Source organism: Lygodium microphyllum, chromosome 6 (genome assembly GCF_053477565.2).
Source record: "Lygodium microphyllum isolate KBCC chromosome 6, Lygodium_microphyllum_v1.1.10, whole genome shotgun sequence".
NCBI classification, from domain to species: domain Eukaryota; kingdom Viridiplantae; phylum Streptophyta; class Polypodiopsida; order Schizaeales; family Lygodiaceae; genus Lygodium; species Lygodium microphyllum.
The window spans coordinates 55,321,936-55,394,024 of NC_141140.1; the positions used below are offsets into that span (position 1 = coordinate 55,321,936).

Sequence of the window (72,089 nt, forward strand, 5' to 3'; positions counted from 1 at the left end):
AAAGCTTTATTTTAAGCTTTAAAATAGCAACTCTTTGAAGAGTGCACAACAAAAATGAAAGCAAATATAGAGAGAAGGAAGCCAAAAGAAATGCATGTGAGAGGAGGAACAAACTGATTGATGGCAAAAATATTCAAGCTAAAATAGTCAGCCTCAACATGCAACTCTACACATCAATGTGAGTGTAACAATAGTAGCACAAGGATGATAGAAGGATAAGGAGGACTACCTGAATGATGACCACAATGGGTGAATGAGTGGAGGGGGCAAGTTGCATATAAATAGGTAAAATGGGGCCAAAACTCATATACAAGTGCTTACACCCAAAATCTAAGCATGTAGAGGACAGTCCACAATGCCCAAAACTAAATATACTCACAATGTCAAAGCTCCTAATGCCCTCTTCGAACTCAAATTGAGGCTCATAGCTATAATCTACCAAAGAATAACAACATGGACCAAGGGCCATGAAAGGGGTATGTGAGCAGCAAGGGATGGTAGCTCAATGATGGAGAAAAGAGGCTATCACAAAAAGGCACAAAGATTACTACAATCCCTAAAGGCGCTCCTCGAGTTTTTTGGAATCTCTCTTTGAATCAAAAAGAGCCAAGGATTCCACAAGTGCATCACCAATATTTCCCCCCCTAAAAGGGATGGGGATATGAGGAATCCACGAAAGGAGATGGTGGGGGATGGAATAGAACGTGTGGGGTGGGTGGTGCACGATTGGGAATGGATGCAATAATAGACAACTACCTCAAAGGACCCTTCACAATGGAAGAAGAATGGAGCTTGTATAGCCCTCTCTCTTTCCAAATTGTCACAACAGTGGCTCCTGAGGTAGAATCCTCAACAAAGACGGCCCACTCGATGAAGAGAACATGGGTACTGAGTCTAGTGAGGCCATGACATGGATGTGAAGAAACACTAACTTATATGTAATAGTTGGTGTAGGCTAGGAAGTAGAGGTAGATGGATGCTTCGGTGATTTCGCTCCATCCTTCACTCCCAAACGAACATCAAAGTATTTCTTCCAATACTTCTCACAATGTGTAAGGCCTTCCCATAGTGAGAAAACTTGGGATATCCTTGACATTTCCCCTTAGAATCTTTATCATAGTCAAAAGATGACTCCAAATTCTCAGACTTCTTCCTCTCTCTCTTATACTTGACTTTTCCTTTACCTAAAGATGATGCCACAAAAGCATGACTATGTGCATTGGCTTTTCTAGAATCTATCACCTTGTGATGTGCATCTTGCTCAAGCACCATCAAGACTAGCTCCTCCCACATGAGAGTGCCCCTCTTATGAGAGGTGAAGAGACCGGTGTAGAATACATCATCCTTTGGTGACAAAAGATATGAGATAAATGTCATAGTTAGGTCCTCTAAAGGAATGATCTTACCCAGAGATACATGTCATAGCTAGGTCTACTCCAAAGGAATGATCTTACCAAGGGATACAAGCTCATCTTGGATATCCTCCATATTGTTGATGTGATCCTTAATCATAGAGGAACCTACACAACAAAGAGTTTTATTAGCCTTAACTAAAGGGATATGTGATGCTCGAATGTCTAGACATGGTAAAGGGATGACAATTCCTTCCAAACCTTTGTAACAATACTAATGCATATTACATGTACAAGCATTGAACCTATGCAACAACTCGAAAGAGAAAAGAGTGAGATCTAGAATTCATGATCCCATAAAGCTACCAAGTCAACTTATCCCATAAAAGCATGACTAAGCATAGACCGCCGGTATACCAAAGACTATCACACTCAAATTGTCAGTAAGACATACATCCAATAAGCATATGCATCACTAACAAACTACTTGCAAAGGTAAGTAGTAATGTCCAAAGCATATAGAATCAAATAATCCCACAAGCGCAAGTAACCGCATCCGATAGCATACAAGAGAGCATATACATGAACCAAGAGTCCCACTATCTCAAAGAACCAAGCTCTACCAAGTAAGTACAAGCATCTTCCAATGGAAGTGAATCCATAATGCAAAGTGAACAAGCAAAGATCGAGACATATACATCAAAGCATCTAGGAAGCCAAAGTGCATCACAAATATATTCAAGAGCATAAGTGTTAAATGAAGTTTCAATATCTGTAAGTGAATAAGCATAAAAGCTCAAAGAAATTGACCAAAGCCCAAGTACATCAAATGTAGCTCAAATCCAAGTGCCAAAGCATGTCATAAGCATATCCAAGCTCATACATCAATGCTAGACATCACCAAATTTGTGGTCGCCCCAACACAAGGATCCATGGTATGTTGGGTAATAAAGACTATAATAAAATCCCAAAGATCAAAAAGTGTCAAGGATCCATTGAACTTTGCACAACCATAGAGGGTAATTTGTCCCATCTAACTTCTCAAATGCAGGTAGAGAATGTAAAACATGCACCTACATAGGGGGTGCCATAATTGCCAAAGGGCTAGTCTCTCTAGAAGACTGAGAAAGGAAAGAGTGCTATGATGTCGGTCATGAAGGAACCTAATCATAATCCATCTAATGATGCTAACGATGATGGTTGTGTTTACAGTCTTCATAGTCTTAATTGTAACTATGATGATCCTCATGGTCCCAATCCATTAGGGGAAATATGGGCTCAAATAGGGGCCTTTAGATCAGCATTTGATCTCTCCTCTAAGTAAGAAGGATTTAAGGTAGACCAATAGGAGAGAGGGTGGTGTGCACATTCTATCCAATTTGAAAAATTAACTTAGAGTGGTTTTCTTGAAAAAGTGGGTGGTTTCCCAATAAAAAACTGCAAAAAACCCATTAATTAAAGTATGATTGTTAGTTGCATGGGATTGACAATGCCTTTTGAATACCTTGATATATATATTTTAAAAATAGTTTTTTTATTACCCCAAAGGTAGACAAATCTTGGATAGGCACAATAGCAACACGACACGTGGATCAGGTTCAAGTGCATTGTTATTACACCTACAAGGTTATGACTCTTTCAAAATAATGCCTAGGCAAAGAGCATGTGAGATTTGAACTCACCACCTTATAATGGGCCCTAATACTTACCACCAAGGTAAGTGACCATTGATATTAGGCCATGTCATATATTTCTTATTATTTGATATCCAAACTATTTTTCAAACTATGATAGACTAAAAACTACTAGCTCTTCAGGGAAAAACCACACTTTCCCTCATCATGGCATTTAGGCCTACTTGTCTCCCTAGATTATGAAAAGTAACCCTCCCTCTAATTTCCCTTATGTGGCCCTTTTCAAGTCCATATTTCATCTAATGCACATAAACTTCCCCGACCATACATGTTAACCATAGATGTCCTTTATGAAAACCTACAAAAACACAAGAAAAGACTATTGCTCTAGATGTTCTCTACATGTTTGGGGTTCATCCATCTATTGGGCAGCAAAATACTTATGTGCAATAGTGTACATAGGGGGTATCTAAGGTAGGAGAGGCAAATCGATGCCAAGCAAGAGTGCTACACTAAAAACCCAAGGGTTGAACAAGGGCTACCTTTATGAAACACAGCCTATAGGAGGTTGCAAGCTACTGGAGCCACCCAAAGAACGTCTTCACTGCAAAAAATTGTAGCCACCATTGTAGGATTTGATCCTGTCAACACGTGCAAAAGACCATCTAGCTCGACTTGTTGTCGCCTCATTGCAATAGCAACCACATTATAAAATGCAATGTAAGAAAGATAGGACTTCAAAAAATGCAACCTAAATAGGGGCTATCTAGCAACACAATAGGAAAATAGCAAAGTTGAATAGATCAGTATATTCAACTGAGTAGAACACATAAGAAATCCCCACCTGAAGATGAAGCCAACTGATATGAAATGTGTACAAATTGCTCCTCTTCGAAGACTCGAGCTTCCACCAAGGCTCTGATACATGTGAGAGTGCATAGTCAAAAGGAAAGCAAGCATGGAGAGAAGAAAAAAAATAAAAGAAACACATGTGAGAGAAGGAATTAACCGATTGATGTATGAAAGATACAAAGCTGCAATGGTGCCCCAACATGAAGATCTACATGTTAGTGTGGGTGACAAATAATAGCAAGGGGATGATAGAAAAATGAGGAGGGCTGGTTGAATGATAATCACAAACTGGATGAATCCATAAGGAGGGGAAGCCGGCTATAAATGGGCAAAATAGGGCTATGATTGGGATACAAGTAGCTAGGCCCAAAATGTGGATGCCTAAGACAGCCTACAATGCCTAAAACAAAATGCATGAATGTACCCTTCATCTAACGTGTCTAAAAGGCATAAAATGACAAAACAAACACAATGTTAGAACTCCTAATGTCCTCATCTAACTCGAACTATAGCTCATAGGAAAGAGGTGTTTGTAGAAGACTAGAAGCCAAGTGATGCTTCAACATTATAATAAGAGTTGATTTTCAAGGTCTTGTGCTCATTTCAAATGTGCGCGCACGCACACATACACACACACACACACTCTCTCTCTCTCTCTCTCTCTCTCTCTCTCTCTCTCTCTCTCTCTCTCTCTCTCTCTCTCTCTCTCTCTCTCTCTCTCTCTCTCTCTCTCTCTCTCTCTCTCTCATATGTGCCACTCCAAAGAAATATGTTATCCTCTTTCTTACCAAAAAGAGGTGGTAGTGGATGAAATGACACATCCATGGATTTGGTGTTGTTTTGCACCTTGCCTACAAGCATCCTCTCCGATCGAGATGCCTTTCTTTCAAAGCCCTTCACAAAAAACCGTCATGGTTCCTTTTCTCTAGAGCTCATCAAATATAATGGCCAAAGGGACAAGACTTTCGCTTCCATTATATATTTGAGTAAGGAGTTTTCATGAAGCCCTTATTTTGGTGGGAGTCATTTGGTTATCAACTACCCCACCTCTAAAAAGTGGATATATGAGTTCTTGCTATGATTAGATAATTAACAATAGGCTTTAAATGGTTTAATTGCACCACTTTATTATATTGAATCTTGAGTCCAATATATGCTTTAACTCATGTTTACATAATTTACGATTTTCCATCATCAAGTGGGGGGTAGGTGGATGTGAGGGTATGATAGAGCAATCAGTAAGTCTATTCCCTTGCACATGAAAAGATATAGAACAAGCTTAGAACACAGTTGGAATTATTTATTTATTCACTCCACCTAACATATGTAGAGAAGAGAGGAGAAAATAAACACTTGACATGTTTCAAACGTGAGGATTCCACCACCTTCTTTTCGCCTTAACGAGAAAGGGTATGCATAAGGTGGATATTGTGAGATAGATATACTTATTAGTTGAATCATGTTTTGACATGACTCATGTCTCAATGTCTTATTTAAGATGTCTAACCCTTAAGCTATTTTTGAATTTATAGGTGAATGTAGATGTGCTTAAGCTTTTGGCAAGTACACTCAAAAGTGTGCATAAAGAGTGTGATTAACATGAGAAAAAATCCTAATGCCTCTATTTGGAGCTAGATGAGATAGATTGGTTAATATGTCACACCCATTTGATGAAGTGCCACTCCAAAGAGGCATACTAAATGAATCAGTCCACCTACTCACTTGCACACAATGATATGCAACAAGCTTAGAACACAACAATCAAAATGACTCATTTATTGTCACTCCAACTTACATATGTTGCATAGTGCGCATAAGATGGCCATGGCAAGGTAGGTATATTTGTTAGTTTAATCATTTTAGTATGATTCTCAAGCCCTAATGACATATTCAAGGTGTAGTATGACTCAAGCCTTAATGTCTTATTCAAGATGTGTAGTATGACTCAAGCCTTAATGTCTTATTCAAGACGTTTAGCACATAAGTTATACATTGAATTTATAGGTGAATACTGATGAGCCTAAACTCTTAGCATGGACATTCAAAAGAAAACACAAAGAGCTTGATTTACATGAGAAAATATTCTGAGACCTCTACATGGAGATAAGAGTAGATAGATTAGAGAGTATCCCGTGCTCATACTTGATGAACTACTAATCCAAAGAGGCATGCTAGAGACATTGGTCCACCTATTCCCTTGTACATGAGATGTGTAGCAAGTTTAGAACACAATAGTTGGAACAGCACCTTTTTTGTCACTCCAATTTGCATATGTTGCATAGTATGCTTTAAGATAGCCATTGCAACACAGATGTATTTGCCTCAATGGCTTATTTGATATTTTAAGCATGTAAGTTATATGTTAAATTTTCTTAAGCTCTTGGAAATCACTCAAAAGTGTGCACAATGAGTACAATTCAAATGAGAAAATGTTTTTAAAACCTCTATATTGAGCAAGAGGAGATAGATTGGTAAGTATCCCACATCTATGCTTAATGAAGTAGAGCACCACTTCAAAGATGGATGGTATCGTCTTTCTTCTTCAAAAGTATACACAATAGGCAAAAATAAAATAAGAACTTTATATAGGGCTAGAGGAGATAGATTGGTAAGTCTTCCACACATGTGCTTGATAGAGTGCCACTCCAAAGAGAATTGGTATCCTCTTTCTTGTCAAAAAAAGTAATTTGTGTGTGTGTGTGTGTGTGTGTGTGTGTGTGTGTGTGTGTGCACTTTATTTTTTCCTCCAACCCTATAGTGATATCTCATATGCCACTCCAAAAAGAGATGGCTTCCTCTTTCTTGTCAAATATCTTTAATCAAAATGCATATCTTCCAAAGGCATTGAAGAAAAACTATCATGATGCCTTTCTCCACAAGCTCATAGACAATAACGACGATAACGATAGGGCTTGCACTTCCACTATATGCTAGTTGAAAGACAGATTCGTTGGTGAGGCCCTTGTTTTGATGGGAATCGTTCAAATATATCAATTGCCTCACTTCTGAGAAGTGGCGATACAAATTCTTGTTGAGGTTAGATAATAAACTAGCCTCAATTGTTTAATCACCATTTAATTGTATCAAATCTTCATTTAAGTTGTACAGTTTTTCTAACATGCTTGAAAATTTCTCATGGCGAGTAATGCAAGAGGAATTGGTCCACGTATTCCCTTTCACATAAAGATATACAAGCCAATGGCACATGAATGATGCATTTATTGACACTCCATCCTTGCATATGTTGCATAGTTTGCATAAGATAGCTATAGTGAGATGCACGTACCTATTATTTGAATCATGTTTGGACATAAGCCATGCCTCGATGTCTTATTTAAGATGTTTAGCATCTAAGTTACATTTTAAATTTATTGGTGAATATAGATGTGCTTAAGCTCTTGGAGAGCACACTAAAAAAGTTGTGCACAAAGAGCATTATCTACATGAGAAAATAATATATAAATGAAGGTACATGTGATTAAGTTGTTAGCAACCACACTCAAAAGTATACACAAAAAGCATGATCTATAAGAAAATATTTCAAATCCTCTATATGGAGCTAAAGGAGATAGATTAAAAGTCTCTCATGCATGTACATGATGAAGTCACCTTCAAGCTTACACCACTCACAATGAAGAATCAACATTCATAGCCCACAATTGTAGTGGATTACATGCTACATGAAGTGTAGCAATGGCTTAAGGAGCAATTACATTATCATTATGGCCTATAAGAACATATCCATCTCTTCTCTAGAGAGTAGAGAGCCTGAGTATAATTATGAGAGTAATATCATTAGTTAAGGGTGATTTTGGCAAGGATTGTCATACATACTCTACAATAGTGAGTATCATCCCAATTCAGATTCTAAGAGAGAGGAGCACTCTGAAACCTATAGACCCTTGCTCTTGAGTCTTGCCTTTTACTGTGTACACAATGTATGAGATCACCAATTTTGGTTCATTCTCTATTCATCATTTTGGTGCTAAACCCTCATTTCAACTTCCTTTTGCATCTATGTTTGAAGTAAAGCCTGCAAATGTTTAACGTCTCAACATTAAGTATAGGCCTTCACATGTGCAAATGTTTCACAGCAAACATATGTCCATGATTTTACTAACATCAAACACTACTAATTGAAAGCCATCAAACCTAACCACCCAACATTACTAGCCTTTGCTTGTATGGAAAGCGTAGAGTATCATGAAATATGATGCAAGGATATCACGTTCCACGCTGTAGGGTTTAATTGTATACCAAAACCAGAGGTACCAAGCTATGTATATCAAAGCCACCATCAAGGAAAAGCATATCCCAAAAATGCCCGCCTAGAAGCACAACTTTAGCAGGAGCACACAATAGATCCATAATCTAAGGTTAATTCCTTCGTTTGCAAAAGAGAAAGCGATAAAAGAGCAGTACACTTAAGATTCTAGGATAAGAGGGTCTTGGCAAAAATAACAAGCAACGGGTATGGTTTTCGTGGGTGCCTTTGAGCAAATTAAAACACGGAGCTGAGAGCCTATTTGTGGCTTCCTCTGAAGGGAGAGAGAGAGAGAGAGAGAAAATATAATTGCCCGTTACGATTTTTTGAGAAAAAAGAGGGGGATAGACAACTATCCTTCCAATGGGGAGTTTACAAATTCTGCATTGAAGCAGCAGCTGGGATATGCTTTTCCTTTTCCATGTCACAAGATCACCATAACACAACCAATCATGAAACGGTAATGGCCATGGCCAAGCATGAGACATGGTGAAGACAAAAGATTGACTACGAGCACAGCTTCCATCATAGCAATGATGTTAGCTATCTGAAACTGCAGAGGATAAAAACCTGGGGGACCGCATAGCTCGTAAGCTCCTCCGTATGGCTTCATCTTCATTTATAACACCATTCTTTCGAGACACTCTGCTGTCAAGTATTGCTTGCCCAATTGCATCTTCTTCAAAGCGGTACCCCATGTCGTCTGATCAAAGTCTACATAATCCACAAGATGTCTGGCAAGCACCAGTGCTCACTCGCTTTACTGGGTCATGTTACACTGGCTCGCTCTAAATGACTCGGGAGAGAAAAGCTTGGAGATCAAACCTTCAAATCTCTTGGCACCAGGTCCAGGTTTGAGCAGCCTAGGATCTCCTTTCTCCGCACAAGGGTCGCTATTATTGCTGCTGCCTGCACACCAACCACCAGGTGTGAAATGCTCACCACCACGCCCAAGAAGCTCTCTGTCAATCTTATCCAGCACCCGATCACCCCTCTCAAACTTCCTAGCAAATGGAGCCCCACTGTTTTTCATGTCAACAAAGTGCTTTAAACTCAAGGTCATTGGATGCTGCTTGGGCGGAGTGTCCCATGCAATATAGTGCAAGTCATGATTGACTGTTGTGTTGCGGAACTCTTTCGAATTGCAAATCACGGTGTGAAAGTAACCTTCTGGTGAAGAAACCATATTTGTGTAATACATGAGAACTGTTCTTGGGAGGTTATCCCAACCCCAAATGCAGTATTCCACAAACCGTCTTGTCAAAGCCACCCATGCTGATCCTATCAAATTTAATAGTGGGAAACAATGTTAGTACTCCGGCCCTTATGATCATTGTTGTACTCATGATCCTTCATATGTAGCAAGCTTCATATGACAAAGCCTCGTATGTTGGCAGCAGTAATGCAAAGTTTATGAATCTTTGTAAGCAGATGCACTAGTTCATTTTAAAGCCTGGTATTAGTACCTAGAAACAGCTTGAATGCATCAGGAACAGAACGCCTCTGTTTAGCCCAAAAAATCTCAGACTTCTTTGACACATACAGGCCGGGGTCTATAATCACTGGCTTTGCCCTTTGAAACCTGAATAGCCACAAGATAAATGGATCAATGTTATACAACAGTTTGAGATATCTAGGCACTAAGAGCTGTTATAGCTGGAAGGTTGCTTACTCTTTCCAGCCCAGTTCGCTGGTGTGCTCAATAAAGTTAACATCTCTTGGCAGGATAGAGAAAACATGGAGCAAATCTGCAAAGCAAATCCATACATGAGTTCCGACCATTGAGTGGTAAACCTTGATTTAATCAAAGCCCCAATGTGCTAGAATCAGTCTTGGATTCTACTTTAAGAATAATTTATACCGGAAGATGGCATTCCAATTTTACATGTAAAGTACTCTTTACAAGAATGTAAAGTGATGAATAATACATTACTAAGTATTCCAATTTTATACGTAAAGTAATCCTTACAAGAATCTAAAGTGATGAATAATACATTACTAAGTATGCTCTCCTGTAAGACTAGCCATAATTTCAAACAGAACAAGTGTGAACACAAAAATCCAAACAAGAGACACTGATTCCTTACTTAAGACCACATAAACGCTAACATTTGGACTCACAAGTATCAAAACATACAATAGCAAATACAAAATGCTACAAATATGACTACACACTGCATCGTCACTTGTCACGCTCAGTTGAGAGACCTTGGAGTGTAACTATGCAGTATGTAATATAGGTTGAGCAAGCAAGCTCATTTCATTCCAATCAAAAAGACTATCAAATCCTCAACATATAACTAGAATATTTATTCAAAAAAATTTCAAGCGTCATGGGTTACCGCAATCCATCGTGGGCGATAGAGATCCATGAACCACTAGTCTCTTTCAAGGAGCTCTTTTTGAAAATTTAAATACAAAGCTTACTTTTTCTTTTTTTGATCATCTTCAAACAAAAGGTCAAAGTGAGATAGCAAATTTCAAAATATTAGATATGTTGATGTCCTATTGCCATGAAGCCAACCAACAATAGAAAAAGTATTTACCTTCAATAGAATAAGCGCATAACAACACAATTCATACTTCTACAAGTAAAGCACCATTTGAGATCATATATAGAAAACCACTCTTACTACCTATTCTCAATACATATGAGAAGATATTTCATGCCGATGAATTCGTGCGTGATATGGATATAGCTTTTTTCCAAGTCAGATGAGCTATCCAAAAAACTTAAGAGAAACAAAAGAAAGCAACAAATAAAAATCGAAAACACTTGGTTTTACAAGGAGATTAGATGTAGCTGAAATTTGACAAAGCTCGTCTAAGAAGCTCTCATAAGCCTTCATTCCCAAGTCACTAGACTCACAACAAAAAATGATGGTCCATTTCAAGTCGCTAAAAAGATTAATGATGTTTGTTACATGTTGTAACTTTCAAGACATTGGAGAATTCACAATGCTTTTCATATCCATCTTCTCAAGCCTTGTAAAGGGCCTCCCGTGAAGATATGCTAGGACTTGCACTAAGAAAACACACAGCATATACAGTCAAGACTAAAACACAAAGACTCAAACACTGATAAGCAAAACTTAAACCCTAAACACAAAATGCAAAACGCAAAAATTCAAACACAGAAATAAGAAACTCTAAAGTGAATGAATGCTGTAAATAAATGTAAGAGTATACGGAAAGCCCAAGGGCAAAGCAATGGAGTGTCAAAGAGTGACATCCACTAGAGATGGATCCCAAGTGTTGTGACCATCAATCAAAGTGACGGAGTGAGAGAAACACCAAACACTGATCATTAGAGTCTAAGAGGACTAAGACAACTGGAGAGGATGATGCCTGATGATGTGGGCAAGGTTGCAAAATGCAGCAATAGAACGCTGTAATAAAACCCAATAGTAGGGACGGTGCTAGACAGCAGTTGGCAGTAGTGGATAAAGATGCCAGGTATTGGAGGAACTAAGGAAGATGTGGCAACCATTGCAAGGGTAGGATCCCCACATGGATAAAGGTTGTTGGCTGAGATCTGCACAAAAATGAGACCCTACACAAAAGGGATGAGACTAAATGGTGAGTAGCCTGTCTATTTATAGATGTTAAAGGGTACCCCAAAAATTAGGGTTTTGGGGGACCACTGAAACTCTCTCGAACCACGCACCGATTTTGTGCTTTTCATTAATAACGCGTGTTTTGGGGCTGTTAGAGAATGCTAATCAGCTGCAAAGCGTGTTTTAGCTCAACACCTCCACCATAGTAATAGGGAACAACCGTCCTAGGCCCCCGAGATGCGAAAATGCCGTCTTGGACAGATGTACCAAAGGGGACACCAAAATGGGACAAGGGACATCTCTTGTCCCATCCCTAACATCTTCCCCTGTCCCAACCATCCTCTATCTCGTCCCCCTGTCGCGAACTTTTTTCTTTTAATGGTTGGGTTGGATGGAGGGATGGCTTTTTTGTCGCTTTTTTTGTAGATGAGTTTCTTAGACTTCTTTCAAGGACTTATCCTTTTGTCACACATACACATACAAAATCAGCATACTCTTGTATGAAGTCATATCAAATCAGCCCACATTACATATACATTTTTTCTACAACGGAAAATACATGCATACATATGCATGCATATGTTCTTTGGTAGTAAACATTCACCCACATATCCGCCCACCACATCACATGCATACATTTTAAAATGCTATTTATATATGTTGTCCCCTCCCTTGTCCCAACCCCTATCCCCGCTCCCACTTTTGGTCATTCCCTATTCTCGACTTCATCCTCATCCCCATTCCCATTCCCCGTTCCATGTTACTATGGCCTCCACCATTGGAGCTTATAATAGAGAACCCACCTGAAATAGATGAACAGGAAGAGATGCTTCAACTAGAGCAAATAGTCTTTCATATAATCAAGCAACGAAAAAGGAATATTTCTAGAAGTTCCTTTTAAAATTTAAAACTTACTCTCATATAGATACTAGAAGAGTATTTTAAAGACTATCCAAAAATACTTGTAGCTTATGAAAAAGCTGTAGGATTAAAAATACTTCAAGTAACATTTTGCGTACAAGACGAATTTCAAGAGGAAGGAATGTAACCAACCTTTTGTATATCAACTCTTACCAAGATATATTGGCTCAATTATTCACATTAATTTGATGCTCTTTTACTTTAAAAGGCGATTTATATGGTTAAATGTTCATCTTTCTATTCAAGGTGACTAATGGCTAGAACACCCTAGAATTTACTTGAGTTGTCATTGATAAGATGAGATGCCTAAGAGAAATTACAAGTTTAGTTGAACAATCAAATTAACCAAAAATCCTAGATGATCATGACTTATTTTTAACTCAAGTAGTCACATTGACTAGAAGCGCATATAATGAGTGGTTTCAAAAAGTAAAACCAAATGCTCATGATCAAAGAAACGAACCGTAATCTGGTGAACCTATATAATTAAGCTCTCCAAGATCTAAATTTTACGACTCTTAAAATTTAGGGAGTTACTATTTTTGGAAGTTGCTCAAATGGAAATTCTGTTTGCATCAAAATCTTTGGAATTTCGCAAGGAACAATTTTGTCTTCAGTTGCTATTTTAAATTCTTGACCATTTGAGAAATTTTTAGAGTACAAGATTTAGAAGTTTCTTTCTTTAGAAAAGTGACATGTGCCATTTAGAATAAAACACTTGTCATTTTGAAAAGACAAGTGTCTCTACACTTGTTATTTGTAGCCTTTACTTTCCACTTTTGAACGTCCAAGACCATGCCTATATATTGTAGGTCTCTCTATTCATTTTCATGAAGCTCTCATGCTAAAATTTTCAGCCACATGCTTTGTACTCTCCTATTTATCACTCATCCAAGAAGCATTTTCTACTTAGATTGATCTAGTCCAAGCATTAAAAAAGAAAATCAACTTGTTGCCCAAAGTAGAAATTAGAGTTTTAAAACCCTAATTTTCAAAATTGCAACAAAAAACCAGCCCTTTTATATATGGTTCAAGCACTTGGTACCTATGGTTTGTTTCAATAAATTCCTGTAAAGGAGGGGCTAGTTCCCCTCTCAACATGATGCCAACTCTCTTCTTTCTCTCTCTCCCTTTGTCTTCTAATTTTCGTCGTGATACTTGATCAAGTTGGTTAAGTTCAAAGTATTGTCATTCTTGCGTTCTTCCCTACACTCATAAGGTACGACTCTAAAAGAAAGTTCAACATAATGTTCACCATCTCACCATCTTCAATCATCTCATCAATGTTGAGCAGCTCCTCAAACAAGTCCTGAATATATGTGATATGATCTGTCATAGAATAAACATCATTCATGTAAGCATTGGCCAACTCTCTTCGCAAGAAGAACATGTGGACCTCATTCATAGCTGCAAACATTTGTTCCAAAACAACCCAAGTTGCATGTGAGGTTTTCCAAGATCATATGTGAGGTATGATAGCTCTTTTCATTGATAGAGCTATCAAAGACAGCTTGTGCATCGTGAGAATCCCATCTTTTCTAGTCAGGCACAACTGCAAGGAGGACAGCAACAGACTATCTTCTACTTCTCCCTTGCACAAGAGGAGGTGTGCCAAGAGGAAAAGCAATCACTACAACTCAAGCTTCATCACCTGTGACATAATCCTAGAGATTCTTGGCCACAAGGAGGTTCTGAATCATGAAACTCCAAAGGGAGTAATTTGTACCAACAATTTTGTCCTTGCTACTGAGGATGCCAAGAACATCATTGTTATTTCCTACCATTGTTGAATAAAAATTAAATGAAACCTGACAAGACTTCCAACATGGGAGAGGAGTAAAATGAACAAAATCCTCTTCAGGATCCCAATGCAAACAAGTACACCTGTTGTACCAAGTGTCAAGTGCTGAATCATTGTTCTGTACAAAACAATGGCTGTCAATGATTCGATTTTCATACCCAAACTGATCAAAACAGCAATTTAACATTGTACCACAACTTGTAGTATGGCCTCTGAAGACACGAGTAAAAAGCCCCAATCTTTCTACTGAAATTGTGAGAAATTGCAGAAATTTAGAATTACTTACAATTAGTTAACAATGTTGGTGACAAATCCCAAGATTTCAGCACAAATCAAAGTCGATTTCAGCAAAAGCCAAATTTCTTGTTCAAATGTCAATGAAATTGGCAAAGGACCTTGAATCACGTAGAAGCCCCAAATTTTTGAGTCATCAAGATGTGTGTGGAGATGTTGAATGCATTGGAGATGTGTTGGACAGTGTAAGAAAGGTAAGAGTGATGGGCAGGTTCACGCAGCAATTGGACAAGTAGAGCTGAGTGGTAGGGTGGCATTGGAGAGCACCCTCACGTCTGGCAAACTTGGCAAGCGGCGTTGGAGAAGCAAGCTACACAAGCAAAATAGGCAAGAAAAGCCATGCAAACATTGGCACTGCATACAAAAGCTGGGGACAGAGGTGCTACAGAAATCAGCACTGAAAGATACTAGGCAGACATTGTAGGAGGCGATGTTGTAGAAGGCAAGGCACAAACAAGTGGCTCTTACACAAGGCGGCACAATTAGGGCAGATCACATCGTGACACATGAGCAAGTAAAGGCACAGCTAGCGGCTGGCATAGGATCGCTAGTACAAGACGGACTAAGTTGGCAATGCCTGCAAAGCCCTGCCTAGAGGATTGGTGGACGGCCTAATGGTTCTACAACAATCGCTTTGGTGGAGATGGCATGCAGAGAGCTAATAGCAACTCCTCCTCTGAAAACAGCATCTCCTCCTTATTGAGCTGAAAATGCATTATCCTAACTTAAACAGCCTCAAAGCATGCTTAATTAATGAAGAAAACCTTTTATTTTAAAAAGAAATGCGATCCTAGAGAGTTATTGTGTCCCATATGCAAAACCCTAATTTGGGTGCCCCAAACTTTCTATAAATATGCATGCAGCCCACCACTCCCTCAATTTTGTTTTTGCAAGTTTTAGGAGCTATAACTCTGCTGCCCACACCCCGTTCATGGAGAACATCACAGTCAGAGCTTCTACCAATCACTACTATCATCCAGCACCTGATTCCAGCCTTCTGCACGCGGTTGTTGTTGTTAGTGATCAGAGCACTTGGTCAGTCGGGGTCCAGTCGGACTGCCACGTGGCAGTCCGACCTGCTTCAGTACAGTCAGCTGCATTTAATGCAGCCGACCTGCAGTTATTTGGCGCCCAGATTCTGGCTATTTATAGCTGAGTTTTCAGTAGTCTGCCTACACACTTCTGTACGCACGTTCCAGGCTGGAGATACGTGCAGACTCCGTCTCTGTTAGCAGATTTCAGACAGGAGATCGTGCAGACTGCAGCGGACTTCGAGGTGAACAACAGGTTGCATCGTCGAGGTGGAGACACGCAGTCCAGCGCACTGCGCCCGTGTACATATCTGCATATCTTTGTATACAGCACACTTTATACAGCAGATTTTCGTCTTCCACTGTCTTTTTCTCTCTCCTCTCTCTACGTTCTCTCTCTTTCAGTCTTACGCTTCCGCACCACTGCACTCTGACATGGTATCAGAGCAGTGTAGAAGGGCTGGCTGAGTGAAGAACCAACCTGAAGAAGAGTTTCCATCGTGACACAAGGCTGCGTTTTCAGCATTTGAGGGCAAGCAGGAGGGCTGCGCCTCGGAACAAGACTGAAGCGAGCGTGGGCGCGCGGGAAAGCAGTCCAGGTGGTGGATTTGCTGCTGTTTACTACTGTTTGACAAGGAGGAAGTTTGAGTTTTCAGCTTTCAAGTGTAGGTTTTGCTTTTTCATCACCTCTGGCGCGTGAAGAAGTTTCAAGACGCGGAAAAGCCCTAGCAGGCTGCATTTTCACAGTCAGAGGGGGCTGCTTTTGCGTTTGTAAAGGCATTACAGGTGAATATGTCTACAGAGATTGACTTGGAGTTCCAAACGATCATGGACCGTAAGGTGCCTGTCTTACCGACTCTTCCCGCAGGTCAGAAGCTCGATGGCGACAATTAACGCATCTGGCACGTGATGATGTTGGCCATCCTTGAGTCCTACGATTTGGCGGAGCTTGTACAAGAGATCGACCGGCCCTTGGTGAGAGATGAGTCCAAACTCTCTTCCAATGCTCGTGCGGAGTTGGCCAAGGCACAGTCTCATGGGACAAACTGAATGCCCGGATTCGTTCCTTTCTTTTTCTGTCTTGTACTACAGCCGTGGTAGCTCACATCGAGCACTTGACGGTGGCTCGGGAGATATGGCTGGAGCTTGATCAGATATATAACCGCATGACCCTTATAAAGCGGGTTTCTTTGGAGGTGCAGATGCGGACCTTGTCCGTGAACAAGTCTTCTTCGTTGCGGGAGCACATCAACAAGCTTAGACAGCTTCAGATGCTGGTTCAGAATGCGGGGAAGCCGATTTCCTCCGAAGACATGGCGATCACACTCTTGTCCCAGTTGCCGCCACGATTCGGTGCTTTCTACTCCGCCCTTATTGCTTCGGAGCGAGAGTCCACTCTTTGGTGGGAAGAGTTGGTTCCTATGGTCTTGGACCAAGAGGAACAACTGAAGGGACAAAATGCTTCCAAGTCGAAGGCACTGACAAGTCAAGCCTCTCAGAAGAAGGGGAAGGACCAAAAGAAGAAGACGGGGGATAACAAGTCAAAGAAGGACAAGGATAAAGAATCCACATGCCATATTTGTGGAAAGACCGGCCATTGGAAGAAGGATTGCCCTGACAAAGATAAGGACACGAAGGATTCTGGAGCGGTGGTTGCACCCTCATCAACTGCATTTCTTCATCTAGCTGTCATTGAGGACTCTACACCGACTGCTTCTGATACTGCGATGACAGCTCCCCAGGCTCGAGAGTGGATCGTAGACAGTGGTGCCTCTCGGCACATGATTCCTTCATCAGATGGTGTTGCCCAGTTGCGACCTTCGCGTGGGCAAATTCTCATTGGAGATAGCTCTTCGGTGTCTATTGCAGGACAGGGTGAGATGTAGCTTATTCCAAATGGACGTGGTGGTACCCATACCTCAAAGGTCTTGCATGTACCAGGTTTAGGGTATCATCTACTATCAATTCATAAGATTTGTTCCCTTGGACTTATGGTGGAGTTTGACAGTGATTCGGTGCGAGTCCTTGATCGTGGGTCAAGGAAGGTTCTCTCATCAGAATATGAGGAGAATGGCATCTACAAATTGAAGTCTTCTACCGCCCTCTCTACTCTTCTTCTTACCTCTCAGACCCAGTCAGAGCTATGGCATGCTCGGTTTGGTCACCTTAACTATGATTATCTTCGGATGGCATCACGTGGACAGCTTGTTCGAGGGTTGCCGGACATAGTGGTGAGCCAGCAGCCATGCGTCTCCTGCATTCGTGGGAAACAGCATAGGGATGCGATTCCCAACAAAGCTTCGCGGCGGTCTACTTCACCGATGGAGCTTGTATTTACAGATCTTTGTGGCCCTATGAGGAACGAGTCCTTGAGAGGGAGCTCGTACTTCATGTTGATCGTAGATGACTACAGCAGGATGACATGGGCCTATTTCTTGGCGTTGAAGTCGGAGGCTTTCTCCCACTTCAAGGATTGGCTTCTCTTTGAGGAGAACCGATCAGGCCAAAGATTGAAGACCTTGCGATCCGACAAGGGTGGTGAATTTGTTTCTAATGAGTTTGCTCGTTTTTGTGCAAATAAAGGTATTCACCAGGAGTTTGCTAATACCAACACTCCTCAAGAAAATGGCATTCTTGAACGGAAGAACCGAAGTGTGATGGAGATGGCGTGCACCATGATGGAGCACCGACAGACACCTCAGTTTCTGTGGGCCGAGCCTGTGGCTACTGCAATCCACATCCTTAACCGATCCCCCACTTCGGCCATTGATGGGATGACACCTTTTGAGGCTTACTTTGGGACTAAGCCTGATGTTTCTTATTTTAGGGTCTTTGGGTGTGATGCCTATGTTCACATTCCCAAGGCTCATCGTGATAAATTTGAAGCAGCTTCCCGAAGATAGGTGTTTGTTGGCTACAACTCTCAGTCCCAAGGCTATCGTTTGTATGATCCCATCAAGTGGGATGTGTACACCAGACGAGATGTGCGGTTCGTGGAGGTTCTGGCCATAGCAGCGGGTGAGGAGCATCCTATTCTTGGAGATCCAAGGGAGAGTTGGACTCCCGAGACAATTCCTTTGGAGCCCGCGCCTTTTGTTTCCGATTCTGTTTCTGATACAAAGTCTATTGTTCCACCGATCACCCCCGAGGAGTTACCACCAGTGGATATCCTAGAGTCTTCCGCTGATGAAGAGAGACGAGGAGAGGTCCGGTCTCCTCCTCGTTGGGCCCGTAACACACTCCGTGATTCAAGGATCGAGGGGGTCCCTGAGGAGTGGGAACCGCAGGATGGTCCGCGGCGGTCACGAAGGCACCAGGCACATTCTACGGAGCTTGTTTGTTCTAACTATTGTTTGATAACCCATATTATGCATAATCGAGAGCCCACCTCCATGAAGGAGGCTTTACAGTCCGCACCATGGAAGAAAGCTATGGAAGCCGAGTTGGAGGCTATTGAGAGGAATGGCACTTGGTCACTCGTGCCTCGCCCCCCGAATAAGAAGGTGATTGGCATCAAATGGGTCTTCAAGACCAAGTACCTTAGCGATGGTTCTTTGGACAAACACAAGGCTCGCCTTGTTGCTAAAGGTTTTGCACAGCGCCCAGGGATTGATTGTCATGATACTTTTGCCCCCACTGCTCGTATGGCGACTATTCAAGCTGTTCTTGCCTTGGCTGGCCATAGGAGCTGGCATGTCTACCAGTTGGATGTGAAGTCGGCCTTCCTCAATGGTGATTTGAAGGAGGAGATCTATGTAGAACAGCCTCCTGGCTTAGGATCTTCAGATGGGCAAGTCTACAGGTTGAAGAAGGCCTTGTATGGCCTCAAGCAGGCTCCGCGTGCCTGGAACGAGAAGATTGATTCGTTCCTTCAGTCACAGTTGGGATATTGGCGTTTCAAGGCCGATCCGCAGCTTTATGTACATACTTCTGAGGCTGGTTGTGTGCTTTTTGTGTTGTATCTTGATGATTTGATTGTCACAGGTGATCGTGCACAAAAGGTCAAAGAGACGAAGGCAGCTTTACATCGGACGTTCAAGATTACGGACTTGGGTCTACTCCATTTCTTCTTGGGCCATGAGATTTATCAGTCTCAGAGGGGGATCTTCATCTCTCGGCAGAGATATGTACAGGAGCTCTTGGTTTCTTTTGCGATGGAGGATTACTCCTATGGATCCGAACTGAAAGGCCACTTTCCATTCAGCTTCTCCCATGGCGGATGCTTCCTGCTATCATCAGTTGATTGGATCATTGATTTGGCTCCTCAACACTCGTATTGATCTTTGTTTTGCTGTTGGACTCTTGGCGGGGTTCATGAGTGAACCTCAGACAGTGCATTGGCAGGCTGCCCAGAGAACACTTCGGTATTTGAGGGGGACATCTGATTTAGGGATTCATTATCCAGCAGGCACAGGTGGTTCAAATCTTGTACTTACAGGTTGGAGCGACTCGGATTGGGCTGGTGATGTGAACCGCAATGGGCTACTACAAATTATTGTTTTACCTTGGGTGCAAGTGTTATCTCATGGAGTAGCAAGAAGCAGCCCACGGTAGCCCTTTCGTCTACTGAGGCAGAGTATCGGGCCGCGTCTTCCACCACATGTGAGGCTTTGTGGCTTCGGAGACTGTTGGAGGAGCTTGGCTGCCCCCAGACTCGTCCTACTTTGCTGCAATGCGACAATGAGAGTTGCATTGCCTTGGCACGGAATCCTATTTTCCATGCCCGGACGAAGCACATAGAGATCCAGTGCCATTTTATCAGAGAGAAGCTTCTGGATGAGACCATCACAGTGGAGTACTGCAAGACAGAGGACAATCTTGCAGATCTGTTTACAAAGACACTTTCCCAAGCTCTACTTCGGAGACATACCAGATCCCTCAGGCTTCTGCCCTGCCCAGGCTCTGAGAGGGGGTGTTAGCGATTAAAGCACCTGGTCGGACTGTACAGTCGGACTGCCACGTGGCAGTCCGACCTGCTTCAGTACAGTCGGCTGCATTTAATGCAGCCGACCTGCAGTTATTTGGCGCCCAGATTCTGGCTATTTATAGCCGAGTTTTCAATAGTCTGCCTGCACACTTCTGTACGCAGGTTCCAAGCTGAAGATACATGCAGACTCCGTCTCTGTTCGCAGATTTCAGACAGGAGATCGTGCAGACTGCAGCGGACTTCAAGGTGAACAGTAGGTTGCATCATCGAGGTGGAGACACGCAGTCCAGCGCACTGCGCCCGTGTACATATCTGCATATCTTTGTATACAGCACACTTTATACAGCAGATCTTCGTCTTCCACTGTCTCTTTCTCTCTCCTCTCTCTGCATTCTCTCTCTTTCAGTCTTACGCTTCCACACTGCTGCACTTTGACAGTTGTCACCACCCCTATGGAGCTATCGCCTACTATTGGGAGCTATCACCTACCGCCAGATGCTATCGCCACCTATTGTCTGATGTCACCAGGATTTTCTATGTCCTCTGAATGCTATTTGCAGTTTCTAGCTGCCGCCTCATATTCTCTCACCTTTGATATTTACATTTGCATTTGCATCTAACAACTGTTACCTAGTTTTTCGCTCTCCTTAGGTACCTGCGTTTTTAGTCTTTCTCTCTCCTGCACTGTCGTCGGTATCAAATCCAGCCTTCCTTGGCTGCATTTGCTAGTGTTTGACACTCGAAGGTTGCCTTTGCTACAATTCAAGATCTGTTTGGAGTACGAGACACTCTACAGCTCATAACCTTTGCCTTGATCCCAAAGATAAGAGAGTTCAAGGTTCAATATTCACTACCTAGTGTCTTTGCTACATGAGCACTACATTTTCATCATTTATTCACTTTATTATTCATTGTGTTCACCATCTCTGAGTTACCCTAACCCTAACCCTAACTGTGTTCTAAGATTATCAGTCTATGCTTTGTCATATAATTGATTTCATGTTTTTTTGCATTTTTCTTCACATGGTATCAAAGCTAGATACTCTTTGAGAAACCTTGGCCTTCGATCGATAAGCTCATTCGCGAAAGCACGAACAAAAAAAGGATCAAATGACTTCGAACACATTCACGACATCGCTCCAATCTCCACAGCCAAACATGGACAGAAACGATTAGGAATGAGCCTCCCAACTTGCTACTACTCGATCTAACATGGGTGGAGAACCATCGGACTACCATGGAGTCCACCGACCATATCAAATTTCTGCCACTGAGTATGATCTCATCCTTACGCACAAAGCTCAGCAGGAGGTTAAAGGTAAACCAGAGTTCTCTCCTTTAGATTCGGTGCGCACAACTAGTGATCTTGCAGGATCTTCAGAATCTCCACTATGAACTAGCCATTCGCATGTGGAACCTAGATCGGATTACACATCACTTCCACAGTACTACTTTTCTCCAATGCCACGTACGAATCCTATTATTTCAAATTTCATGCTAATTGATTTTCTATTTTCTATTGGATTGGGAGATGCTTATCAAGAAGGGACTCATCAAAACAAGCTTTGGTTTGTGAGTAATAAGGAAGACTGGTATTTTTTCATGAACTCAAAACTAGGTAAGAAGCTCAAAGAAGAACTTGTAAGTTTTCCTACCCTTTTCCTTCAAATGATTTTATTTCTCATGCTCAATATCAGGTGCATCTTCATCTAGTGCATTTAATGGACCAAAGAAACCTATGATGTTTCCCACAACAACATCTATCACAAATCCATTTGGACTCCCACCCATCCCTCCCTCATCTTCCGCTGCACATTCCTATCAGCCTCCCATTAAGTGCACCATATTATCTATCACATATGACATCGGGGGGTTCTGCACATTCAAGCACAACCTTTAGGGCCTCTACATACCTATTTCCGGGTGATGTACCTGTGACGGAGGCTCAACCTCCCATACACACACTTTCGAGTTTTTTCCCTCCAAGGCATTCTTCAAGTGTGGATTGTTTGGTATCATAGTTTACCTCTATGGCATTATCTAAAGGACCATCCGATCATTCTGTAGTACCCAAGCCAACATTTGGACAAGGCTATCATATCCCAATGCCTTCACCTACACCTATGGTATCAGATGGACCTATGTCTGTTTCGGTACCTCCGCAGCAATCGGCACTCATTGGACATGCATTTAATGACAAGACTTGTTTCAACGGGTCAAACTACACCACTTGGTCAAATTTAATGAGGCATGTCTTAGACTCTCAGAACCTATGGAATTTAGTGCAGGGGTTGAAACCCCAACCTAATCCCGCCCTTGTTCCATACAAGGTCATTTGCTCATGGAAGGCTCATAACACCTCTACTATTGTCAAGCTTATGCAGGGCTTGTTGCCTAAGTTTCACTCTCAGCTTTAGCATTTCGACATAGCATCTAAGCATTGGATACACTTGACTAACCGCTATGTGGCTTGGGATAGGACCCATTGCATTAATTTGGATCATAAACTCCAAAATTTCAAAATCACACACAAGGATGACTTGAAAGTCAAGTTGGCTAAGTATCGGCATCTCCTTGCCGAGTTCTCAACAACTTGGGCATCTAAGTCCTCTTATAATCAAGTTGCTCTGTTCCTCAACAAGTTGCCAAGAAAATATTTCCATTTTGTGCAGTAGGTGATTTCACAGCCTCAAATAACCACATTTATGAGTTTGAATATCAATTGTTGAATTACGCACACTTGTTCGATCAATATCATAACATGTTTTCAATAGAGAAGGCTCTTATTGCATCTTCTTAGAGAGGGCAATAGGGCAAGGGCACACAAAAATCAAAATCAACATCAAAATACAGCTAGTAAATCCCAAGGAAACAATCGATCCATACTTAAACCAAGATAGCACAATGTACCTAAAAAGAACAGGCATTGTAAACATTGTCAAAAAGCTGGCCATTATGACGACGAGTGTCGATCTAAGGCAAGAGGCACACAACCCAAATCCAAGAATCAGACCCCCGCACCCCAGTTGGATAACCCCAACAAGGGAAGCAGGGTGGTGGCAACCCTCAGTAAGGGCAATGGTGAGGCCAGATCCACACTGCCGCCGGTCCATCATCACAGTCAGCAAACTACTCAACTCCAAAGGGTTTGTCCCATTGGTCTGCAGAGGTCCACATCGTCTCCTTAGAGATATCAAATGCAAGTCTCATTCACATCTACGAGTTGCCTCCTAATAAGGTGCCTGCAAGCAGAGGCCCACTTGTCACAGTCGAGTACGTCAATACGTGTTTGGCTGTGGACAATGGAGCTACCCATCGCATGACTCCTAGAGTGGACATTTTTACTTTCTGAGTCCCCTGTAGCCAAGAGTGTCCACATAGGAAACAACTTCTCGATCACAATTCGAGCCCAAAATCGCATCAATTTTCCCACTGACCTGGGTCCAGATCTCACCTCACGGGATCATGTGTATCATATCCTCCAGCTTGGGTAAACTTGTTGTCCATTCAGCAACTTTGCTAGTTGGGGCGAGTAGTTTTCTTCACAGCAACCACGGTTAAGGTCCTAGACTCTCAAACTAGATTGGTGATTGCTCGTGGCAAGGCATAGCCTAATGGCCTTTACCACATGACCCACTTTCTTACCAAGCCAATTGCCGATGATTCGGAGTTCCATCGCTTCCAAGCTTTGACCATGACACGGAAGCCTATAGACTATGAGCGTCTTTGGCATTTTTGCTTAGGACATCTAGACTACGACTTTCTTTATGAGGTGTCGCATCAAGGGATGGTTGAGGGCCTTCCACTTCTAAAAACATCTTGGGAGGTTTGTAAAGCATGTCAACTAGGTAAACAACATCATACACCCTTTCTTCCACAGTTTATCGCTCGTATTGCAAAACCCCTTAGCCTCATTCATGTTGATCTTTGTGGTCCCACATCCATTGTCACCCTAAATGGCGTGCTATACTTCTTTTTTATAGTGGATGATCTCTCTAGATACATGTGGTGTACTTCCTCAAGCACAAGTCCAATGCCTTTACTTGTTTCGGTAATCGGGTGCTACTAGTTCAATATCAGACTAGTCATCATGTGGGTACTATGAGGAGATATTTTAGTGGTGAGTTTACCTCCCACGAGTTTTCTGAGTTTCCATAGGAGTAGGGCACTACACACCAGCTCACCTCTACCAACTCCTTTGCACAGAATGGATTTATAGAGCGTAGGAACCAAACTGTCCTAAATATGGCACGCTCTATGTTGTTCGCAACAGAGCTCCCTAAGCGCCTTTGAGTTGAGATTGTTAACACATTAGTGTACATCCTCAATCGCTATCCGCCAACTACAGTGGTCCCTAAAAGAACTCTATATGAGGCATTTTTTGGCTCTCGGTTTGTTATTTTTCACTTCAAAGTTTTCAATAGTTGTGCTTATATACACACTCCCGATGACAAGATAGAAAAGCTCACCCCTCAAGCAAATCTCTTGATCCCTGAGCGCCTTTGGGTCGAGGTTGTTAACACTTTAGTATACATCCTCAACCGATGCTTGACTGTGGCAGTCTGACGGCCTCTAAAAAGACTCCATACAAGGCATTCTTTGGCTCTCAACTTGTTATTTCTCATTTCAGAGTTTTCGGAAATCATGCTTATACACACACTCCTGATGACAAGATAGAAAAGCTCACCCCTCGAGTAAATCTCTTGATTTTTATGGACTATTCTTCTAAAGCAAAAGCCTATCGATCCTAGAACGAACAAGGTGATCGTAAGGAGGGATGTCATCTTTCATGAAGGGGATATCGTGCAATCCTCTGCACTAGACTCCTTGTCCTCACCTTCGCTCACATTATTTGAGATCGTGCCTACTGAACCGGCTCTACTGCCTACTCCTGACCTTCATGCAAATACTTCAGTTCCCCGGTCTCCTCCGTGAGACCCGTTACCTCACTGATACCAATAGACCATGTGGGATTCAAGGATCCTTCCACTAGATCTCACTCCAAAGGGCCTTAGAAGGTCTGCTCGGCTTGCCCCTTATACTTCATATGCATCGTTGTTAACAGCTCATTGCACATTCTCAGACAGTTGGCAGGAGGCTCTCCAAGACCCTCTATGGTGTGAGGCCATGGAAAAGAAATTGGACAGTATTGACCGGAATGAGACTTGGACCCTGGTGGATCGTCCTAGTCACAAGAAGGTCATAGGGACAAAGTGGATCTTTAGGGCCAAGCCAAAGGCTAATGGTACTTTAGATAAATACAAGGCTTACCTTGTAGTGCAAGGTTTCAGGCAAAAGCACAGCATTGACTATGAAGAAACCTTCGCACCTATTGCTCAGCTAACATCTTTTCGTCTATCGGTTGCACTCACCGCTCACCACAGTTGGCCGATCTATCAAATGGACGTCAAAAGTGCTTTTCTGAATGCTTATTTGAAGGAGGAAGTCTATATGGAGCAACCTCCCGGCTTTTCTTCCACTGAAGAGGACTAACAAGGTATTTCGCTTGCCGAAAGCTCTTTATAGACTGAAGTAAGTGCCGAGGTCTTGGTACCATAGGATGGACAAGTTCTTACAAACTCATGGATACTATTCTATCCCCTATGATCCAAATCTATACATACACACCACTAGAATAGGGGTCAGCTATATCGTGCTAAATGTTGATGATATACTACTCATTGACTCTAATTCTGTAGCTCTCGCAAAAATTAAGGCGCATTTTTGCGCTACCTTTGAGATGATAGATATAGGATTGTTGCCCTATTTCTTGGGGATGGAGATTGTTAGATCTGAGGAAAGTATCTTTCTGTCACAGCAAATGTACGCCCTACAATTAGTGGAACAGTATTGCACTGATCAAACACAGCCAGTGGCCATGCCTCTAGATCCCATTTTCCATGTGCACAAGGATGCTTCAGGTTCACCTTTGGATGCTCATACTTATCGTTATGTTGTAGGAAAATTACTTTGATTGATTCATACTAGGCCAGATTTTGTATTCTCAGTTAGTTTGCTTAGTCAGTATTTTAGTGCACCTAGAATGTCTCATTGAAATGCTTATCTTCGTGTGTTAAGATATTTAAGGTGTACCTATAATTTTGGACTAATTTATGGACATGGTTTATACTTGCAAATGTACACTAATTCTAACTAGACACAAGATCCTGATCTGAAGAAAACTGCTAGGGTTTGCACTGAGGACACACAAAGTATACAACCACGATAGAAACACAAAGAGACAGGCATAGACACAGGAGAGCAAAACTCAAACCCTAAACGCAAAACTCAAAACTCAAACACAAACAGAAGAAGGAAGAGAGGGAACACAACTCTGAAGTGAATGAATGTTGTAAATGAATGTAAGAGTGTACAATGTGCAGAAGGGTAGAGCAATGTCAGAAAGTGACATCCACCGGAGACAGATTCCGAGTCTGTGACACCAATCGGAGTGCGAAGAGAGAGGAAATTGCAAAATGATGGTACCAAAGGCTACTGGAGAACCAAACGCAAGCTGTAGAAGATGCAAAGGGCAAAGGGCGGCCCCAAAAAGCTGCAAACGCAGCTAACACAGTGCCGCCTCATGGAGGAGAGCATCAACCGGCAGTCACATGATAGTGGAGGACCAAAACACAGGGTACTTGAGGTCGCCTAATGGAGGAGGGCTGTCTACTGTCGCCAACAACCAGAAGCTACAAACACAGAGAGCAGATGAGGTTGGAGTAACTGGTGATGAGGAACAGGGCCAAACATAGCAGGAGGGATGGTGCCAAACAATGGGCGACAGCTGGAAGAAAGCACCAGGGCACTGCAAGGCTGGATGGAGAGGTGGCAGCAGTCGCGAAGGCTGGACAGCCACGTGGAGATAGACTGATGGCTGAAATCTGCACTAGAGAGTGTGTCACCTGCATAGACAGAATGAGGCTGAATGGGAGCAACCTATCTATTCATAAATGTAGAAGGGTGCCCCAAAAATTAGGGTTTTTGGGAGACCACTGAAACTCTCTCAGAATGCTCCCCTTTTTAGGGCTTTCATTAATTAGGTGTGTTTTGAGGTTGTTTAAGAATGCTAATCAATTGAAAAGCATGTTTTAGCTCAACACCCCCTCTCAGGCCCAAAACCGAGCCGAAAGGCAAGGCGTCCCACCCCAAAGTAGCCAGGGCATCAAACAAAGGGTACACATCGGCTACCCAGTGGCCTACCAAGACTACAGAGGCGATAATTATCTTACCAAGGGAATCTAAGTAGTCACCCCAAAGAGGACATGGCATCAAACAAAGGGTGCACGTCAACTGCCCAGTGGCCTACCAAGACCTACAAAGGCGGATGGAACCACATGGAACTTTTTTTTTTAATAAGTAAGGTAATTTTTTATGAGATGCCGCCGATTGAGTAATAGTGACCCAGAAGACGAGAGTAGGGAGGGTACACCTAGCACAACACAAAACAAAACAAGCCATCCACTCAAGGGTGTCGATGATGAGGAAAAACAGGTGATGAGGTATCCATGTGATGAAGGAGGATGGTGGTGTGGTAACAACAGCCACCGGTGGAAACAGGTTAAGATCCGCTCAAGTGGTGCTCTAAACAATGAGATGCAAAGTATACTACATGCTAAAGAATGCTCATACAGCAGGTGCCACTTGGACAGTGTCCCTCATGGGGAAATTACCCTAGTACAAAGATGATGAAATCATGCAATGCAAAAGGTAAGGTACAACAAGGGGAATAAACCGATGTCGAAGACAAAGTGTTGAAGCCTGTAGAATACCAAGAAGGGTAGGAACCCCCTCTCAACCTGGATGTAGATGCCGAAGAAGGAAGAGGAGCCTAATGTCGGTCTTCATATGATGCCGAGAACCATAAGGAATGAAGAAGATGAAGTGAATGAAGTGAAGGAAGCAGCCCGCTAAAAGAGCAAGGTAGAAGTCACCGCCATGATAGCATCGAGAGAGATGTTGCACGATCCGCCTCAGGAGGGGAAACTGCCATACTGGAAGAAAAGCAAGCACTCCGAGGATGATGAAACCATAAAAGGAACGGTGCGCATCCCCATGTCTCTAGCCTAAATAGGACCAAAACAATCTACAAGTTAGCCCTATACTAAAACAAAACCTTGCAAAACAAATGAGAATCTGCAAACACAGAGATTAGTGGTGAAATGCTCCAAAGCAAAACATAACAAAAAGAAAGTCTAACTCAAAATAAATGCAATGAATGTGTATGTGTTAGTAAATGCAGTGAAAGAAAAAAGAATGGAAAAGCTAAGGACAATGAATCCTATGGGTTTGACTCTAAGAGTGCGAAAAATGAATGCTAGATTGACCTAGGGTATCCGAGAGGACCTAGAGATATGCTAGTCTACGAAGGTGGCCACCATTGTGTACGTCCAATAGCACGGCTCTGCCAAGGGAATGCCTGACGACGTGGAGAGGAAGGTGAGATAGACGCATGAAGTGCAACGAGATCCGAACTTGCAAACCAATCAGCCAGTCCCTCAGGGGTAGTGAAAGAGATAGACTGTTGAGGCTGTACTCGAGCCGCATGTCCAGCAACAACAACGGGTGCTGAAGGAGCAGATGAAGCAAGAGCGAAAGGCGTAGCCCCACTTGACTGTGCAATTGCAGCGGTCTGCTAAGGCTTTCTAGGTGGAAGACCTTGGGTCTTGGAGCAACACTCCTTGTCCACATGGCCTACTCTCTGGCAGTGTGTGCAAAACCGGTTTTTCTTAGGGAATTGCTACCAAATAAGTCTAGATTCTTTGGTTCCATCAAAGGAAGAGGAGTCACCCTTTGATTGGCTTGCCTTCACATCTTGTGAGTTCTTGCCACTAGTGGTTTTCCCTCCCAAAGAAGAGGCAACCAACCCCCTCTGCTCTGAATAAGGTTACGATGAGGATTTCTTGTGGGCTTGATCATGCAACCTCACATTACACAAGAACTGGCACTCAAACTCGTAGAAGGTTGGCAATCTAGGTTGAGAGATGATGTATTGAATGAAATTAAAGTACTTTTCAGGCAACTTATTCAAAAAGAATGTAACCTGATCATCATCTGACTTTGGAGAGCCAGTAGTGGCGAACTCGGCAAGTAACCGCCTATATTCAGCCAGCTTGACTTTCAAATCATCCCCTTTCTTAATAGAGAACTCTTGAAGCTCAAAGTCGAGATTGATGCACCGAGTACGATCTCGAGCTGCATAGCGATCAAGAAGGTGACTCCAACCCTCTGACACGAGCGAAAAGTACTCCAACTGAGAGTGAAACTTAGGAAGCAATCCCTGCATTAGCTCAACATTGGTTGTGGCATTGCGGGCTCTCCATTCACGGATGTAGTCGAGGTGAGCTAGCCGAGGGTCCAAACATAGGCTCTAGTCCAATGACGAGGTCCCAAAGACCCTGAGACTCAAGCACTTGTTACATAAAATTCGACCAAGTGGTGAAATTTGACCCGTTAAAATGTATCTTATCCGTGAAGGCATTCTTGGCCGTTGCAACAGGAGTGATAGAGCTCGAAGATGGAAAGTGTGAGAAAGTGTAGTGTGGGTGGGATGGGGGAGTGGAGTAGACTTGGGAATGGGCCCCAAAGTGCCCACCAGGCATGCAGGTATTGTGCAAGGTGGATCCATACATAGGGATGGGCTGACTAGGCCTGGGCATGGTAGCCACATGAGGAACCCAAGGAGGTGGGATGGGAACACACGGAGCAAAAGATGGGAATCCTTGCGAAGATGTAACCCAAGGAGATGTTGAGAAACCCTTCACCTGCAGTTTGTGTTTTTACGTTTTGCGTTTAGGGTTTGCAGCCCCGAAAAGGGGCGCCATCCTAGACTGACTATGCCTATGTATAGGCCACTCTCTCATTCATTCCTCACAGCTGATTCATTCAGTCCGTCACCTCTTCTCTCCAACCTCTCCACTATCCTTACACCCCTTCAAGAGGACATTGCGGTTCGTGGTTCGTGGCTGTCGTCATCATCTTCCTTGTGCTACAGCACCCTTGGTCCCTTGTATCACATTCACTCCATAATTCGAAACTTTCATCATTAAGTCAGCAAAGTTTCTTCTCTCTTCTCTTCTCTTCTCCATGTTTGCCGAGTTCACTCCGTGTTCCTTCCCGCAAACCCTACTGTCTCGCTGCTATATCACCTTTTGACATGGTATCAGAGCTGGATCTGCTCACCTAGCAACAAAGATCCTCCACTCCAGTGAAGGCAAAGACTAGTGGTGGGTTCAGCATCCACTTCTCTTTTTCTACCACTGCATCAAAATCTCAATTTTGCAGATTCCAGGTGTTTCAGCTTGCTACCCACACCCCGTTCGCAAAGTACATCTCAGCCGAAGCTGTCCATTGCTGTCTCCATCAATTGGCACCTGATTTCCAGCCCTCTTCACGCAGTTTGGAGCTGATTCCAGCTAGGCGATTGCTATTCCTGTGCAAATCTCCTGCCATACAGCCTGCCACATCATCACAATCCTACTACCTGCGTTTTTAGTCTTTCTCTCTCCTGCAGGCTGTCCTGCCTGCGTTTTTAGTCTCTCCTGCTGCCTGCGTTTTTAGTCTTTCTCTCTCCTACAGGCTGTTCTACCTACGTTTTTAGTCTTTCTCTCACCTGATGCCTGCGTTTTTAGTCTTTCTCTCTCCTCACCTGCGTTTTTCTATTGGTTGCAATCTCTTACTGCCAGTCACATCCTCCTCCCACTAGCAGTTCACTTCCAGCCCTTCCACTACCCTCCCACCCCTTGAGGCGGACATTGCGGTTCGTGCTTCACACTGCCCTCACACCCCTTGAGGCGAACATTGCGGTTTGTGGTCATGGTGGCTGACCTCTTCCTTCTTCACCAAGGCATACTAGTATCCATGGCTTCTTTACCACCAAATGACCAGACTATTGGGTACTCCTACTGTGGCATCACCGGACACACCATCGATGCTTGCCGACTTTGACCTTTGCTTCCCACCCCCCCGGAGTATGTCTTTCACCAAGCACTCCTTGTGCCACCTCTCCTTTCTGGGCCACAGAGATCGTTCTCCATCGGATATCAAAGTACTATACTCAAGGCAATAAGACGCATCCAATGCGCACTAAGTCATTTCCAGCACATGGAGAATCGATTGGCGCTACAACCTCCTGGAGATCATCGGAATGCCAACGGCAGTCTTCTCCCACTTATTTTCAGATACAATGGCTTCCACGACCTACGGCTCTGCAGTCCGCTCCACCGAGAGAGAGTGATTGTTTGATACCGTCTCCTGGTCAGTCCGCTCCTTCGAGAGACAATGGCTGCTCGACTCCTTCCTCTTCTTCGACTACCCAATCCGCTCCACTGAGAGACAGCGATTGTTGCCCACCTCTTGCTCATTCTGAGCCTCACCCTTCCCCACCCTCAACTACTCAGGTTCGAAAGGCTACCTCTGGGAGCTCTTCGGCATCCCAGATACCTTCTTCAGCACGACCGGCGGCACTTCCTTCATCATCAAACATTTCGGAGTCCGTGATCCATGAGTTTTTGGATTCCCTATCTAGTTCAAAGGGGGATTCAGAGGGGGATGTTATTTCTTTGTTCTCAGAGGAGGCATCTACCTCTTCTTCGACTTCAACAGCGGCCCCTCCACCTCCCACCTTAGAGGATAAACCTACTGCACATGAAGTTCTCCACCCATCCTCTACTTTCTTCGGATGGCTGTCTTCAACCAGTCATCTCTTCTACTAATACCCAGAATCTTCAGGTACCACCTAGATCGGGACCTCAAAGGTTCAACCGCAACTTGGTGACAGGGCCTTCGTATTCCTTCCAGCATGAATGCATGGAGCTACCGAGTTCACTCCGTATTCCTCCCCGCAAACCCTACTGTCTCGCTGGTACGTCATCTTTTGACAAGAGAGTGTGAAGATGCACCATAAGCTGAGGATGGAAACCCCTACGTGTGAGTGGTCATGTGAGATGTGAAGCTAGGGATAGTGAGGGGGATGCCCATCACAGTCGACCCAAGAGTTATGGCTGTGCTCATTTGCTGAAAGGTGAGAGGCACTATGTTAAAGGGCGGCATTCCCCCTAACGAAGTACCATGGTGCAAAGAGGTAGAGAATGGGGTGGAGAAGGAAAAGGTACTAGGAGCGGAGATGAAAGATCCAACCCCTAGGGTGTGTGATGCAGATGTGGAGTGTAATCCAAGGTTTTGGAAAGATGATGAGAGGTGATCAAGGTGTGATATAGAAGAGGGTAGGATGGGAGGGAAGTGAGAAATGTGTGTGACATACTCAAATGAAACAGAAGCTGTAGATGTGCCTGAATTCCATCTGCTTCGTGATCCCCCTCTATTGAAGTTCACATACGCAAAGCCATATGGATCCTGTACCTCAAAAGAAGAAACAAGCGAGGGTTTTGATTCATGCAACACAAAAGAATTGTACAAACCTGACATTGGACCTCGCTAAGATGATAAAGATGCATCGCCAAACGTTCCGATGCCGTATATCCTCCATGATCAGAGAGATGGCTAGCCTCACCAACCGGTCCGAATGTGGTAGCAAAACTAGTAGGAGAGGTGCAAAGATCACCGTACTTGTTGTGATAGTACTTCTCAAAGTCCTACTCTATCATGTTAGTGAATTCTGAAATAGGAGTAGGAGTAGAAGAAGAAGGTAAAGGTGAAAGTGGAGTGTCATCCTCCTCAGCGAGTCCATAATGCTGTCTCAAGGCCTCCAATGATGGAGAAGCCTGATAGGACATCATAGGAACTACAGAAGAAGGTATCTGGGACATTGTGATTCAGTTACGAGTCGTGTTGTGTGCCTCGCACTAAGACTAGCTCTCCACAATATCCACATGATACTCTTTACAAGAGCACAGGCTCTCATACCATGTGAAGAAAACTTCTAGGGTTTACACTAAGGACACACAGGGTGTACAACCACAACAAAAACACAAAGAGACAGACGTAGACACAGAGAACAAAACTCAAACCCTAAACCCAAAACTCAAAACTCAAACACAGAAACCCAAACACAAACAGAAGAAGGGAGAGAGAGAACACAACTCTGAAGTGAATGAATGTTGTAAATGAACATAAGAGTGTACAGTGTGCTGAATGGCAAAGCAATGTTGGAGAGTGACATCCACCGGAGACGGATCCTGATTCTGTGACCACCACTCAGAGTGTGAAGAGAGAGGAAACTGCAAAACGATGGTATCAAAGGCTGTTGAAAAACCAAACGCAAGCTGCAGAAGATGCAAAGGGCAGAGGGCGGCCCCAGAAAGCTGCAAACGCAGCTGACAGAGTGTCGTTTGATGGAGGAGAGCATCAACCAATAGTCACTGGCAATGGAGGACCAAAACGCATGGTACTTGAGGTCGCCTAATGGAGGAGGAGGGCTGCCTACTATTGCCAACAGCCAGAAGCTGCAAACACAGAGAGCAGATGAGGGTGCAGGTGGTGGCAATGAGGAACAGGGCCAAACATAGTAGGAGGGATGGTGCCAGACAGTGGGCGACAGCTAGAAGAAGGCGGGAAGGCGCTACAAGGCTGGATGCAAAGGTGGCAGCAGTCGTGAAGGCTGGACAGCCATGTGGAGATGGACTAATGGCTGAAATCTACACTGGAAAGTGTGAAACCTGCATAGACGGAATGAGGCTGAATGGAGGCAGTCTGTCTATTTAAAGATGTAGAGGGGTGCCCCAAAAATTAGGGTTTTTGGGAGACCACAGAATCTCTCTCAGACCGCTCCCCTTTTTAGGGTTTTTGATTAATTAGGTGTGTTTTGGAGCTGTTTAAGAATGCTAATCAGCTGAAAAGCGTATTTTAGCTCAACACCTGACACTCGATGTTCTCATGGAGGCTATCTCTACACCTTGGGCACGGCTCCCATCTCTTGGGTCAGCCGTAAGCATGAGACAATGGCAGCTTCCACAGCCGAGGTAGAGTATCAAGCTCTCTTCAATCGCACTATGAAGACCATCGATTTGAGAAACTTGCTGACTGCACTTCACTTCCCTTCCGAGTCGCCTACCGTTGTCTACTGCGACAACCAAAGTGCCATTGCCCTTGTGGGCAATTCTATTGTCTCCCCTTGGACACAGCACGTGGCGGTTCATTATCATTTCACCAAAGAGCAGGTTAAGCTCAACACCATTCGCCTAGAGTCTGTGCCATACACACGCATGTACTTAGGCATCCCTAGGCACTTATCCTAGTAGTGTCCATCCTTATTTTCCCGTACTTCGGGGCACTATGACTCAATAGGACGAAAACTAATTCAAAGCCCTCACTTAATGCTAAATCTTTTAAAAACAATCACACCAACAGCCCTTTTAAAAAAAACCACCCTTAATCAAAAAGTCTATTGCTGATTCTATCCACCTTTGCAGGACTTGGTAGACCCCTGGGCAGCCAACACGTACCCTTGGTTCAACGCCCTAGCCTTTTTGGAGTGATCACTTGGGCTCCTTTGATAAGATAACCATCGCCTCTGTAGTCTTGGTAGGTCACTGGGTAGCTGACGTGCACTCTATCTGATGCCCTAGCTACTTTGGTTGTGGATAGTGACACTTCTTGCCACATGACTCCTTCTTTAGATAGTATTGTCCATATGTGTCCCAAGCATGGGCAAATTCTCACAAGTGACAGCTCTTTGGTCCTTATCAAAGCCAAAGGCAATATGCAACTAATTCCAAATGGGCAAGGTGGTGCCCACGCATCACAAATTGTCTATGTGCCGCGTTTGGGATATCATCTTCTTTTCATGAGCAAGATTTGAGCTCTTGGTTTTGGTGGTCAAGTTTGATAAGGACTCTTTCTGAGTTCTCGATGGAGCTTCTCGACAAGTTCTTTGCGCAGGTCGTGAGGAGAATGGAGTCTACAAGATACAGACTTCATGAGCCTTTAGTTCTCTTCTTCTCTCTTCACAGACTCAGACCGATATGGCATGCTCAATTTGGCCACCTTAGCTACGAGTACCTTTGGAAGGAAGCTCATGGTCAGCTTAAGGATTGCCAGAGATTGCGGTGAGCCACCCGCCATGTGTATCTTGTAATCGTAATAAGCAACATAGAGGTGTGATTCCTAGCAAGGCTTTGTGTAGGGCCAAGTAGCCCTTGGAGCTTGTTTCGACGAACTTATGGGGACCAAAGCGGACCAAGTCTCTCAAGGGAAGTTTATACTTTATGCTAATTGTTGATGATTTTAGTAAGATGATTTTGGCATATTTCTTAGAGCTGAAGTCTAAAGCTTTCTCACACTTTAAGGATTGGTTGATCTTCAAGGAGAATAAGTCTAACAGGAAACTCGAGACCTTGCATTTCAAGAAAGGAGGGGAGTACGTCTCCAACGAGCCAACCAAGTTTTGTGCAAATCATGGCATTCACCAAGAGTTTGCCAACACAAATACACCTTAAAAGAATGGCATACTAGAGGCGAAAGAATCACAATGTGATCGAGATGGCACAAACTAGGATGAAGCATTGATAGACACCTTACTGTCTATAGGCCGACGCAGTGGCCACCACCGTCCACATCTTTAATTGATCACCTATATCAAGCATGGTTGATATGACACGTTTTGAGACTTACTTTGATCAAAAGTCGGATATGTCTTATTTTAGGGTATTCAGGTGTGATGCTTATGTTCACATCCCGAAGAAACTAAGGGATAAGTTTGAGCTAGCTTCCAAACAATGGATGTTTGTGGATTATAGCTCGCAATCCCAAGGATACGTACTTTTATGATCACGTTGCACAGGAAGTGTACACAAGTCGAGATGTTCATTCGTGGAGTTTCCAATTGCAGAGAGAGGTGTTGAGCATCCCATACTTGGAGATCCAAGTGACACTTGCGCACTTAATCCAATGCCTTTGGAGCCTATGCCGCTTGACGCAACTTGAGAATCCATCATCAATGGAAAAGGAGATTGCTTCACCATCGGATTCACCAGTTGAGCCGACCCCAATGCACATTCTAGAGAATTCAATACAAGCAAAGGGGTGAGGGGAGTATCAACCTCCTTACTTGGCACGTGATACACTCCATGATGCAAGGATTAAGGGAGTTCCTGAGGAGTGGCACCCACATGAAAGCTCGTAGCAATCTCAAAGAAACCAAGCACTCTCCACCAAACACACTCCATAAGGCTTATTCGTACTAACTATTGATTAATGTCTCGTGCCATGTAGAGTAAAGCGTCCACCTTCGTGAAGGAGGCTTTGCAGTTACAGCATTGGAAAAAGGCTATGAAGCAAGAGTTGGATACAATTGAGTGGAATGGCACTTGGGATCTTGAGTATCGGCCCCCTCATAGGAAGGTGATTGGAGTCAAATGGGTCTTTAAGACCAAGTACCATACTGATTGCACTCTGGATAAGCAAAAGGCACGACTCGTTGCAAAGGGCTTTGCGCAACAGCCAAGAGTGATTTTCATGACACCTTTGCACCTATAGCTTGGATTGAAGATGGCCCATTTATCGGCTTGATATGCAATCTGCCTTCCTAATGGAGATTTAAAGAAGAAGATATAGGTCGAGTAGCCTCCTAGCTTTTCCTCATTAAATGGCAAGGTGTATAGGTTGAAGAAGGCCCTTTATGGCCTCAAACACACTCCATGTGCTTGGAATGAAAAGATAGACTCGTTTCTCCAAGGGAAGTTAGGATATCACCATTCCCCAGTTGTATGTCCACACCTCAACTAGAGGGCATGCCTTGTTTGTGCTTTATGTGGACGATCTCATCTGGACAGTTAACTAAGTGAATCCAAGCTGGTTCATTGATAGGCTGCTATGAGGATTTTGCACTTCATAAGGGGGATCCCCAACCTAGGTATTTATTATCCCAATAGGTACAGGAGATTCAACCTTGGTTCTACAGGGCTAGACGAATTCAAATTGGACAAGAAATGTTGACCATCTAAGGTCAACAACAAGATATTGCTTCAATTTGGATACATGTGCTCTCTCTTGGAGTAGCAAAAAGCAGCCCACTATTGCGCTATCATCTACAAAGGTGGAGTATCATGTGGCGTCTTCTACCACGAGACAATGTGGCTTCAATGATTGTTAGGAGAGCTTGGATATCCTTAGACACGTCCACACTGCACTGCAACAATGAGAGTTGCATTGCTTTGGCATGGAGTTCCATATTCCATACTAGGTCAAAGCATATTGAGATATAGTACCATTTCATTCGGGAGATCTTGGATGAGCTTATTAATGTGGTTCATTGCAAGACAGAGGGTAACTTGGCAGATTTGTTTATAAATGCTCTTCCTTAGACTGTTCTTCGACAACATTCCAAATCCCTGAGCCTTATGCCGCATCCAAGATCTCAGAGGAGGTGTTACAGATTTATTCATCCCCTAGATAGGCATCGTCAAGCTATTGTTGTACAGTTACCACTCTTGGGCGGCACAGTTACGCATTTCCTATTTATCAAGTCAGTCAATTCTATGCACTCTATAGCCTATTTCCAATATTCCCAAACAGTTGGGCAGGCCAAACAGGCCACGTAGGATGCCATGTGGCAATCCATTTTTTTAGCATTGCATTATTGATTATTTTATTCAGTAATTTCATTTTTTGGTCAGTTTTTTACTTGGCCTATTTATTGCCTGGCTTGCCCTGATCATCAGCCACTTGTCATTGCAGGTATAGAGAGAGATCGGCTCGTGGATATACTTCAAGAGCCCGTGTATACATCTGCCTTCTTCATTTCAACATTTGTCTACTGCAGATTTCGGCATTTTACTGTCTCTTTTCTCTCTCCCTCTTCTCTCGTGTTCATTTTCTTTCGGTCCAGTCATATGCTTCCGCATTTGCTGCACTTTGACAAATATCATCATCACCCCAAGTGTCAATATAGCCTATGATAATTCTTATTGGTGCTGTAGACGAGCTGGAATAAAGGCCCCTACTCACTCACCCTATTCACAGCAGTCATTGTATCTTTCCAAATGCATCCCTCTTAGAAAGTCATGTCACAATAATTACTTGCATCTTTCTACATACATCTCCTGCAAAAAGTCATGTCACAAAATCCATAAATGTCTACCCAAGTATGAGGCTTGAGGAGATTCTTGACATCCTTTAATCAAGTCTCAACCTTTGTCTCAACCTTTGACCATGAACAAAGTACTTGCACACTTGTGACCATCCTATTTCAATTAAAGCCACAAGAACTCATAACACCGATATTTTGGCAAGGCCCCACAATGCTATTTCTTGCTACACGTGTTTAGAGTCACCAATATGCACTAACCCAAACAAATCCCATGCAGTTTGCACCTAACTCAAGAAATGTTAAGGTCTAAGGTTTCTAAAGCACAGATGATACTAGATATCTCTCTTTAACGTAAAATGCCCCAAATAAATTAGGTCAAAAGTAATATGAGTCTTACCATGATTTTAATTTGAATCATAATTGGATGCCAAACACTATTTTAATCGACCATTGCATGCAGGCATCAAGTGAACAATGGATGTGACAGGATCAAGGCAACAGTTGAAATATTGTGAGCCTTTCAGTAACATCCTGCTACCTTTTCTCGAAGACAGATGGAACACGTAACCCAGTACACTGCTTGAATGGATTTGGACAAGGCATGTGAGTGTCCCTGACACAAAAGTTGCAATTTTATAAAGCATTATGCTTTCAAGGACAGATACTGCTACTATCATTTGTATTGGAGATAGTGCATCGAATCCTCAATGTCATAACAGAAAGGATGAGTCGTTCTTACTTGTTCACATAACAGTGGCTGGTTTTGCCAAACAATTGAGTCACTTCTGCCTACTCCCTCATCCAGCGTCAACCAATCCAATGACTTGTACAGAAACCTCATCATGTAGCAGCCTTCTGCCTCTCTGGCCACAATGACAGACTGCAAGTTCCAGTCTGTGTACTAAAAATATCACACACTCATAATTACAGCCCTCTAAACACGAAACATTTTCAGCTTTGCTATTTAGTGTTCACTGCAAAATGTGCATGCCTAGTAGTACTCGAAATAAAGCCTCCTTTACTATGCCCACCAGCATTCCCATGGTTCCAATTTATAAGCACCCCAACCAAGGACAATCCAAATGGCTAGCTTCGGTTTACTTCCACAGCCAAGCTGTTTGCATCTCTTGTCTTCTAGAGTACACTCCCCCAAAGAGATTTCAAATACATCTTCAAAACAGTGGGACAAAGCATGTGCCAGAAGCAGTAGAAAAAACTGAATCCAGTCAAGAAATAGTTTCTAGCATATTGGCTCATGGTATTCAAACAGTGAAACGTACCATCTTGGGTTATCAAAGGATAGTCCGATGCACTGAGGTTGATAAACCAGTCCCATGCTTGACCGTTCCTCAACAATATTGCTGCTGCGTGCAGTGTACATGCTGTCATGGTTGGCCCTCTGTAAGTGATAAGATTGGCCTTCCCTATAACGTTGACATTCCCGACTTCAGCAAACATAGGATGCAGTTTCACATATCTTGCCAGCTCTATTCTCTCTTTAGGAGCGGCCTCAAGATCCAAGTGCAAGAGGTACTGATTGTTTGGATGGTAGACAGCAAGCAGGACTCTTTTCATTCGTTGGCTGTCACCCTTTGTTCCAGAGATCAAGTAAGCCAATTTTGGAGGACTGGAAAGAACTGTATGAGGAAGCTGCTTATCTAGCTCGGCTTCTATAAAATAATTTGGTCTCTCTTCAAGGTCTCCAATGGTGAAAAAATCGTACAGGGAAGAGCTTCTGCTCTCAGTAAACCTGCAACTGACAGCCGCAACAAGCAGAAGCGTAAGAGAGACTAACAAGCTGGCAAGGAGGGGCAACAACCATCTTCGCTCAGTTATCTCAATGCCTGGCATCCAGTGCAGCAGTTTCTTAATCCTAAACCAATTCTTGGACAGGAAAAACCTCTTTGAATACATGGACAAGGGGTGGAGGCTTGCTTCCTGTTAACGATCTTGGCTGACGAATATAACTCAGAGTGGCTGCCTGCGACACACACATGAGTGTGAGGTAGGCTAGAGAAGCAAATGGCAAAGCTTTCTACCGCAAGCCTTGAGAGGAACGAATGTCAAGCTTGAAAATAAGGACGACATCAGCTAAGCATCGCAGAGATCCGCAAACTGTCAAAGAAGAAACAATCGCATGTCGTTTCTGCCTTCTTTAACGCTTCCGTCAGGTGCCTGCTATTGTTTTATGGATCCTGCCTTCTTTAACGCTTCCGTCAGGTGCCTGCTATAGCTCTCGTTTTCAGTGTGTCTGCTCCACGGATCCTGCGATGCTGGAGCTCTCATCCGCAAAGTGGAATGCCGGCAGTTGGCCTTTCAAATGAAGTCTGCACAGGAGGCCATCTGGTCTAAAATGGTGAGCTGGTGCCAACCGGGAGGAGCGGGATCAACCGGCCAAGGAAGCGCAATCGACGAGGGCAAAGCCCGGAAAATGAGACTGGCGGACCGCGGTCACTGGCTTGCTTGCCAGCAAGACTGCCACTTCCAAAATGGAAGGGGAGGTGAAACCGACAGTGAAGTAGTACAGGAACGGATGCGTCGTCAGGCCTTTAACCTGTTCTGTGCTTTTACCGCAGACGAGGTTGTCCATGTGAGTACTTGGCCGACACTGTATAGACATGAAGGCCATAAGAGACTTTTATCAATATCGACATGAAGGCCGTAAGAGCCTTCAATAGCGAGCCTCCGTGTGTACATTGATGCCCAACCTCGTGACACTAATGTCTTCTAGGCGCTCCGCGCATAGACTCAGCCCGGAGCTTTGCGTCGGGATGGGCGTGATTTTTAAAGGTAGGGGCGGGTGCTGGACGCGTGGCACCCGCCCCCGTGTTCTCTTTTTTTTCTTGTGAGGGAGGTGGGGGTTGCCATGTGGCACCCGTCCCCCACCTCTCCTTAACTAATAGTAAAGATGTCTACCATTGAACCTTCAAGGATCCCCCCCCTCCAGTCCATAACCTATTTGACTTTATTGCCCTAGCTCACCCTTTTAGAGAGCCTTTCCTCTGCGTTTCATGTCGTATCACTGTTGTTTTATTATAATATGATATCTAATATTAACCAATTATAATTATAAGGCCGATAGCGCTGTTAGGCACACATATTTTCACATATGTGTACTACTTGCAAAAATTAAAGATGATCTAAAATTTCATCCTATCATCTTTTAGTACAACTTTAACGTACATTGAAATAACTGATTTATAAGCCTCAAAAGCACTACGAAAGCATTTGTTAGCTATCTCATACTTTTTCTCCATAGGCCATAAGTAGTTTTAATCACTCTTTGAATATTAATGAGACTTCATTTTGAGCATTCATTTTACATCAAAACATGAAGCTTTGCATATCTATCAATATACAAAAGTAGTCTCAATCACTCTGAATATTTGGGAGACTTCATTTTGAGCATTCATTTTACATCAAAACATGAAGCTTTGCATATCTATCAATATACAAAAGTAGTCTCAATCACTCTGAATATTTGGGAGACTTCATTTTGAGCATAGATTATACCTCAAAACATGGAGCTTTGCAAAACTGTCAACATACAAAAGCAAAAACAATTTGAAATCACAATCTATCATTATTTTCAAGTTACAAAGTTGCTAAATGTACTTTGTAACACCTTAAAATTTTACAAATATCATTTGTTGCATACTAACTCACATTTGCACATGCACATGTACAAAAACTATGATGTATTCTCCACATAGGCATGCACATGCAAAAAGTTAAATTTTACAATGCACGCATGTTGATAACATCCCTTATCAACTATGAAGATTAACCAACTTTATTTTATGAATGCATCATTCAAAGTGTTGTAACTAAAACTAATCATATACAAAATAAAAATTCAAAATTTGCATACTAAGTATGAGTTTATATTATGATATAATAGAATTAAAAGATCTCCTAGAGCTAAGACTAAATCTATATCGCATTCAGCCTTATCTAACAGATTTTATAAAAAAGCTAAAAATAAAAGCCCACATGGGCACAAGGAGGAGTGACTCTCTCTCTCTCTCTCTCTCTCTCTCTCTCTCTCTCTCTCTCTCTCTCTCTCTCTCTCTCTCTCTCTCTCTCTCTCTCTCTCTCTCTCTCTCTCTCTCTCTCTCTCTCTCACCAAATTCTCCTAATTACTTCCCGCTAGTATTCTCCCAGTGCACCCCAATGTCAGTACAACAATCAGGAGACTCACATCTTGATGCATGTTTCACGTACTTATATGCCATTGCCTCCACAAAGTAAGTACGTGAGACATGCATTAGGATATGAAATCTCCTAATTGTTTTACTGATGTTGGAGTTGCACTAGGAGAATACTGGCGCGAAGCATCGAGAGAATCTAGTAAACTAGAGAGAGAGAGAGAGAGAGAGAGAGAGAGAGAGAGAGACTCTCTTTGTGCTTGTACCGCTTGTATGAATGAGAAGAGTGCAACCTTATGCTGCCTTTTTATGTGAGATGGAGTCGAGGGGAGGGGGGTTGTAGGCTTTTATCCTCCCTATTCATACCCACCACCTCATTTACATGAGAGAGAGAGAGAGAGAGAGAGAGAGAGATTCTCACAACGTATATATATTAAATAGTAATACATATAAATCATATGTATCTATATATAATGTGGCTATGTGTGTATACACATGCATGCATGTATCAATAGTATTAATATCAATATACATCTTAACATATATACCATATATGTAGATATAAAAATGTATGTATATTTCATTGGCTCTCGAAAGATTTCATATGGTTTAGCTTCTATATTTAAAAGTCATAAAAGAGTGGAAGTGTTGTGGATTCTAAAGTGGATATTAGCCCTCCAGCCAAGAGATTCAAGGTAAATTCAATCTCAAACCTTATGACCTTGATAAATAGAAAGCATCAACATCTTGGAATCCTCATGTATTATAATTATAATTATACTCACAATTATAATATGTTATTATTAACATTTGTTGTAATTATTATAAATTATAATGTTAATAATCATAAGATATCATTAGTAATATTGAAAATTAATATTATATTAATATATTATACTTTATTTTAATAAATAATTTATATATATATATATTATTGTTATATTAATATAATATTTATTAATGATTATTTTATAATAGTATATATAGATATTTATATTTATATATATTAATATTAGTATACATCTTAATATATAAATATTATTGATATGATAGATAATTCTTAATTAATATAATAAATTTATAATTATATCTATATATGTATCGTTATTTTGTGTGTGTGTTACCAAAGAGGGATAATGTAGAAATATAAGCATTAATCGTACAAATTTAAAAACGAGCTATCATTATGAATCAGTCATATTAAAAATATGGAATGAGGAGGAGGAGGATGACCCCTATAACCATTTTGCAGTGATTCAGCATTTCTTCCAGTCATAACATAAGAGATTTTTGCAAAGGGAAAAACTTTTTCATTACAAAAAAAGTTTGCAACTGTTTACAACGTTTATAGACCAAGAATAGTAATTTGCACTATTAGTAGAATTAAAGTTTGGTAACTACGTCCATACAAAAGAAGTAGATGAGAACAATGACTTTTGATGCATATTACAAGTGTCAAAGACTTTATCGAGTTGTTATACTTATCAACCCTTACAGTAGTTTACTTGTTTTTCTTGAGCTATTAGACAATGGCCTATATAATACATGGCCCATTGGATGATAGTATTGATAATGATAATGAGACCAAATTTCCCATCATGTGATATGTTTTCGTAGCATTTCTCTATGTCAATTGAAAAAACACTAAATATTTTGTTAGACAAGTTGATGAAGGTATGTTGGGGCTAGAGTCAGAAATCCAAAAGTATTGGATGTTAACTCCAAATAATAAGTAGTTTTCATGTTCAATTCCACACAAAGACTCCAATTTTTCTAGAAAATAGGACCTTTAGCAAGGACTGTAATATATTGAGAATAAACACAATAACATGCATTAGTGATCCATCTAAAGTCTTCTTTGTGGTCTTCATAAATGCCCATTAGGAAGGGTAGTTTTTCTTGATATTGGATCCTTTCTAGCTTTAGATAGTGGAGGGATGCATGTATCATTTCATTGATGGTGGGTGCATCCACCAAGATACAAGGATCTAGGTCAATCTTGTTGAATATATCCATTGCAAGTGAGACAATTAACCACTTATAAAAGAAGGAAGGGTTGTTAGGGGACCTATTTATGCCAACAATATAGAAGTCCTCAAGTAATTTAGAGAAATCCTTAGGGTTGAGTCCATAACTCTGGGTGATACCAACTGCAATGACTACTAAAATTAATTTTTGGGCTATATATGAGTATAATTTTTTTGGGTAGCCATCAATATCTACATGGAGACTGTGTAGAAATTCCTTAAAACCAACAAGTAAAGAGTCATTAGCTTCCTTTACATTATAGCTTATGGAAGGGATGTGATTTAGCCCTTTAGTAACCAAGACCTTAAGATTTTCATCCATAACAATATTTAAATTAAGGGTACCCACATGATGTGTATCCTTAAAGTAGAATGTACTATAATAGAAATCACAATTACAAGAGGGAATGGTGATACCACAAAAGGTATCCATGGGCTTGTAGAGATAGTCTCTTAGAGATGGCAAAAACTTCCATCCAAGGATGAGGTTATCAAAGAGATTTAGGGGTAGATGTTGATTAAGTAAATAAAAGAACTCCTTGAATTTTTTTCTTGGCTTGACTAGGCCCAATAACCCATTATAAAAAGAGAGGTGTAATGTCTTAACATAAGACTCGATATAGAAAGTATATATTTGTGGACATGCAGTTGAATAATTATAACTACAACCATTAGTCAAACATCAACATTTTAGCCATTGAATTAGATTCATCTAGCAAAACTTCTTTCATTTATTGATTATGAGATGGGTTTAGGCTATTGTTAGAACCATGGGCAGATGTAGTGATGCATCTTGAGCCAAAGTTATTGGCTAATAGTGGTCTTGTGAACATCAGCTTCTTCCATAAGAGGAGGCTTGAGAGCTCCTTTGTATGGAGAGATTGCTTATTGGATTAGAAGCTTTATTGTTGGAGGAGAAGCACATTTCAATGAGTTTGGCCCCTTCATCTATTGTGAAGGATACTTTAAGAACCATCATTTATCATAAGGCTCTTTGTTGCAGTTAGAACCCTTTCACGGAAGTATGATAATACTAAGGCTACTTTAACTACATTGTGGGCCTCAGTAGCAAATGATTAGAATAATAATATCATGGACCTTCTAAGAAAATTTTCTTGGAATATTGCATCAATGCTATTCATGGCATACCAAATAGCATGATCAAAGCATAGTATTGAAAGGTAGAGCCTAAGTGGAAGCACACAAGCGGAAGCAAGAGCTATAGTGGATGGAGCAAGAGGGCAAAAAACAGAGATATTGTATGTGGAAACTCCAATAGTCACAATGTGTGACTGGCCTTCCCTTATTCAATGGTCACTAAAAGAATAAAGAACAAAGTGACACTAATCGACACATGCCACCTATAGTGTATAGATGTGCAATCACAATGTGTGAAGTAAATACAAGGAGGGCGACATAGGCACATGCACCTTTACCTCTAACAACCTCCCACTTAAAGACAAATATGCCTCTAGTGAGGAGAGAATAAGAAAAAAGTAACAAAGTACAAATGTACATAAAATACAATTGGATGAGGAATATCTCTAGTAGATTATTGCAAGATAGGCTATGGGGCCTTTATATCACATCTAACATTGTGATCATGGGCCGCTGGAACATCAGCTACTTGTGTAGATAGCTATATAGTAATAGGAGGCTCCTCTTGAAACATCACTGTGCATACGTCAACTGCTTGTTTAGGCTACTTAAGCATCTTCTCCTCATGGAAAAAACTATCATGGTTACGGATGGCCTTCCTAGCCTATGGATCCCATAGGCGATAGCCCATCTCACTTGCAACCCCAAAACAAAGAAAGATGCATTTCACTGATTTAGGAACTAGCTCACCCCCATTATTTGACCTTGGGCATTTCAACCTATACTTAGATCAATTCTCAACAAGAGCAAGCTAAAGTTGAAAGGTAGCCAATGCATTCAATTTTTTCTTTACTAAATATGCCCAAACCTTGTGTGAATAATCATCGATGACAATCACAAAGCACTTCACACCTCCTAGTGATTAAAAAGGCATGGGGTCACATACATCAGAATGAACAAGAGCTAGATGTTCATCCATGCACGTAATGCCAAACTTCTTATGAGAATTGCGTGTTTGCTTGCCATAAAGACAATGATCACATGAATCAAAACATTTGTGGTAAAGGGACAAAAGATACTACAAATAAGAAAGCATTTTCATTCCTTTTTAAGAAAATGTGCCCAAGGTGAGATGCCATTAATATATATGTGGTATATTAGCCACAACCAAAACACGATCAATAGACCTAGATACAAGCAAGGAATAGAGGCTACTAGCCTTGGCACCTCGAGCAAAGATTCCATGGGCAATCTTTCATATGTAATCACCAGAAGATACATAATACCTTGCATCATCCAACTATCTAATATAGAGTAGACGTTTGTTCAAATCTGAAAAATGGTGTTCATCATGAAAAACAAAAACGTTACTTGAAGCAAACTACAGTCTAACATCAACAATGCCAATAATATCCAATGCTAAGTCATTTCCTAGTCTCAGAGAACCTATCATGCTATGATAGGAATGAAACCAATCCTTATGCAAGGTAACATGGAAAGAAGCTGCCAAATCAAACTGAGAAAATGTGGACATGAGGCATCAACCAACTGACTAGCATCAAGAGAGGAAGCTGTTAAGATGTAATCATCATTGGACTCAAGTTACACTGCATTTATCTCTTCAATCTTTACACTAGACTTAGTAGGGACAATGCTATGATCATCAGACTTATATTGCACTTTGACCATGCCTTTTTGCTTATACTTATCATCACACATCTTATGACCTTGTGGCCTAATATGACCCTACTTTCCAAAGTAATGCCATATAGGTGAGGCCTTATGACTATGGGACTTGTTGCCAGACTACCCATGAGGCTCAAACCTTTGTGGGTCTCTACCATTACGATCATTATCACTCTTACCATCATGTCTATCCCTAACAATCAATACATGAGAAGCATAGGCTGCATCCACTTTTTTTTTGTTTATCTCCTGTGTGAGTAAAACACCCTCAACATCTTAGAGTTTCAAACCATCCTTAGGTACATTAGCATACATGGCAATAGGAAAAGTGTCCCGTGACTCAAGAAGTGCCACAAGCAAGAACAAGGGAGGAAGATTATCCTTAAACTCAATGCCCTCAAAAAGTCAATTGGTTGAAAAACGAGTGCAACTCATTCAAATGGGTGGACAGACTAGTCCATTCCTTCATGCAAAGGTACATGAGTTGTTTCCACCAATATTTATGTGAAGTAGGACTTTGCTTATTATAAATATTAGATATCTTCTCCCATAACTATTGTTAACCCTAAAATGAACGAAGGTGGAAAATCCGAAAAAGCTAAAGCAGAAGACAAAGACAAAGGCCAAGGAAAAGAGAAATGGAAGACAAAGATGCACAAGGAGAAGAGTCCTAAATAAGGGAGAAAGGCGCACAAGGAAAAGCGTAAGTCAAAACTTTTGTAAAAGAGCGCAAGCGCATCATGGTTTAATTCAAGGAGCGCCGGGCTCTCACCCGTGCAATTTGTAAATGTAGGTGGGCGGTGGAAAGAAAGCTAGGAAGATAGAAGGACAATGGGAAAAAGGGCCTAGGCTACAGCTGGCCATGTAAAAAGGGGAAAAGGGGATGACCACCCAAAAGGGATTTATGGTTTTGTATATAAAGTTGAAAAGTGAATGAGAAGCTCATTCTTGTGTGTGGCCAAAAGTAGGTCTCCTCTTCTTCTTCTTCTTCTTGTTCTTGCTTGCTTGAGCTTGTGCTTGAGAGAGGGAGTGTGAGAGTGTGAAGGAGTGAGTGTGTGAGGGTGAGGGACCGAGGAGGAGAAGCTCTTCATCTTCTCCTCTCTTCTTCTTTTCTCTTCTCTTCTCTTGTCTTGCTCGCGACAATGGAGCTTGGAGCGTGGAGCTTGAGGATGGAGCTTGCTTGAAGCTTGCACTTGGATCGTGAAGCTACCAGAGTGCGCGGGAGAGGAGGTAACTCGAATGGCATGGAGGTAAGCTCACTACACCCGTAGATATGGATGGTGCATCGGCTATGTGAGAGGTAGCCATTAGTGCTCGGCTTGGAACGCTTGAAACAATAAGCGGTCCGTGGGTCTTGGCGGTTGAGCGAAAGCTCCCACATTTTGATTCCGTTCCGGGACCAACAAATTCAAGCCTTGAGCCCTTACGCGCTTCGAATCGAGCATCGAAGTAAGGCTTTCCCCGAACTGGTGCTTGAGATAGGTAGGAAGGGAGGGGGTTGAAGATGGTATTCGATCTCCTTGGCAAGTAGGTTTTTTGCTTTTTTGAGATTTATGTTGTGAGATTGAGTAGTGTAAGTATTTACTTTGTGATTTGTATGCATTTAGGATAGGAGTGCCATTTGATTCGAGCACTATAGTGATTCCAAGCATGTCTGGCATTTCCTTGTAGTGTTTTGTACCTATTTGGAAGGCGTTGGATGATTCGGTGGAGTAGACGTTGACCTAGAGGCATTACACACAGCTCGCGGGCCGTCGTCCGCGCTGTCGAACCAGGCCGTCCGAGTCCCAGAATCGGACCAGTCCATAATTGGACGCTCGGTCTGATCGGACCATCCTGTCCGATCAGACCACTCGGACCAACCCGTCCGATTTTGGAAATTGGACCACTCGGACTCGGACCACTCTGACCATCTTGTCCGATTGGACGCCCGTCCGATCGAAGCCATCGGACTACCCTGTCCGATCCGATTCCCAGAATCGGACGTGACCAAAATTGGACTAGTGGGCCGATTGGACCACCCAGAATTGGACATCCGATTCTGATAATCGGACTCCTGAAAATTGGACATCTGAGAATCGGACAGAAAATTGTCAAAATCGGACAGGTATCTAAAACACAAATTTTGACACATCTAAACCTCGAGATTGACCCCAAAGGCTACGTAGAGCTAAAGGCACATCACAGATCCATCACTGGGCTAAAATTTAGAGCACGTGGTTCAAAATTTGGCTATAAACAGTCCTCCAAATTGTGCATGGCATTTACCGTAACGGCCCTGCAGGTCGGGGGGAACTGCCCCCCGGACCCCTGCAGAGGGGGCTCTACCCTCTCCGCACCTCCCCCAAGTAGATTGGAGGGAAAACGCCCATCGTGACAGGTTCTCCAAATTGGACCCTAGTGAAGTAATGGCTCTACACGAGCATGGATTCTCACTTGCAAAAGAGTAGCCAAAAGCCCATACCTGAACAGAGACCCTAGAACATCAATGGGCCAATCTAGCCATCAAGGGCAAAAAGGCCACACCACAAGAACACAAAGACATTGTGTTCATACCATGTCTAGTCAGAGCGAAATGCAACATCAGCAAGCTACAAATGCCAAGATGACTAGACATGACACTATTGACGAGAGATGTACCTTGAGCAACACTACACAGACAACCCAAGACATTGATGGAGAATCCACGTCTGGTTATGCAAGTGGGGACTCAAGGGCATATGTCAGAAGGCTTAAATTTACAAGCCAGGACCCAGAAGATGAAGACATAGTACAACCTGCTTATCTTAGGGTCAAAATCACCGTGAAAAGAGAGCATACTATTGATGCTCTGATTGATGAAGGAGCAAATTTAAACATCTTGACCTATGAATCATGGACCCTACTAGGCCAACTAGAGCTCACACCGACTAATGCAACTCTTAGCCCTTACGGGGGACGCCCACAAACACTCATGGGGAAGTGCAAGATCCTTACGACAATTGAAACGGAAAGCTTGCCTATCCTATTTCAAGTTCCTCCAAATAGTGCTAGCTGCAGGAAAGAAACCCTGCTAGGAAGACCCTTCAAAAGGGTGACCAAGTGTGAGGCTGACTATGTAGCACAGAGGATACACTTGACACTACCGAGTGTGAGGATAGTCATGACCTTTAGCAAGGGTGACCTCATCGAACCTCGAGGGAAAGGCAAGCAAGGTGCTGACACAACAGTCAAGCCTGCTGATGAGAGTGAGGACTTGTTGGAAGAGTTAATACAAGCACAAGTCGAACAACGAGAACCAGTGAGTGAGGCCATGCCGGAATCAAGAAGGTCGGGAGACAATGCCAAGGACGGCCTTTGGACTTACAAATATCGTAGAAGACCCCAAAAGAAGCCCAAGCCTTATAGACGAAGGCATCGATGGAGAGTCAGCACAACGCCACGATGGATATCCAAAGCGTTGCTACGTGCTCAAGGGTATTATGCAGGCAACCGATGGATTTGGGTATCAAAACCCCCTGTTAAACCTCCTTTGTCGATTGAAGGCCAGGACGTATCAAGAGCAAAGAAGTGTAAGAGGAGATCTAAACGAAAAACCAAGTCCCAAGTCAAAAACAATGGAGTGACCGAGCCCCCTCATGGTCGAAATCAAGAAACCCAACGGGACCAATTGAAGGGTAGATCCTCGGCCTAGTGTGCTTGATAAGCAGACATCAGATGTAATCGTTGAGGATATGCAAAAGCCACTAGTGCCCAAGGAGCCTTTGATTCCCCAAGAGGATAGCAGGCATCATAGGCACAACATTGCTCATTGCAAGGTTAAATACTCAATAAAGCAAATAGCAAAATCATCTAACAGCCACGAGTAAATCTCCCAACCAATGTTAAAGCCGCTTAGGAGTCCCAAGACTCCTACATCCTCTTCCCCTAAACGGACACAGGAAGCACAACACTCATAAAGTGCGCCTACTCGATCCCAATCTCTACCTACATCAGAGCTTCCAAATGTCTAAGAGGTGGGACACAACACCCCCCTTAGCTCTCAACCTAAGGATATGCCTGTGTAATCCACCATGGCTAGCTCAACTGATACTCGATCTATGCAAGTGAATGCTCTAAGAGCAACAACCACCTCCAATTGCCCTAAGGACTTGAGACCGCAATCCACCAATAGTAGCAAGTCCACTGAACTAGCTGCTACTACTGCAAATCAAGGATCACAACAGTCACAGCCCTTGGCCGTGACAAGGCCCCTTGCGGAACGTGTCCTTAATGGTTTACTTGTGAAGGAGGTGTCGCGACCTACCTCCTTAACAACTCCAGCACTTCCAAAGCGCCTAAAACTTGGGCTGGAGGAGTTAAGCACAGGGGAACGGGCGGAAGAGCTAGACTCCCCCAAAAGGGAGACAGCTGTACCCATGCAACCTGGCAAGGCTACTCCGTAGGCCACGACTAGGTCCCATGAGGACCCTCTAGAGAAGGAAAATGCTGAGGCCCAACCAAGCACATCAACGGTCGATATAGCCTAGGGTCCTGAGACGTTAGATGCACCTACGCTGACCAAGAAAAAGAGGAGGAAACAACGAAAACAACAACAGTTGCAGGTGGTTGCGGACCCCAAGGACATTGGGGCAAAGAGTGCTGGAGAGCTGATGAATAAAGCATCGAATCCATCCATCAATGAGCCCATTGATGCCTCTCCTAATAGCAGTGAAACTTCAGACACATCCATGTGCTCCGACAAATCAAAGCAGTCGTTACCATCAATGGCTTCTTGCAATACTCTATCCACTGACAATAGAACTCGCATTGACAAATCAAGAGTGGATACAACATTGTCACGACGGGGTGACGAATTCGCACCAGTCACACCCAAGGAGAACCATGACGCAATAACGAAGCCTCAAGAGAAACATGGAAACCCCAAGAGCATGAGCAATCCTAGCATTAACCAATCTTGCTCATATAGGCCTGAACCCCCAGCTATGCTAGAGCCTAGGCAAACTCCTAGAACCTTGCATGAGATAGCAACCGAGCAAGCCCTCGTCGAACATAGAAGTGTCATAGAATGCTTAACTGAGTTGGATGCTAAGCTCAAGGTGTTCGCTCGTGTCTATGTCTTGGCAGACATGCATGTATTCCCTAAAAAGCAGCTTGGAGATTACCCTTTATCCTGGGAAGAGCATGAACATCTTGATGAGCACTATAACAAGCTCTTACATGAATGCATGCGACTCATCTCTGACGAGGAGGCTGACGAACTACGCTTAACCGTGACATTTAATGAAATGCTCTGCTAATCGAATCTCGTAAACATTGAGCAACTAAAGTTATTGTCAACAGGTCGGAGTCGATTTGAACAGCATTGGTGTGAAAACCACGTTGCAATGGCCGAATTAGGAGCTCAAATCATGACAGTTTTGAGGAGCGATTGGCCAAATGGCAGTCTCAAAGAGACCCAACCTATATGGCACCAACTTCCCTTCGAGTGCTGACTGCCATTTGAGGTACGGACTTGGCTGAATCTAGCCAAGAAAACTCTCTGTTTGATAAGGTTCTCACTAAGGAGGAGTTACATGTTGCCAGTAGACTCGGACAAGGGTCCATGCTGCTCGATGTCGCAAAATATCTATCGGTACTAAGTAAGCTGCCACGAGTGCTAGATGCGTGTGCCATGCTCCAGTACAACCCCGAGTTCTACAATTGGTTCTTATCCTCGTGAAGTGGTATGGATTCATAAATATGTATATAAATAAACACCGATCTTTGTGTCAGCATGTATAAACAATATCAACCCACACAAGCAATGATAGTCAAGTGCAGGGAGAAGAGTTGGGTCTGACAGGCTAAGCTCCTCAAGTCCTCCTCTCATCATGCATTTAAAAGCCGTGTGACCATCCCCACCTCCAAGTGAAGGGCATGCAACCCACATTACCACCATAGGAAGCCTTGACCAACAACTCTGATGGTGTAGACAGGGTGCAGCCCCTTTTCTATACACCATCTTCCCTTTCCAATCTATCCTTCCAAGGCTGAGCCCTGCCTAACTTCATGACCACCAGCCGACGTAACTCGGCATGAGCCAAGATCTACTAATGGCAGGAGGCTAAATATGCATCATGGGGGCCATCCCTCTACAATAAGCACTGCATGCCCCACCCCTCCCCTTCTCGTCCTATGCGCTTGATAACCTGCACTATAATCCTTTACATATGAATGGTCTTATCATGTAACAAATCCTAATCATTGATTCGCATCTTACAGGACCCATGTGAGAAAAACATGGAGAACCAAGGGCAAGTAGCTTGCAAGGACGCTCTCCCAGCCGACGGGAACATGCAGCACATGCCCCTCCGCTAGTGCGCTACGTGCCCACTCTTAAAAGGTACGCCAAGAAACGCGGCCCCAAGCGACACCGCCCCGGACAAAGGCCAAAGAATCCGTAGGCCAGGGGAGCAGACGCTCGAGGAGGCGCACACAATGTGGCAACACCAATGGCATAAACCCCCAACGTACGCTCGGGCACCAAATGCTCAAGGGTAGAAAGGGCAGCTCGGGACAGGGAAGAATTCAATGAACTATTTAAAGGCATTTTGGAAACGGTGGCAACCCGTGACTACACCATTCATGTCTTGGCCGACATGTTTCCTGCCCAACCCCACGGGAGCCCCGCACTGGCAGAGCCCAAGTCACCCAACCACCCAGACTCGCCCCTCCTCGTACAAATGGAGTAGCCCCATGTTGAATAAAGGCTTATCAAATGCTACCTAGCCAGGACTTTTTACCTTTAAATGGTTCAGTGTTGACATGTTCCCAAATTGTGCGAACTTTTCATATCTATATTTCACGTCTTTAGCAAAAGAAAAAGCTAATCAAGCGTAGGAGATAAATATCTAAGTCAACACCATAGAATTTAGATAAGTGATGTCTCCTTGCGTTGCACGGGTTTATTACAGTTGCGGCATATACCGTGCATGTACTCTCATGAAGTGACAAGTGGATACAGGATGATACAGGTCTTTGTGAGAAGGTGTTCAATGCCCAATCACCGCAAGACCATCGACCCCACAAAGAGCCGCGACAAAGCCACGCTGCTGAAAGCAAAAATCACCCTTGCCGACTGCCCACATTGCATAGCCCAAAGCATATTCATGGGCTACACTCTCTTTTTGGGTTAAGCTCTATAGTTGGCTCACGGCAGTCGTTACCTCAATTGTACCAACATCGCGTGTGTCACAAGGAGGTTTGCAATATCTCAAGTGTATCTCCCCATCTCAACAACTACTTCTCTAATAACGAGGCTAGGGCACAATCATCATTGTAATATCCATTTCTTGAGCTTTCGAAGCTTGAAATTTTCCAACCCACTGAAAGTCTGTTAGCCTCAACATATTGCAATGGTTGTACTCAGGCAAGTCCAAAAAAAAAAAGGGGGAAAAAAAAGAGAAGAGAAAGAAAGAAAAAAGCACAAGAAAAAGAAACAAAAAAGAAGACAAAAAAAAGAGGAAAAAGAAAAAGAAAAGAAAAGAAATGAACGAAAAGATAAGAAGCACCCACAATCATAGCACAACACCTAGGGGTCCCCAAATTAGGTACGTCCAGTGACCTTGGTCGACTGGCTCCGTCCCTAGTCCCCTAGCCCTTTTGCATCACCCATAATTGTTCAGGGCACATCAAGGGCAGGACACACCTAGGGAGCTTGTCTCGCCTATGGTTAGACCTGTCACCCTGACCCACTTGCACAATTCTCTCTTGCACTTTGCCTTAGTACCATTGCTATCAGTGGTGGTAAGCACCGCACGATTGGCCATGAAAAGTACACCGTCCTCATCAAGCAAGTCCAATAGCTTCCAGCTACCAAAAGTGCGGTGTCCCTATATTCAATTATGCTACGTCCTGCAGTCACAATGCAAAGGATGTCTCATATACCTTCACGTATACTTCTTCTCAACATGGACAACTTTGCTTCATCCACACATTGTTACGAGAAACTAGCCCACGGTCTTCTAACTACGTAATATCTAAGTATGCACGAGCACTTACATAATATCTGCACCGAAGTATATACATAGTTTGGGTCCTCAACAAGTGCAGGACAACACTCTTAGATTACTTAGAGTTCGACCTGTCTCCCAAACTAATCAAATATGTCTTGTGCACGATAAGGAGACTAGCACTACCCCTTAGGGACAGACCACATGAGAGGTTTTCAATTGCAGGTATTGAAGACTCCAATGAAGGTGTCGTTCGCTCTTCATTAACATTCAACTCTGAATTCCTATCCTTATCACCTTGTAAGCCTGCCAAGAATTAGCATGTATAGAATCCCCAACAAACTGCTACTTGTACTCCATCAATGCAACCCCCCCAAAAAACAGCCCTACCACCAACTCCCATTGCCCTACCACCTACCACTTAACCCACCAACAGGCCCCCAGGACCCTCTTTCACACCACCACCAACACTCCTCCATGGAAACCACAGGCGTCCTTGTCACCCACGTCTTCGGTGCATGCTACAGCCTGCTACCTACGCCAGTGAGTGCCATGGGACTGGCACTCGTCTAGGAGGGGGATAATGTTAACCCTCAAACGAACGAAGATGAAAAATCCGAAAAAGCTAAAGCAAAAGACAATGACAAAGGCCAAGGAAAAGAGAAACAGAAGACAAAGATGCACAAGGAGAAGAGTCCTAAATAAGGGAGAAAGGCGCACAAGGAAAAGCACAAGTCAAAACTTTTGTAAAAGAGCACAAGCGTATCATGGTTTAATTCAAGGAGCGCTGGGCTCTCACCCATGCAATTTGTAAATGTACACGGGTGGTGGAAAGGAAGCTAGGAAGATAGAAGGACAATGGGAAAAAGGGCCTAGGCTACGGCTGGCCATGTAAAAAGGGGATGACCGCCCAAAGTTGAAAAGTGAATGAGAAGCTCATTCTTGTGTGTGGCCAAAAGTAGATCTCCTCTTCTTCTTCTTCTTCTTGTTCTTGCTTGCTTGAGCTTGTGCTTGACAGAGGGAGTGTGAGAGTGTGAGGGAGTGAGTGTGTGAGGGTGAGGGACCGAGGAGGAGAAGCTCTTCATCTTCTCTTCTCTTCTCTTCTCTTCTCTTCTCTTGCTCGCGACAATGGAGCTTGGAGCGTGGAGCTTGAGGATGGAGCTTACTTGAATCTTGCACTTGGATCGTGGAGCTATCAGAGTGCGCGGGAGAGGAGGTAACTCGAACAGCATGGAGGTAAGCTCACTACACCCATAGATATGGATGGCACGTCGGCTATGTGAGAGGTAGCCATTAGTGCTCGACTTGGAATGCTTGAAACAATAAGCGGTCCATGGATCTTGGCGGTTGAGCGAAAGCTCCCACATAAAATCCGAAAAAGCTAAAGCAGAAGACAAAGACAAAGGCCAAGGAAAAGAGAAACGGAAGACAAAGATGCACAAGGAGAAGAGTCCTAAATAAGGGAGAAAGGCGCACAAGGAAAATTGCAAGTCAAAACTTTTGTAGAAGAGCGCAAGCGCATCATGGTTTAATTCAAGGAGCGCCGGGCTAGGAAGGAAGCTAGGAAGATAGAAAGACAATGGGAAAAAGGGCCTAGGCTACAGCTGGCCATGTAAAAAGGGGAAAAGAGGATGACCGCCCAAAAGGGATTTAGGGTTTTGTATATAAAGTTGAAAAGTGAATGAGAAGCTCATTTTTATGTGTGGCCAAAAGTAGGTCTCATCTTCTTCTTCTTCTTCTTCTTGTTCTTGCTTGCTTGAGCTTGTGCTTGAGAGAGGGAGTGTGAGAGTGTGAGGGAGTGAGTGTGTGAGGGTGAGAGACCAAGGAGGAGAAGCTCTCCATCTTCTCCTCTCTTCTTCTCTTCTCTTCTCTTCTCTTGTCTTGTTCGCGACAATGGAGCTTGGAGCGTGGAGCTTGAGGATGGAGCTTGCTTGAAGATTGCACTTGGATTGTGGAGCTACCGGAGTGCACGGGAGAGGAGGTAACTCGAATGGCATGGAGGTAAGCTCACTACACCCGTAGATATGGATGGCGCGCCGGCTATGTGAGAGGTAGCCATTAGTGCTTGGCTTGGAACGCTTGAAACAATAAGCGGTCCGTGGGTCTTGGCGGTTGAGCGAAAGCTCCCACAACTACAAGCATTATCCTCAAGTGCCACAACATTGAAATAATCTTATTTTGACAATGATAATATAATATAAATGATTGCAAACCAACCCCCAAAACTCGACCAAAACAATGGTAAAATAGGAGGGAATACCGAGGCATAGAGCTATCAACCAACTACTTGCAATAGACTACCAAAGTAGAATGTCTACTCTAATACTAAAACTATAGTTACGACAACATTGAAATAAAAATAGTTGCATATGTCAATCCAATTGTGGACAAATAGCCAAGAAAGCAAGCTCCCACTACGAGGGATATCTAAGTAGCAACCAAGATACAAAGAATGCAACTAGTAGTAACTAAGCATAAACTACCGATATCAAAGATTATCACAAACTCAAATTGTTAGGAAGTCATACATTCCATAAGTATATACATCACTGACAAATTGCTAACAAAGGTAAGTACCAATATCCAAAGCATACAGAATCAAATCAAGCCACGAGTAGAGGTAACTACATCCAATAGCATACAAAAGAGCATATACATGAACCAAGAGTCTCATTGTCTCAAAGAACCAAGCTCTGCCAAGTAAGTACAAGAATCCTTTACTAGAAATGAATCCAAAATGCAAAGTGAGCAAACAAGGGTAGCCATTCATGAGCTTCCCCCTTGAAGCTTGAAGCTTCCTGTCTTTCTTGGCTTGTTGAGGCTTTATTTAAGCTTTCATTGGCACCTGTTGAGCCCCCTTGTGGCTCCCTTGAGCCCCACCTTCCTTAAAAACGTGATTAGCCCCCTTCAAGACAGTTTATGCCATTTTTTAGCAGGCCGCCCTGGACAACATGTGATCATTCTGCAGCTCCCACACCCACTTGGCTATTCATTGGCACTTGATCTTGGTCCATTGGACCCCCCGACACTTGGCATTTGACTTGGCATTGATTTACTTTAGTCCACGACTGTTCACAAATAGTTTACAGCAGTGCTACATCAGCATTTTATGTTTGAGCCACATTGGCATTGATATTGGTTACCCGGTTGGTCCCGAATGCTCCCTAAATGATGTGGGAATGTATGCCTATCATGCGAGATGGTTTTGGAGCCGATCTTGCTCAACCATTGGCTGTTTCACAGTCCACAAGTAGCCCAAAATAGGGCAGCCCCTTGTCATTACATTTTATGCCCATGCTACATGGTCATTTGATGCACGACTATGCCCGGTTGGTGCCTACATGTCTAGGAATGTATGCCTTTGAGTTGGTGCTTGATTTGAGCTTGGTTTGAGCATTAATTTACTCAGTTTTGGACTGTTATATGCTGCTAGAAACTTCAGGACTGAAGCTATTTAATGATTTTCTAGGTTATGCCTATTGCGTATGGGGTGCTCCCAACTACTTGGGTTGATGTATTCACGCATTTGGATGATGCCACATAGTTCTTCTATGCTTCGAAATTGCTTTGAGTTGAGATTAGAGCTCGATTTTATGGTTCACTATCACTTCCTTGCAGCAAGCATTTCATTGTCATGACATGGTTTATGCCTAGGCTACCCAATGCGGGTTATGATGTCTTGGTGAATGCTTTTGGTTGGTTGTGGATGGCAGTTGTTTGAGCCTCATCTCGACACTCATTCGAGTATCCCCTTGAGTAGTTGGACATTGACTCGTCTTTTTCCGTTACGACTTGGATCTTTCCATTACAACCTTGGATGCTATATGGGATTTGATGCTCTAATTATGGATCTTGGCTATTACTTGGATGCACTTACAGGTATTGAGCAATGAACCGCTCCCTTGTTTTGGCAGTTGCCTATTGAGTTGTGATTGCTTGTTTGCATTTGATATGTGAGATACTTATTGATCATGGACTTTGATAGTGCTTGGTATTTATAGTTATGGCCATCCTGCTTCTCTGTTGTATGGCATCTATGCTATTTGGGTTGCTATTGCCCGTATATGTCCGAGAGCAGTTGATATTTATGACCACCCATGTATGCACATGGTCTGCTGCTATGTATTTTACAGAACCTCTTACCTGGATGTTTTAACACAGATATTTGGGCTTTTATTGGAGCCTAATTCTTGTAGGTTTATTTGCCACCTGCCATTCTTGGCTGGACATGTATGTCAGTACTACATGGTATGAGACACTGCAAAGTTATGTATACTCCTATGTTTCGGGGATGCTTATGTATTTATGGCTCTGAGGCATGCTTTTGCTTTTATGGCTGCGAGCTATAGTGGTTGGATATGTCATTCTTTTGTCTGCTAGGCTTGTCCGTGTGGGAGCTTTTGCATCTGTGGTTTGATGCCTTTGTGTTCTCCCCTTTTGGTTTGGACGAGTCCTCTTTGCAGTATGCTATGACGACTTCCAACTCTTCTAGTCATGCAGACAGTCCTCTTGATGAACTTGTTCTCTCTGATGAGAGTTCCCTTGATTCTTTGAGCTCCTTGGATGTATTGGACAACCCTACTCATACTATTACAGAGTAGTTGTCCTCTTCTATAGGTTTTACAGGTTATGTTTGCTTTCATTGTGGAAAGACAAGGCATGTGAAGCATAAATGCTTCAAGTGGATTAGAGAGCATAAAAGATTGTGCCACACTAGACATGAGAGTAGAGTTAGTGATACAGTAGGTGAGACCACTGTTGATAGTGGTATGGTGCATGTAGTTACCCATGATGATGCAACTGAGCCTAGACTCTTGGCATCATGTTATCTTGAAGATTACTTGCTCGGTGATACGGCCTATACCTTTGATTGGCTTTTAGACAGCATGGCATCTTATCATGTTACTCCGCATAGAGCTTGGTTCTCTTCTTACAGGGAGGTTGATGAATGTATTTCTTTGGGCCTTGAGCAAGATTGTCATGTTATTAGTATAGGGGATATACACTTGGCTTTGCCAAATGGGTCTTCTCTTATGCTCCGTGATGTCTTGCATATACCTACACTCGGTAAGAGCGTGATCTCCGTACGATCAGTTGCATGGTGTAAGATATTAGGTCTCTCTTGGGGATACTTCATGAAAAATATGTCGTGGTTGCTTGGTATTGGCCAGAGGTGCTAGATATGGCAGTGATTATGTAGTGCATGTCTCTCATGTGGGACATTCTATGGTTGCAGTTACGCAGATACCACATGCATTGTTATGGCATTGTCGTCTAGGCCATGTATGACATACTGAGATGGATGCTTTATGTGATATGGGCTTATTGCCTACTCTTCCCCATGCTACTTGCCCTCATTGTACTCATGGTCTGTGCAAAGCCTCTTTGGCTTATGGCGATCTTGTGAGGCATGCTCCTCTAGATCTAGTCCATGTTGCAGTATATGGACCTATGCCTTCCCAATCACTTGGTGGAGCGTTGTATTTTGTGACCTTCATGGATCATGCTACCCATTGTGTTTGGGCTTACCCTTTGGTACAGATTGAGGATGCTATTACTATGCTTGACAGGTCTATGGATTCTACTAGTAGTAGGCCTAGATGCTTGCAGATGGATTATGAGAGTCATGCTATCACTCCCAGCTTACGGATCTCTTGTGAGCAATATGACATTGATTTCTTATGCCCATGGTATTATGGGATTGCTCATGGCATGTGCCTAACTTTACAGGTAAAGGTTGCTTCTATGCTTACCATAGCTAGGTTATCTTATGGCTTTTGGGTTGAGGCCCTTATGACGGCAATCTACTTGGTTAATCAGATGTCATGTTTCTCTTTGGATGTTGTTAGTCCGCATGAGGCATGGAGTGGCATGAGACCCTCCTATGATCACTTTAGGATGTTTGGCATGCATCTATCAGTATGCCACATGAGCTTATGTCACGCAGATGCATACTCATTGGTTATGGAGATGGTGACTTTACAACTTACAGGTTTTGGGATTTAGATGCCTAGCAGGTTCTACGCAGCCATCATGCTATCTTATGAGACGCAGACACCTCTCGGGCCTCTTGATGCGCTTTGAGTGCGCCTTATGGCTGATTCTACAGCCGTACGTCAGTCTTCTACTTTGCTGAGGTTGTATACTGTCTTGAGACCCTGTTTGACTTGTGTCCGGGATGCTGGCCCTCTTTCCATGATTGACCTTGGAGAGTCTGTATGCTCTCCACTGTCTTTTATGCGCTGCACTGATGCTATGTGCCACTTTGATGCTGTACAGCCATGCACTTATCCATTGTGTTGCTTGCTTCATGGGAAGCTGTCATGGATTGCTCTATTGTCTAGAGTTATGGGATCGCTTATCTCCTGGATGTCATGGAATTATGGATGCTTAACTCTTCTTGTGAGGAGCTTCCCGCCACTTATTGCATAGCTCACTTTCCGATTGGTTGAGATGTCATGATTCCTCAACATGTCTCTTTTCTTTTGTTTTGTTTTTTCACTCCCTGGCCCATTGGCCTTTTAGTGGGAGGTTGTTGGGGTAAAAGGCCCTTGGGCCTGCCCGTGTACAGTGACCGCCCATATTCTATATATATATATATATATATATATATATATATATATATGAAAGTGCAATAAGGCTATCATAACATTGTTGACATCACCTACATTGTGTGTGCTCTTCTCTCTTGCATCTCCTGCATCCCTTTCAAATATATGCAGTGAGGGGAGAGGAGGAGGACCCTTATAACCATTTTGCCATGATCCAACATCTCTTCCACTCATAACATAATAGATTTTTCCAATAAACATGCATGCATGCATGCATGCATGTGTGTGTGTGTGTGTGTGTGTGTGTGTGTGTGTGTGTGTGTGAAATCTATAATCCTCTTTAGGTGGGCATTTCGGGGATTGGGGCAAAGGTAGGCATATATCAACATGTAGTGTCACAGGCACTATGTGGCCACAACAATAGAAGCTTTTGTGGGAGGGGCTCTACACCACCCCCATCCCCCTACCAAACAAAAGCTTATGTTAATAATACAAGATATGGTTTTAACCATCAATGATAGCTTCATCTTTAATAGAGATGGTCATTATTTCCAAATTTGTTCCCTTCACCTATGTAAACTTACATCAATGCATGGACGGCTATGTTAGTGTCAACATCAAAGTTATCTTCTTTAAGGTAGAGCATGCCAATATGTCAATATTCTTATGGTAATGTCTAGTATGCCTATTTACTTAGTTTAGAGAGTTTGCAATGTGAAAGTATAACTTACTACCTCTCAACATTTGTGTGATTTTACTTTACATTACACATGAAGAGTGCCATTGATTGAGTGTAAAACACGCCATTTGTCTTGCTTTTGTGAGAAAGGGGAAGTAGTTATGCTTGCATGGTTGCTTCCCTTCACTCACAAAAATGCGAAGCTAGTGAGGAGTACCCTCGCAAGCTTTGTATGCCCACAAGCCATGCAGTGCATGGTTAGTGGGCCATGCTAGCTAGTTGTAATTAAAGCTTAAACTACATTTATGTAAGTTGAGAGCATGCACCTTGAAAGATTGAGGAGATGATGGATATGCATAATGATGATGGATATACATAATGATGTAAACATCCTAACTCCATAGTTAATTAAGCATGAATTTAAAACGTGTTGCAAAATAGCTAAATGTGTTGAATAATAATATAAAATAAAATGCAAATCGTCTCCTCTAGTAAGAACTCCCATCTTCCCTTTTGATTTTGTTCCTTGCTAAATGCAAACAAGACACAACATTGCATTCATAATAATGCTCACAAAATTTGATTCATAGTGTTACTTTCCCAAGTGAAGCTCAAAATTCTTGTACATGATGGGATTGAAGTGCATGTTCTAAATTTTTTTCATCACTAGAATAACATTTGAGTAAACTCTCAAGGTTAAGTCATGGAGAAGGTTTTCCAATAGACCAAAGTCCAATGATTTGCCAATGTGGTCTTGTTTATTTCCATCCAATCTTCTTGATCTTTCATCAATCCTATTAGTATGCACTTTCACAAATAAGGAGGAGTTGAATTTTACTTTCCCAAATTATGAAGCCAATGTTTAAGAAATCCTCTATGGTAATCTTAAACTTTGAAACGTGGGCGGAAGTTGATATTTTTTATGTTACAAATGAAGAAGGAAAATGATAATGTTTATCAAGATGAAGAATAGATAAGCCAATCTAAAGAGTCAACATTAAGCTCTCACAATCTTGTTATATCAAATGTTTAATGAAAAAAACTAAGAAAACTAATATGTCAAGGGCATATGCCAATTGGTATAAGCATGTTTATAAAAATCTTGTGCATCCATTGCAGCATCCTTCAAAGCTCAAAGAAAACATGTGACCTTGAAATTAAGTTCTTACATCCTCCTTCTATTAAAGTTTTGTTTTAAAAAACTAAGACAAACTGTAATGAACCAGGCATACGGGAAAATACCAGTCACATTGACGGTATAAAAGGTGTAAGAGGGTTTCCTCAGGCATCACAGAATTATCAAGAAATCTCTCTCCCACCTCTCTTCAGCTCTCATGGCTTCTCCTTCTTCCTCCCCCCCCTCTCTCCTTCTTGTCTTTCTCTCTCCTCTTCTTCTTCTCCTGCAATCTTTCTCTCTCTTCTCTCCCTTAGTTAGGCTAGCTAGGTCTCCTTCATTACAGTCGGTATCAAAGCCTTGTCCTTGATCCTTCTTCTTACCTTAGATTTAGGTTCCTTATAGTTCTTCACATTGAAAGAATCCTAGTTACACAATTCCCACAGATACACATGGAGTACTCAGACAAGCAGTCAACCTTCTTGAAGACTATAGTAGCCTTTTTTGGGGAGCTCACTGGAGGTTTGACTGCATCTCGAGGCAGAAGGGTAGAGTGGTAGCTCATTTTTTACTTCACAAAGCAATTTTAGGGGTGCCTCTTCCAAGAAGACCCCTTTGGACTTGGGGAAAAGACTAACCGTGACTATCTTATACAAAAGTGACTTTTCTCCCTTCTTTCTCTCTAGACTCTCAAGCTGCCATGGAAGCTCCAGCCCAAAATCTTGCAAGATCTCTCTCCCCCTTCTTCCAGGGCTTGCATGGCACCTCCAGTCACTTTCTTAAGACCTTGGGCTCACCCTAGAGTACTAAGTGCCACCCCATACCCTGCTAAAGCCCCCAAGGCTGCCCCGTAATTTATGGCACATTTTTAGGGGACTGATTTGGTGCTCTTCTTGCCCCCCAGCTCATAGCCATGGTCTTCAGTGCATTAAATCCCAGATCCAGGGACTCATTTGGTCCCACTCTTGACCTCCTTGTGGTGGCTGACATTTCATCTTATTGGTACTTCCCAAAACCCTATTGTGGGCAGCAGCCATTGTAGCCATGAAACCTTCAAGGGAGCTCAAGGTATAGTGAAGACCCTTCAAATTCTTGTCCCGGGAGCCTTGGGAGTAGCCACAAGCTTCAACAAGTGCGAGCATAAGACATTGAAGGCTCCATATGACCACGGGCCGCAGGAAGGAGGACAACTATGAAATTCTTGGAGTGGGGAGCCACCACTTCTGCCCTAAGCTTAAGCAAGGTATGTCTCATGGTTCTTGGTCTTTCTTCTCCAACCATGTGTTGAGCCCAACCTCTTTCTTAGAGAGATTAATTAATTGCATGAATTCTTGTTTAGGCTGAAGTTAGGGATTACCAATTGATTGCCTTCTTCCATTATACACCTCATGAAATGCATGCATGACTGAGTACACTCCTAATTTACATGATTTCTTGCTTAGGCTGAAGCTAGGGATCACCTATTGATTGCAAACTTCCATTATGCACTTTTTGAAATGCATGCATGACTAAGCACACTTCAAATTTCTTTCCTATTGGCAGAGAATTTAACTCCCTAACCCATAACCGTGCTTGGTCTTGATTCTTGATCATCAAGCCAAAAAATTGTAAGAAAGGGTAAATGATGCAATCAGCGAGTCATTGATTTATAGAGATAACCCCTTTCCCCATATATTTTCCTTATTGATCATGCATATCATGAAAGGCCCAATCCTCAATTTGTAAATGCATATCATGCTGGTTGCTTAATAATAAATGTCTGCCATGTATATTCTGGGTGAGGAAAAGCCCGATACTAGGTGAGGTGGCAAGATAAAAGAGGGGTGACCCCCCCTTGCCATCAAAGACCCTAAAGGGGTGCACAACCCGTCCCGGGGGGAACTTTGCCCACCTCTCGATGATCCAGAGTCCAAAATTTGTTTGTAGGTGCAGGTACTCTAAATTGGTGGCTTGAGCCCCATTCATTAACATCCAAGCAGCTTGTACATGTATGGATAGCAAATGTATGACTTGATGGATGTATACACATGTATTTGGTAGTGAAAATGTATGACTTGGTGGATGTATGATGGCTAAATGCACATGTATTGGTAGAGAACATGTATGACTTGATGGATGTATGGTGGATGTATGCAATGGGAGATAGGTGTACCCTAACCCTATCTCAACTTTGAAAAGTCAACTACAGCAAATTCTGCATATTTATGGTGAGAAATATTTTTCAATGGCCTCGTAGAGGGGATCAAGGGCTCCGTTTAGAATCAAGAAGCTCGACAATCAGAGCTTCCTAGCTCGAGATATTGCAGTTTTTGTGATAGAGGGTCCGATGGACTGGACCTAGTATGGCAGGTTATAAGGGTAAAGCTCCTTGCCCAGGAGGACTTCTAGCGTGAGATCAGATATTCCCATCAATCTATGAATGATCCTAGCTCTGCTCAAGAGGGTCGTGAACTTCAAGTGTTCATTTTTGAAGGGCTAGTCCATATTTTCTTTTGAAGGTCTCTCTATGATCTTGCCCTTCCACTTGAAGGTCACTTTTTAAAATATGGCCTTCGAATTATGTGTTCAATATATATTACCTTTCAAGATCTAGACCTTGTGCAAATAAGCTTTTTAATCAAAATCACTTAACAATGATAAAATTCTAATTCATGTGTAAGATAACTTTTCCATTCAATTTATACTATACATATTCGATTTAATCAACTCTATCATGAATCATTGATAATCTTAGTAACTAGGCATTGGGCAATCAGATTAATAAATTTATTTATAATACAATATACTAATTTTTAAAGTAAAAAAGTGCCCTTCAAATGCAATGCTAGAAAAAATTTGCTTTTCTCCAAGAAGGGCAAAATTTTTCTTTTGCCCTTTAAATGCATTGCTTGCAATATTTTGGGATTTTCCAGCAGGTCAATAATGGCCCAGAAGGGCTGTGCAACCTTCAAAAATGAACCTTATCATGAAGACATGCTTGAAGAAGGTGCCCTGAGACAAACCGTTTTGCTATGCTTAACGACACACTATACCAACATGAGACCCATCATGCTGAGTGGCATCGAGAGCTGGAACACCGCCATAGGGAAATGGAAAACTGCCAAGATCAGCGTCATAGTGAGATGATGGCTAAGATGGACTTGCTCGTAGAGCGCATGGGCACCCTCATCTCCACCCTCTCACCCTCCTCGGCTCACCCCAAGGAGCATGGTCCTCCCCATGAGATCAACCGCCCTCCCCCCTTGGAGATGGGAACGTGGTCAGCAAGGTTTTGGTAGCACCCATGATTTTTCCCATAGCACCTATGAGCTAGGTGAGCCCTCTATGCGACATGATGAGCCATCCTCCCCTCACTTGTGATGAACCCTTCTAGCCCTTGGGATAGTAACTCCCCCATAGTGGAAGCTATATGCAAGGGCAAAATGCAAATTTTGGGCAGCATAGTATGCAAGGTGCACATGGCAGTTTTGGGTAGCAAGGTCCCAATGTTCAGTTTGGTTCGCATGTACTGCATTGGCAGCATGGAAATTTTGGCCAGCAAGGCCCTAATAATCAGTTTGGCCTACATGTAATGCATGGGCAGCATGGCACCCAGGGACATTTTGGTCAGCAAGGCACGTGTGAGCAGAAAGGTATATATGGGTAGCATGCGGCACATGGCATGAATGGGCAGGAGGGCCCAAATGAATTATGTGACAATATTGTCTTTACTAAATTTAATGGGCAATCCTCATCCCCTGTAGAGTTAGAGGAATGGACCTCTAAACTCGAAGCCTACTTCCTCATTTACCCTCGTAACCGATGAGGCCAAATTTGTCTTTGCCTCCCTTCACTTGGAGGGCTTTGCCCACACATGGTGGAGGTACAGGGAAAACCAGAGCTTCATGATTGGGAAGATTTCAAGATGCACATGGTTCAAGTTTCTGTATCCCCGGTAGAGAAGGAATGTTTGGCAAGGCAATGGTATCATTTTGACTAGCATAATCTCACCATGCGGGAGTATACTAACCAGTTTGTGAACCTATCCATGTATGTGGAAGCTGTCAGTGGTGAGGCCAAACTGCATAAATACATTTATGGGATGGATTCGAATCTCTCAGCTCATGTAATGGCTCAAAAGCCAGCCACCTTGTTTGATGCCATAGAGTTGGCTGAACGGTATGGTAGGAAATACCGCAATGCAACCCCCATATGCTGAAAATTATCATAGCAACAGTGCATTGAATGGCAACCCCAAGATATCGACTTATCCCACTTTTAATGCTGAGAGAAAACATGGCAGTTTTGGGATAACACCTCCGCCCAAAGGTGACACAAAGTATGCTGAAAGTAAGACTCAGAATGTCTCAGGTTTGAATGGTCAAATATTCATTTTCCCAAATGTTGTCAAGGATCGCAAGGCTAAGGGTTTATGCTTTAAGTGTGGGGTAAATACATGCCCGATCATGCGTCCCAATGCCCATTTAAGAATGCCATTGTTAGGTTTAATAGCATGTATGTGTTGGAAGATTGTGATAGAGTGGATGAGGATCCACATGACACACCACCAATGATGACACATGCTGAAAATGCAACATTTGAAGAGGACCTTGACCCCGATCAGTTTTATGATTCTCTAGATGGGTTTCCCTTTTGACCCCGATGGCTGCCCCACATTTGGCTTGGCTGGAATTGATACTTTACCCCCCCCCCCCCCCCCACTTACCCCCATATCAGTTTGCTCAATCTCCAATGATGCATGGACGAGTTCTCCATGAGCCCGAGCACTCTTTGAGTACATGGAAACATTAATGGCAAGAATATATATATCCTCGTAGATAGTGGCAGCACACACAGTTTTGTGAACAAATCCACCTTTGCCCATCTCACATGTATTTCTACTGAATTACAACAACCTCTAAAAGTCCAAGTGGCTAATGGGAGTGAAGAGATAAGCACCCATGTCTACACACAAGTGCCTCTCAGGTTGGCTGGAAATTATGCAACAGTGGTGGACCTAATTACACTTGATATGAGCCCCATGGATATTGTCTTAGGCTGCGATTGGATAAAGCAGTTGGGGAAGATTTCTATGGACTTCTCTTAGATGTGCATGGAGTTTGTGGTGCATGGGTAGCTTGTACATTTGTAGGCATCAAAGAAAATATAGATTTTCAGCTTATAACAGTAAGACAACTGAAAAAGGAATTTAAGAAGTGCTCACAGATCTTTATTTTGCATTTGAATAAGGATGTTGATGACCAGCACAATTCTTGGAAGAAAGATGCAGCATTAAAGGCACTCTTGGTGGTTGAATATCGGGATCTCTTTCAACCCCCCACCACCCTCGCACTTAAGAGGCAAGTAGACCACTTGATTGACTTGGAGCCCCATGCCAAACCAATCAATAAACCCCCATATCGACTCTCTAAATGTGAGTGAGAGGAAGTAGCCAAGCAAGTTAGGGAGCTCATTGAGATGGGATTCATCGAGCCTAGCTCTTCCCCTTATGCCTCCCTAGTTCTATTGGTGAAGAAAAAGGATGGGTCCTTTTGAATGTGCATTGACTATCGTGATCTTAATAAGATCACAATAAAAAATAGGTGTCCTATCCCTAGAATTGATGACTTGCTTGATGAGTAGCTTATTGGCGCCCGGCCTCTATTTTGGATGAGTTTTCCCACCTCAAGGAGGCTGCATGGCTGGATCTTGACCACACTTGGCCCCTATTTGGACTACAGCCTACTTCTAGATAGCCATTTGTTTTGCACCAGTTTTGGTCCTAAGCTATTCTCAGCCCCACCTTACCTACACGGGCTGAAAGTACACCTTAAGGGCTCTGCAATGACACCTCATTTGTCCCGATCGGAATTTCCTATGGGAAGCTATGGTTGTTCTCCTAGAGTAGTCCTGTCTTGGACAGCATACCCATTTGCTTTTAGATGGGCATATGTTTTGCAACAGTTTTGGTCCTGAATTATTTTCAACCCCACCCTACCCACATGGGCTGAAAGTATATTTTGTGGGCTCCGCAATGACCCCTCACTCATCCCGTTTGGATTCTTCTAACCTAAGTTATGACTGACTTCCTACAGGAGTCCCATCTTGGACTGCACATTGTCCACTCCATCAAGGGCCTTGTTTTCATGACGTGGACGCCCTTGCTTATTGCCCTTGTATCACGCATAGAGTAGTACTCTCTGTAGCCTCTGCTCCCTGTTTCTCCCTTGTCTTTTAGGACAAAAACTTCATGAGATAGGATATTTTGTAATGAACTGGGCATACGAGAAAATACCAATCACACTGATGATATAAAAGGTGTAAGAGGGTTTCCTCAAGCATCACGAAATTATCAAGAAATCTCTCTCCCACCTCTTTTGAACTCTCATGGCTTCTCCTTCTTCCTCCCTCTTTCTCTCTCTCTCTCTCTCTCTCTCTCTCTCTCTCTCTCTTTCCTATCTTTCTCTCTCCTCTTCTTCTTCTCATGCAATCTTTCTCTCTATTCTCTCCCTTAGTTAGGCTAGCTAGGTCTCCTTCATTATACAAACAAAAGTTAAGGTGGTATAAGCTTGTCTATAAAAATCTTGAGCATCCCTTGAGGCATCCTTCAAAGCTAAAATCTTATTGGAAAAAAAATGTTACATATTTTTAAATGCCTTAAAGAACTTTAGCCTTGATTGTATCTTTAAAAGCCACTAGTGCTATCAACTCAATGGCCTCCATGGCATACCTCACTGTCCCCTAAGCTTGCAAGGTAGCATCATTTTTGCCCTTGCCAACAAGTTCAACAGCACCAATAGTGAACTCTTTTAGGTGAGCAGCTCCTAGTTGGCAAAATAGTAATTATCTTTAGCCTACTTTGAGATGATTTATTGAATACCTCTATTTGATGACACTCTTGTCATAGCGCGCTCGCACACACACACACACACACACACACACACACACACACACACACACACACACACACACACACACACATATAGATATTTTGTCATGGTGAATATTAGCCATTCACATTGAAGAAAGATATCTCTTTCTTTATTGTTTGGATACCAAACTCTTCCTCCTTATGCCATGTAGGGTTAAAAGCTTTCTTATTGGTTTGGAATTCTAGAGATGAAGCTACAAATAATGCATAGAGTAGACGAGTTCCTAGATTTCCATGATTTTTCTATAGCTTATAAAGGACTTGCCTATATAAGTTAAATTTAGAATGTAGACTTTTCTAGAGTAATACCTCGAGTAATATGTACATTACAATAATAAGACTTAATTAGGCATTGAATGCACATGATAGTAAGGGTTTAGAGATAGTGAGTTCCCTTAAGGTAATAAGTACATAGTATTTTCTTTGTTTACTCCAAACTAAGATGAGTTGTACTCATTATTTTGATCCCATAGGTTAAGTTGGCCTCTATAGACATTAAAGGTAGTTTCTTCATAATGTGCACAATTGTATTATTCATAGCATTAACATTAGCCCATTAAAATGAAGGTGATTCATAACTAAAAAGTTTAGCTATATCTCCTCCAAAACTTGTAGATTACCTTATATTAATGTTACTTTCTCTCACAATAATATGAAGTTATTGGCTCTAAGAGCTCAACAACTCCACAAAATAAAAAAAGAAAACATAGGAGGTGTGTGAATAAAAATGGACTTTCCACAACATTTAATCACCTTCAAGGGGGTAGAATGGTTATTGGAAAGTGAACTCGCTATGAATATGGCTTTGAGACATATTGGGATTGTTCCTACCACATTACCCACCATGTTAAAACTACTATCATAAAAATTGATAAGTGTGTGACACATCCACTAAACAATCCAAAAAAGAGAAGAGAGAATATACATAAATAAAAGGAGCCATTCCACTAACGTTCTTATCACTTTATGGGGGTAGAATTGTTAGTGGAAAAGTTTTCAAATGTTTCAAGTTGAGCCCACCAATGTTCAAAACTTGGATTATGGGATATGCCTTTGAAGGCGTCATATTTGTGTGTGTGTGTGTGTGTGTGTGTGTGTGTGTGTGTGTGCGTGCGTGCGTGCGTGCGTGCGTGCGTGCGTGCGCGTGTGCGTGCGTGTGCGCGTGTGTGGAGAGATATAGATACAAACATGCATGCACATACATACATACACAAGCATGTGCGCACGCACACGCACACACACACACACACACACACACACACACACACACACATGCACGTGCAA

At 42.7% G+C, this 72,089-nt stretch overlaps 1 protein-coding gene across 1 annotated transcript; it reads right to left on the bottom strand.

Annotated features, from left to right (window-relative positions):
• Positions 1 to 8,394: 8,394 nt before the first annotated feature.
• Positions 8,395 to 41,265, bottom strand: LOC148034584 (beta-glucuronosyltransferase GlcAT14B-like). The gene is made up of 4 exons (XM_087679532.1): positions 39,900 to 41,265; positions 9,775 to 9,850; positions 9,569 to 9,684; positions 8,395 to 9,383 (listed from the first exon to the last, which is right to left on the bottom strand). Exons 1-4 carry the CDS (start codon positions 40,531 to 40,533, stop codon positions 8,863 to 8,865), a joined length of 1,347 nt encoding a protein of 448 aa, XP_087535658.1. The 5' UTR covers positions 40,534 to 41,265; the 3' UTR covers positions 8,395 to 8,862.
• Positions 41,266 to 72,089: the final 30,824 nt, after the last annotated feature.

Coding starts and splice junctions, on each gene's coding strand:
- LOC148034584 (XM_087679532.1), bottom strand. CDS start 40,533: ATGTATTCAAAGAGGTTTTTCCTGTCCAAGAATTGGTTTAGGATTAAG. Junction 9,851..39,899: donor TCCTTTGATAACCCAAGATG/GTACGTTTCACT, acceptor TTTGCTTTGCAG/ATTTGCTCCATGTTTTCTCT. Junction 9,384..9,568: donor TGCATTCAAGCTGTTTCTAG/GTACTAATACCA, acceptor TAAATTTGATAG/GATCAGCATGGGTGGCTTTG.